The sequence below is a fragment of the Castor canadensis genome, chromosome X, assembly GCF_047511655.1.
Source record: "Castor canadensis chromosome X, mCasCan1.hap1v2, whole genome shotgun sequence".
In the NCBI taxonomy this organism is placed as follows: Eukaryota; Metazoa; Chordata; class Mammalia; order Rodentia; family Castoridae; genus Castor; species Castor canadensis.
In genome coordinates, this window is record NC_133405.1 from 78,095,800 (window position 1) to 78,167,888 (window position 72,089).

Consider the following 72,089-nt stretch of genomic DNA (forward strand, 5'->3'; position numbering starts at 1 on the left):
TACCCTTTTGTGTATGGCTTCTTTGAATTGCAATAATGTTTTTTATTAAACACCTTTATTGAGGAATAATTCACATATCATATAATTCACCAATTTATTTATTTGTTCATTACTTATGGGGTAGTGTAGTTTGAATTTAAGGCCTTGAGCTTGCTGGGCAGGTGCTCTACCACTTCAGCCACCCCCCAGTCCTCGATCCACTCATTTAAAGTGTACAATCCAGTGGTTTTTAATTTGCTCATAAGAGTTGTATAGCCATCACCACAATCAAATTGAACATTTTTATCATCTTAAAAAGAAACTCCAAAAACATTAGTAGTCATTTTCCATTTTTTTCTCCCACCCTAACCTTTCATTTCCCCTCTGTCCCCAGTCCTAGGCAATCATTAATCTACTATTTATTTGTCTATTCTGAACATGTCTGTCTTATTTCACTTAAAATAATGTTCTCCACTTTCATTCATGCTGTTGCAAATGATAGGATTTCGATCTTTTTAAGGCTGAATAGCATCTCATTGTGTACATATACACCACATTTTCTTTATCCATTCATCTGACAATGGACACCTAAGTTGATTTCATAGCTTACTATTGTGCACAATGCTGCGATGAGTGTGGCTATCTGTTCAATATGCTTATTTATTTTCATTTCATTGGTATATACCCAGTAGTAGGATTGCTAGATCATATGGTGGTTCTATTTTTAATTTTTTGTTGTTTTGTGGTACTGGTATTTTTTTTTTCCAGTATTGGGGCTTGAACTCAGGGCCTTATGCTTGCTAGGCAAGTGCTCTACCATTTTAACCATGGCCCCAAGTCCCCTATTTTTAATATTGTAGTGAACCTCTTACTCTTTGCCATGACTGAATTAATTTACAGTTCCACCAATGGTGTGCAAAGGATCACTTTTCTCCACAACATTGCCACTATTCGTTTTTTGTCTTTTTGATAATATCCATTACATTAGCTGTGAGATGATATATGAATGTGGTTTTAGTTTGTACTTTTCTGATGATTAGCTATTTGAGCATTTTTCATGTAGCTGTTGCTTATTTGTGGGTTTTCTCTAGAGAAATGTCCATTTAAATCATTTGCCCATGTTGTTTACTACTGAGTTTCTTGAATTCCTTATATAAAAAGGGTATTAGCCCCTTGTCAGGTACATGGTTTGCAAATATATTCTCCCATTGTATAGGTTGTCTCTTCATGTTGTCAAATGTTTCCTTTCCTTGCAGAAGCTATTTAGTTTGATGCAATCTCATTTGCCTACTTTTGTTTTTGTAACCTCAGTTATTGGGTACACATCTAAAAAATTACTGCCCATAAAAGCAACTGAGGCCAATAGGAAAAGGGGACTAGCAACTAGAGAAAAGGTTAGATCAAAAAGAATTAACCTAGAAGGTAACACACACACACAGGAAATTAATGTGAGTCAACTTCCTGTTTGGCTATCCTTATCTCAACCAGCAAAAACACTTGTTCCTTCCTATTATTGCTTATATTCTCTCTTCAACAAAATTAGAGATAAGGGCAAAATAGTTTCTGCTGGGTATTGAGGGGGTGGGGAGGAGAGGGAGGGGGTGGTGTGGGTGGTAAGGGATGGAGTGGGGGCAGGAGGGAGAAATGACCCAAGCCTTGTATGCACATATGAATAATAAAACAATAAAAAAATAAAATAAAATATTTTTAAAAAAATAAAAAATTACTGCCCAGATCAGTATCATGGAAATTTCCCTGTTTTCTTCCAGTAATTTTGTTGTTTAAATATCTAATCCATTTTGAGGTGATTTTTGTATTTGCTGTAAGAGTCTAATTTCATTCCTCTGAATGTGTATATCCAGTTGTCTCAGCACCATTTGTTGAAGAGATTGTCCTTTCCTACACTGTGCTTGTGGCAGTTTTATGGAAAATTAGCCAACCATAAAAACATAGATTTGTTATTACTATCTCTATTATCTTCCCTTGGTCTATTTTTATATTATTATGCTGTTTTGATTACTGCCAGTTTTATTCTTTATGCTCAGGATTGTTTTAGGCCACATGTAGAAGAATAAAATTAGATCCTTACCTCTCACCGTGCATAAAAATTAACTCTAAATAGACAAAAGACCTTAATATAAGACCTGAACCTTTGAAAATACTAGAGGAAAACACTTCAAGATTTTGGTACAGGTAAAGATTTCCCAATAGGATTCCAACAGCTCAGGAAATAATAGCAAGACTTGAGAAATGAAATTGCATTAAGTTAAAAAGCTCTACACACTAAAGGAAACAATTTCCATAGTGATGCAACAGTGTACGAAATGGGAGAAAATCTTTGCCATTTATTCATCTGATAGGTGATTAATATTCAGAATACATAAAGAGTAAAAAAGTAACATCAAAAGAAAAACAATTCAATTAATAAATGGGTAAATGCACCGAATAGATGGTTTTCAAAAGAAGTACAAATGGCCAATAACTACATGAAGAAGTGGTCAACATTTTTAGTTATCAGGGAAATGCAAATCAAATATGCAAAGCTGACTCCAGTCAGAATGAATATCATGAAGAAAAAGCTCAAACTCCAAGTGCTCCTGTCTGGCAAGTATGAGGCCTTGAGTTCAAACTCCAGTCCTGTCTCCCCCAGCCCCCAAAAAAAGACCTGGAAAGAAATTTCTCCAATTCTTTCTTTTCTGAAACTTTTTAAAGTGTATTGTTAGTGTTGTTTTTGCCTTATTTTATTTTTTATATTTTTTTATTGTCATAATATTATTGTACCGGGGGCACATTGTGACATTTACAAAAGTTCTTACACTATATTATAGAAGAATGCACCCCCTCCATCATTCTCCTTTATCCCCAATTTATTTAAAAAGAAATCTTTTGTTTTTATTTTTTATTCCTCTTTTTTTACCTGTATCTAATTTTATTTTATTTTGTAATTCAGTTTTTAAAATCTCTTGCTCTTTTCTCTTCCTCACATTCTTTTAGTTTCTTCTTTTTTATTATTTTTTATTCATAATCATAGACTTAACTCTGCAATCCAGTTAAGCTTGAAAGGGAATAAGAAAAATTTGGAACTCAAAGAACTGCAGCAACAACACAAAGATTATAGGATATTGTAAGCAGATAGACCGAGGAGTGCTCTTTTGAGCTACAGAAGGAATGTTCTGGTAGTTAAGATAAATACAAGTGAAATATATTGAAAGTTCTCCACAGCCAGCAATGGTGATCTTTTTTTTAAAAAGAATATCAATAAAATACTTTTAATGCCTACAATTTCTTGTATACATAAATTGCAAACATTCACCTGTATATGCAAAAGTATATTCTTTTGCAGGTCAACAGCACCACAAAACAAACTAAGCTATGTAAAAGATTTTTGTTAAACTTGATTTGTCCAGTATGTAAAAAAACATGATGGGTTTAATAATGCCAAAGAAATCTATATTCCATTATTAATCATACACTAAACACCTGAATATTTGTTTCATCACATCCACTTACAAAATAAATAGTAGTCTAATCAGCACACTCAAAGTAAACCAACCAGTCTCTCCTCATATATTTATTCTGTTTCCAAAAATGTTTTGGTCTTCTGCTATATCTCAAAAATGTACCAACAGCTGCTTTTTAAGTTATAAAATACAAAATAACAATTTATTTCTTGGAGAAAATTATTGTTAATAGTCTTTGAACTTTCTCATGGCACACATGTAAGGCTGCCTGTGACATGGGGTACCCTGGCCTCCAAATGGACATACTTGCATTTATAGTTCAGGGAAAATACAAAGACAAGTTCTGAAAGTAGCCTTAAAAGAAAGTGCCCTTTGCTTTGATAAAGCAACTTCAGAAGCAAGTGGGACTGTACAATCAGAGCCATGAGTTTTATGAAAACTACTTTCCATACACATAATTTGTGTTAGAGAATGCCACATCCATGATCATGTAGCATGACAATTGTGGAATAACATTACTACATTCATGAATTAATATTATCCAATAAAAGGCACATCTTCAAATATTGAATTAAGAAAATCTTGAAAATCAAAACAGTAGAGAATACATTAAAAATCAAGCGCTTAACGTGTAAACCTTGATAAAATAACAGCTTATTCCAGTTTCTTCAAAGGCTTGTGAACTTTTAGAGTGGTCAGGAAGTAAAGAAGGACAAAATGGAAGATGGGATTTGGAAACAAGGCCAGCATTAGTTTAGAAGGCTGATAACTTTTCTTTTTTAAAAAAAAGCCACAGAAGCACACTTTTATAATGTTGATGCAAATAAGCATCTACTATAGAAGACACATACACAGAAAGTGACAGACATTACAACCTGACTCTTCTACCATGTTCTAGAACTTGAATCTAGCACAGTGGTTCCTTTCTGTACAAATAACTGTACAGTATCATTAAATGCTAGTAAACTTTAAATCACCAGAAATCTTTTGGCTATGACAAGCACTTGATTGTAATTATAGATTTCAGAGTCTGAATATTGAAAAAATATTCAATAATTCTCAAAAATATATCTAAGAAAACCATTTGAAGGAAGGAAAAGCACTTAAGTGGTAACAAAATAATGTTTTAAACCCATTTTATTAAGTAGAATATCATAATACCCTTAAATCAGTTTTATTGAAGATATTTGAGATGGGTGGGAGGAAGTTAGGATTTTTTACAACCAGTGTAAAAGATCTTTGTGGAGAGTTAGGGAGTCTATGCCTAGTAATTAAGACACTTGTCATGGTTTTCAACTTTAAAATTAAGTCTTTGCACTTTCAAACTCAATTCAAAATGATTTTATTTTGAAAACTGGGTCACATGGTCCTATTATGGAAGGCTAATAATGATAATCTGTAATACTCAAACTTGAAGAATAAAGTTCATGAATAAAAATATACAAAATGTCTGGACCTGCTGAAGAGTAAGGATTCTTTGTAGATCACCCCCTCCTACTTCTTATTATTCCAGTGTCTTAAGATAGCCAGAACACTTATTGTAGAATTGTCCTACAAGGTTAGTTCTGACTGCCTCCAACCTTCTACATTTAGAGTCCAAGGACAAATGCTCATTTTTTTGTTGCTGACTATCCTTTGAGACTTGGCTTCATTTAAGCCATATCCTGGGGCTTGAGCAAGTCACTGGTTGACAACGGTCATGTGGACTGCTTACAGGCTGCCCAGGGCCTCCAGAGCTGCCTGTAGCTCTCCCAGAACTACTGAGTCACTGATAGGTTGTCCAGAGCCACTTGAGCTGCTTGCGTGTTGTCCAGGGCCTCTTATACCACAGACTGTCTGCCCAGAGGGATTTGTGTCACTGGCTAGCTTGTTGATTCCATTGACTGACCGCTCATATCCTGAGCTGGAGCTACTGTTCTGGCACCTGGGCACAGGGTCAGAACTATGTGAGGGCTGAGTAGCTCCTGTGTTGGGCCACAGGAAGCTAAGCTTGAGTTGCTGCCTGGCTGCTTGACACCTGAACTCTTAGCTTTATTGTGTGGGGTAACCATCAGCTCAGGCTTGGAATGGCTAAGGTGGGAAGATTTTTTTGGCTTGGTGCTCAGGAACAGATTTGAGTCCCACTAACAGAAGTCTTTGGGACACTTGGTGAATAGGTTCTGGAGTGGGGCTTTCTAGCCTCATTGAAAACAGGTTTATCATGACCCTTTGGAACTGAGGGTTGTAAGCTATTGCCAGATTCTATCTTGGTCCTCTCTCCTGGCAGGAATTTGGATGAAGACAAAGCTGAGTGTTCTCACTGGCTGGACTGGGTTTGGATTTCTTCTCAGCATAAGGAAAAGGTATTCCCTTGGAAGGATGCCTGTCCCCAGAACCTTTGCTAAGTTTTGTGCCCACACTTTTTTTGTGAGAGGTTACCTTTTTGGACAGTTGGAGGTAGTTTTGCATCTGTCTCAGATTTGTTTTTCCTACGCTTTCCTTCCAGGAATTCATGCCCACTAAGTTCTTCTGTAGTCATAGGCTGCTCTGATTTCTTCACTATCTTGATCTCTACTGGTTCAAACTGCTTTTTCTCAGCCAGCCTCAGTAAATCCATGAAGTTTGTGGGTGGTGGGGCAATTTTAAGAGGGACCTTTGGTTTTGCTTTCAACTTTGGGAGGTTCTTGCTCTTTTTCATACTCCTGTTCTGACTGCTTGATTATATTCAAAGAATTCATTATCTTCTTCCACTTCATAGTCTGGGTCTGTTCCCCGGGTAGTGTGGCTTTCCACTGTCTGCCTCTTTGACTTTTTCTCAATAGAAATCCTGTAACTGTGGAAATTGTCCTTAGTCCTCTTGGTCATAGCTCTTGCTTTCTTTTTATATTTGAGCTCTATTCTCTTCTTCACTAGTTCTTCCTTTCTCCTTTTCTCTTTAGAACTTTTCGTCTAAGCTCTTCTTTCCTTCTAAGAAAAGCTTATATGGCTGCTGATTGGATATCTTTAACTTTTGGGTCTTTATTGGGAGACCCCACTGCCAAACTATACCTTTTCCATACATTGTTGACACCTTGTTCTTTGGAAGCTCTCAGGAGAATTTCCCTGAAGTCCGTGTTTAGCGGAGGAGGAGAGACGGGACCAGGCAGTCAGAAAGAAAAGTGTGCCTTGCCCAGGTGCACAGCTACACTACATGAACTACTTTGGCCACCCCTCCTCCACCTTTCCACAAATTGACCACTTCCAGTGCCTTCCAATGCCGCCTGAACGGTGATCTTCTTGCTGGTCTTACCATTCCTAGACCCAAAGCATGCCATGGCTTCTATGATGCTCATGCCATCTTTCACCTTCTCAAAGACCACAGGATTGCCACCCCACCTCTTATTCTTCGCAGTACATGGAAAATTGGCAATCGTTTGCGTTTGGTCCATTATTTGCCATGAACATACCAGGACCTGTATGCTTTAGGATGAAGTTCTTATCATCAAATTTCTGCCTATAGAAGGACTTGACATCAGTGGCATTATCGTGTGCGGTCACTATCCTGGCACATGAATCCTGGAATACTGGGAAAGCAAAAACCCTTATAAATAAATCCTTTCTCTCCAGTGCTCAGAGAACAAAATTTTGTTGACTTTTGAACTTTGTCTGCAAACAGCTTGAAGGAGACACAACCCAAAGGCTTGCTGGCAACAAACAGCGATGTCAAAGAACATGGTGAGGTTGACCATTGTTGTCAGTGTCTATAAAGCCTCTTCAATTTTTTCTTTTATTTAATCTCACTTCCTCTCTTTGTTTCCCATTTCATTCTTTTATTATTAATACTTTTAACTGTTAAATTCTAACTTAACAGTTTGCTCTACATTATTTCTGCCACTTTCTTTTTTGTGATTATTGGTGGTATATTAGTTTTTTTAGTTGATTTTTATTGTATTTCTATATCTGGCTTGTTTTGCTATGACTTTTTTCTTTTTGTGGAGGGTTTTAAATCAGGGCTTTGCTGCTTGCTAGACAGGCGCTCTACCACTTGAGTCGTACCTCTATCCCTTTTTACCCAGGCCAGCCTGAACTATGCTCCTCTTGTTTTTTACTCTTCCTGCTGTTGCTACAATGACAGGTGTGCACCACCATGCTCAGTATTAGTTGATACGAGAGTCTTGCTAACTTATTTTGCCAGAGCTTGCCTGGAATCACAATCCTCCCAATTTCAGCCTCTCAAGTAGCTAGAATTACCAGTGTCAGCTATTGGCACCTGGCTTGCTCTGGTTTCTATACTGAGGATTGAGCTCTGAAGAGAAGGCTACTCAGTATGAAGATCCATATATAAAACCAGAAGAGATACCCATCCCAACAGATTGCCTATTGTAAAACAAAAACACAGGAAATGTCAAAACAAGGTAATATGGCATCTCCAAAAGTTCATAACCCTTGAATAATTGAAGCCAAAGATGTTGAAATGGCTGAAATGCCAAAGAAAAACAACAAAAAGATCCACTGAAGTTTAAGTGCTGACATGTCTGAGGAATGTTAGCTATTCAAAATGGAGGCAGAGGTTGAGAAGCTGGAACTAATGCTCTAGAAAGCTGAGTCTGATCTGGATTACATTCAATACAATCTGAAATATGAAATCAAGACTAATCATCCTGACCCACGTTGATTCATCTCTAACTGATCTTTACCCTGGTTACTGATCCCCTTCTCATGATAACCTCTGTTGCTTTAAGGTTTCTATATTAGCTCCTCGGGAGTGGGGACATCAAACGCTTTCATGTTTTGGATTTTCTGCCTATTTCTATATCACTCAAATGTAAGCAATGCTAGGAATATTTCTGTATAGCTATCCTCAACTCAACTACCAAAAATGCTTTGTCTTCCTTATTAGTCTTTTCTTTTCTTCAACAAAACTAGTGATAAAGGTAGAACAGGACCTGCCTGGAACTGAGCGGGGAAGGGGCAAGAGTGGTGGGGGAGGGGAGCAGGGGGGAGAAATGACCCAAACAATGTATGCACATGTGAATAAAAGAATAATAATAATAAAAAAGACTAATCATCCTGATTTGGCAAGCAATCTGTTACCACTGATTAAAGAAAACTGTGACAGGGCAATTAAAAATCTCACAGGCCAAATTTATAAAGAAATGGAATTTATAATGGACTTTAATGAAGAAGAAATCAATTCCAGAGAAACTCATCAAGAAGATGACTATAGGTGGGGAACTGGTAAAGGAGATGGAAGTTTGGTTTGAGTGACATGATAGTGATGTTTGGCTTCATTGATGTAAGTGATCCCTTTCATTAGAGGAAAATATAAGGGCAAAATTATATGAATAAAATTCATCCAAAAGGTTAGAATGGTGTATATATATATATGTTGTTATATATATACATATAGTGATATCACTATTTATATCACAAGGGATTCATTGTGATATTTCCATACATGCATATAATGTACTTTGAATTCATTGTTACTCTTCCTTGTCCCAACTTTAAAACCAATTTTAAAAGTTTTGTTATTCTATTTTTATACATGCATATGAAATACTTTCATCATATTCACCCCTTCTTTACCCTCTCCTTTGTCCTCTTGCCTCCTGCTGGTTATCAACCCCAAAGCAGTTCCCCATTTTTACACTCAGGTCATTTTTTAAAAAACGGTGTAGATTCCACATATGAGAGACAACATGTGATATTTGTCTTTCTCACTCTGGCTTATTTCAATTAACACGATGATTTCTAGTTCCAACTATTTTCCTGCAAATGACATTAATTTCATTCTTCTTTATGGCTGAATAATACACCATCGTACATATATATATATATATCACATTTTCTTTATCCATTCATTAGTTGATGGACACACACACCAAGTTTGATTCCATAGGTTAGGAATTGTGAATATTGATCTGAAAAACATGGGTGTGCAGGTATCTCAATTGTAGGTTGATTTACACACCTTTGATATATGCCCAAGAATGCTATATAGCAGGGTCATAAGGTAGGTTGATTTTTGTATTTTCGTGGGACTCAAGTTTAAACCCAGGGCTTTGCACTTGCAAAGCAGGCGCTCTACCACTTGAGTACACAGAGAGATTTAGGGATCTAGTGTCTGTGTTGTATTATAGATAAACAGTTTTCCCAGTGCCATTTGTTAAAAAAGCTGTCTGTTCCCCAATGTATGTTTTTGGCTCCTCTGTCAAAAATCAGTTGGCTATAACTGTGTGGGCTTATTTCTGGGTTCTCTCTATTTTATTGCATTGTATTGTATTGGTGTACATGTTTGATTCTGTGCCAGTACCAAGGTGCTTTAGTTACTCTTGTACTGTAGTATAATTTGAAGCCAGGTATTGTGATACCTTCAGCATTGCTTTTTTTGTTCAGGATTGTTTTGACTTTTCTGTCTTTTAAGCTTCCATATAAATTTTGGGATTTTTTTTTTTTTTTGTATTTCTGTGAAGAATATCACTGGAATTTTGATGAGGATTGAATTGAATCTGTAGCTTGCTTTCAGTAATACAGCTGTTTTTTACAATATTAATTCTGCCAACAGATGAACATAGAAGTCTTTCCATCTTCAAGTGTCTTCTTGAATTTTTACTTCAGTGTTTTACAGTTTTCATTATAGAGGCCATTCACTTCCTTGGTTAGGTTTATTCCTAGTTTATTTATTTACTATTATGAATCATATTATTTTCCTGTTTTTTTTTCCAGCATGTTTAGCATATAGAAAAGTTACTGATTCTTGTGTTTTTTAAAATTCATTTATTCATATATGCATACATTGTTTGGGCCATTTCTCCCCCCCCACCCCCTTCCTCTCCCCCCCCACCTTCTTGTGTGTTTTGTATTCTGCTACTTCGATGAAAGTGTTTATCAGATCTATGAGTTTTTTGGTGGAGGATTTGGGATCTTTTAAAATACAGGGTCATATCATCTGCAAATAGGAATATTTTGACTTCTTTCTTATTTGCATCCCTTTTATTTCTTTTTTCTTGCCTTTTTTCTCTGGCTAATAAATTGAGTCACTATATTGAATAAGAGTGGAGACAGTGGACACTCTGACTCATTCTTGACATTACTGGAAATGTCAGTTTTTCTCCATTCAGTATATTGTTGACTATAGGTTTATTATAGATACCCTTTATTATGTTGAGGTATGATCCTTCGATTCCTAGTTTCTCCGTGGCTTTTATTAGGAAGGCATGCTGAATTATGTCAAAGGCTTTCTCTACATCTATTGAGGTGATCATGTGATTTTTGTTCTTGATCCTGTTTATGAGCTGTATTGCATTTAATGATTTACATATAACAAGCCATCCTTGCATCCCTGAAATGAAACCAAGTGATGTTTTATGATCTTTTTAATTTGTCACTGAATTTGGTTTGCAGGTATTTTCTCGAGGACTTTTGTGTCTATATTCATCACAGCAATTTGGCTACAGTTTTTATTATTGTACCCTTATCTGGTCCTGGTATCAGTGTGATAATTGGCTTCATAGAAGTGTTCCTTTCATTTACTTTATGAAATAGGCAAGCAAAGGCCCTGGGTTCAATCCACAGAGCTGCCAATAAATAAATAAATAAGCAAGCAAACAAAAAAAAATAAAGGTCTGAGAGAATGCAGCAGTGAATATGCTTCTAGGCTATTCTTTTTGGGAGATGTTTTGTTACTGGTTCAATCCCCTTGTTTGTTATTGATCTGTTTATATCATCTTGGTTTAATTTGGTGATCATATGTGTATAGAAATTTATTGATGTCTTCTAGATTTTCCAATGTATTGGAATATAAGTTTTCAACTTATTCACTGATGATCATCTGGCTTTCAGTGGTATGTGCTTATTCTGCTCCTCTCATTTTATTAATCTGGGTCTTCTGTATTTTGACTCATCTGTCTAAGAATTTGTCAGTCTTGTTTATATTTGCAAGAACCAACTTTTTGTTTCCTTGGATCTTTGTAACTATTTGTTTCCTCAATTCTTTGTAATTGTTCTTTTAGTCTCCATTTCATTAATTTCTGACTTGATATTTATTTCCACAGATTTTGAGTTTGGTTCATTTTTGTTTTTCTAAGAGCTTGCGATGCATCCTTTGGTTATTTCAAAGCTCTGATTTTTTCTTTTTAACAGTAGTGGGGAAATGAACTCAGGGCTTCACACTCAGTAGGCTAGTGATCTACCACTGAAACTACATCCTCCATCCTCTTGTTTTTATCTTGTTCTTGAGACAGTCTTGGTAACTTGTAATCCTCCTGCGTCTATCTCTTGAGTAGTTGGGATTATAAGCATGCCTTGCTTCTGATTTTTAAATTTAGCTATATATAGCTATAAATTTCCATCTTTTAACTGTATCCCAAAGTTCTCATATGTTGTGTTTTCATGTTCATTTGATTCTAGGAATTTTTTATTCTCTCCTCTGACTTCTTTCATTCAAAAGTGTATCATTGGAGACTTTACTTCCATTTGCTCTGTGGAAGCAGGAAATTTCTCCCCCACACCCCAATTTCTCCCTACTTTTACCCCATTATACTAAATTCATTTCCTAATGAACTTTACTATCATTTTCACATTCTTATCTGAATTTTTTCATTGAATGCTAGATAGCTGCACTGACTTTCTGGCTTGTATGTAGATTCCTGTGTTTCAGATCCCAGACTCAGGGGTCCAGTGCTGCCTGGGCAAATTGGTGAGTTCTCTGCTGGAAGTGACCATGACTTTCATCCTGTGCTCTGCACTCTTGATGGAGGACTGTGATGGTGTTTGTGCTCTGCTGGACAGGCATCAGTTTGTATGTCAAGGAATTCACAGCTTCTGAAAGAATGATTGTAGTTGCTGGTCTTTCAGACTTTTAAAAAATATCATCATTATTGTACTGGGGGCACATTCTGACATTTCCAGTTAGCCTTTTAAAATGACCAATTATTGGCCACATTTGTGAAGTGAAGAGTCACTTCCAAGATTTTAAGAATAAGGGTGGAGATGTTGAAGATGTGATATATCCAATAAGAACCAAGGGAATTGTTTAACATTCAAAGAAAAAAAGCTGCAGAGAATGTTGTCAGAGAAAAGACACACTGTGTGGCAAAGAAGACTGGATATGCTTGATTCAGCCTCTCATTTGATTGAAAACGTTTTCAGCTTTGTAAAAGCTCTCCTTGATCTTTCTGTGTTTCAGAGTCAAACTATACTGGAAAGACTAGTAATGGATCTGAAAAAGAAAATTCCAATGTTAAACTGTAGTTCTCTGGAACCCAGTGGAAGAATCCACGTGAAAGGATCATTTCTGGCTACTAACAGGCTCAATGAATCTTTGCTATCGAAATCAACTTGTCTTTTAGAAAGAAACAGGAATTTTATCAGTGAGGGGAAAAAGTGGAATAGACACAGCCTTGAAAGGAGTCTACAGAAAAGTGGTAACTGGCAAAAATCAGGATGTTAGTACCCAAGTCTGAGAGAAGTGGAGAAATGTTTGTGCTCAACACAGATGTTTTCTTCTACCTGAAACAAGGAGTGTGGATTTTATGAAATCACACTGAACAGATTCCACATTCAAACTCAGGAGACGGTGGATGGTAAGCTTACCACTATGTATTTTAAAATGTTCAAGCTGATTCTCAGCCCAGCAATACATGGCATGTGAAAAAGCTCATTGAGAAGGGACAGTCTCAGGGTCTTCACCTTGAGCTCAGAAATGAGATGTTTCTTTTGGGAGGAAAGGAGAGAGAACAGACATATTGAATGGGCCTATGAAGAAGACATCTTAGGGTTTTGATTAATTTTTATAGGACACACATTGACATTATAAGATTTTCTGATACTTATTTTTAAAAGAGGTCATGAAATTAATAGGGCAAAAGATTAGTTAATAAAATAGCCATAGTAACAATAGCTACTTTTTTGTGAGCATTGTTATCAAATTATAGAGAAAGAAACTAGGATTTGAAGAAATTAAAACACTTATCCAAAGTTATCCAGATGACAAGGAATGAGGTTGGGGCTCAATCCAGTCTGAGTTCACAGATACTATCTAAATAAAATTTTGGAAGTTTTGAAGAATGTGTATTCTGCAGCTGTTGGATGAAATATTTTGTAGGTGTCAAGTACATATGTTCTATGGTGCAATTTAACTCAAGTTTTTTTGTTGAGTTTTTTTTTTAATGCAGATATGTATCTATTGGTAATTGTGGTAGGTATTATCACCCTCTATTATTTTATCTGTACCTATCTGCTTCTTTGTTCCCAGTAGTGTTAGTTTTATGAAATTGAGTGTGCCAACATCCATGCTCTCCTGCATTTTAGGATTTCTTCTGAGAAATCTGTGGTTATTGTGATAGGTGTGCTTTCATAAGTAACTTGGCACTTCTCTCTTGAAGCTTTCAGTAATCTTTCTGTTTTGTATTTCTGGCATTGTAACTATAATATGATATGGAAAGGTTCTTTTCCTTATCTTTCCCTAAATTTGGGAAATTTTGTGTGGTAGTTTCATTGAATAGTTTTTTGTTGCTGTTGTCTGCTTATTTTTTGTTTTTCTTTTACACAGGGTCTCATTATGTAGTTCAGGTTGGCCCAGAAGCCACTATCTCACTATATGGCTCATGGTGGCCTTGAATTCATGATCCTCTTACCTTCTGACTCTGTCTGACTCTCCCTCTCTCCAAGACTGCCTCTTGTGGCAGTGTCCCACTCATGCAATGTAATAGGCTGTCCTCTGGGTTCATGACTTGTGATTGTTCTATGTCTTCACTTTCTCAGAGTAACTCAGTCTCAAAACAATAGGCCCCCCTCAAGATGGTGCCTGACCATAGCACTCCATGATATGGGAAACACTTAAAGAATTTCATCTCTATTGCTGGCCTGCCCCATAGTAGTCATGGTCAGACCAATTCCCAACGCAGGATTTAAAGCTTGCAAAACCTGTGGGTTTCTCCTGCAGTTACGGCTGCCAATCTGTTGTCACAAGGGATGCCTGGCTTTTAGTTGTGGCTGCATGTTCTCCACCTCGTTAGATGGGGTTGGAGTTGTAGGCTATTTCCTACTTTTCTCTGCATTGTCTTCCTGTTTTTCCGTGCTTTTTAGATGTCCTGTAGTGATTCTCTATCCTCTTCCTCTTCTCTCTTCTGAATATAGTCTCTTCTTTGTTACCCTGACTCTTCTCATTCATGTAGTCACAGGGAGAAAACTTCTAATCTGCCATCTTACCCCAGAAAATCCACTGAGTTTTTAATTTGATCTGTTGAGCTTTTAATTTCCAAGATTTCCATTTTTATTTATTTATTTGGCCTAGCAATATAGTGTCTCCTTTGTTAACTCTGACTCTTCTCATTTATGGAAGTCACATGGAGGCAATTTTTAATCCACCATCTTATCCCAAATGCCTATCTATAGTATTTTAAATTTTGGTGTATGGCTTATATAAAATGAATTGCCTAATTGCTAAGTGTACAGTAACTGAGCTTTGACTCATGTAACCTCATGTTCTCTTTTGATAAACTAGAAAACTTCTTCCAAAATTGTACCTTCAAAAACACCATAAATGGTGTGTGTGAGAATGATGCTAGAGGAATTCCCCCAAATTCTCTGATGAGGTTCACAGAATTTGTGTTATTTAGTAAACAGAGCATGTGGCTCAACTTTCCTATTTGATGAGTCTCTCTGTAGCATTCCCACGAAATCCACTATTGGCTTACATATTGGCATAACAGTAGTTCTGGAAGTCATCTGTTCTATCTTTGAACAAGCTCAGAGTATTCAGACACTCTTGTTTTTATACAACTACATACACCAGATCAGTCATCTTTCTCCCACTGTGGACAGATCTCAGTTGTAACAAGCTGTCCCTCATGTCTTCCCTTCTTTTCTCCATACTATCCTAGTTTCTTCTGCTGCTTTTCACTTGTAATGATTTGGAGAGTCCTCAGCAACCTGCTGCTTTGACCCCGAATGATTCATCAGAATTTTCTTTAAATGGCACTGCCTTGAAACAAGGCTCTTAAATTAAAGTAAATTGAGTACTTTTCTTTCACCTTTTCTTCTGATACTGAACTTGCATGATGAATACTTTTTCTCCTTCAGCTGAGATCACAGTCTTGCTGGACTTTTGTAGAAGTCTAGCTCTGTATGCCTTTGATTGTTTTATGCTGCCATCTGGTGGTTATATAAGGCAGCATCTGTATCGACTGTTTTTGTCTGCTACTGGGTTTCATTAAGTAGTGATCCCCTTTCCCAGTGCGGGACCTGAACCACCAAGATGGCCAGATTAGTGAACCAAGGGGACTTAGAAAGTAGAGAGTATTCCCTAGGGAAGACAAGTTTGCATACTTTGTTATTCATCTGGGGTCCTAAAGTGGTTAAAATAGTATTAGAATTGTTAATTACCCTTTCAAGTTGAGCCAGCAGGAGGGCAAAGCATCACCTAAGTTTGTATTACTTGGTATCTAACTGCCTCAGGCATGAGGAGGTCTCTCTTTTTCTAAGATAAACAACATAGGACAGTCCAATTCTTGAAGTTAAGTGCTTTTCATTGAAACAACCCAGGTTCTTGGGGCATGTACTCTACCACTTAGCAACACTATCTCTCTCAGCTTTGGTTTTTGTATTAGTTTTTTTTCCTTACCAGCTACTAGTTACTCCCAGTTGAGTAAACTTCCCTACTGTGCTCTTATGGTTGGTCCAACTTTGGGATCATCAGATTCAGGCAGGAAGTAGGAAAGTAGTGAAGATCAAGGACTCACAGTTCAAGAGGTCTAAACAGGTTACAACCAGTACTCCTTGATCATTTAGGGACCAAGTAGTCACTCTCTGAGATCCCCCTCTGTTCCTTCTCTCTTGATCACCAATTAACTCATGGACATCTTGTCTTCATGATGAGGTGCCATGGAAGGTAGAATGTTGGAGTTGAAAACATTTGACTTAGGAACATGATGTATGACTTTTTTCCACATCATCTAACCTTTATGGACCTGTTTCATAATCTATAAAACTGACAGAGGACTAATCCTTGACTATCATAGTAAATAATGAAAGGAACTTTTGTTGCTTGTTGGGTTGTTCATGATGTTCAGTTCTGGTTTTTGCCACTTTTTTCAAATTATGCTTTTCTTTGCTACTGGGTAAATATTCAGCTGAGCCTCCAATAAGATGTCAGATTTTCAATCTTCTAGGCCACTCCTCTTCTGTTCTCTCCGCCTTCTGCTCCCGCTCAGTTAAAGCCCCGAAATTGTCAGCGCCGGCCATATTTGTTAGACTCCTGCCGATGGAAGGTCTCTAACTGAAGGTCTCTACTTAACGGTTCTTTTGGGAACCTTTTTTTGGTCCCCCCACCACCCCTTATGGTGTTCTTAAGGAATAAACCATGAAAATTCCATAAAATATTTTAAAATTTCCACAGTTTTTTATAGTATTTTCTTCATAGCGTCCGCCATATTTTCTCAGGGGTTTGGCATATTTTTAGACAATTTTTCATTTTTAAGGATTTTTTTCTTTGCAATGATCTTTGGTTGACACCTTCTTTTTGTTATTTAAGTATCCTTTTAGTCCATTTCTGTGTTTTGCCCATCGGGGCCACGGATACCTGATTTTTTTTTTTTTTTTCCTCCTCTGCCCAACGGGGCTGTGGATACCTGCTTTTTATTTTTTTTTTTTAAATTGCCCATCCGGGCTGTGGATACCTGCTTTTATTTTTTTTTTTTCTTTAGTCCATCGGGGCAATGGATACCTGCTATTTTTTTTAAGTATGTATTTGTTGGTCCATCGGGGCCTCGGATACCTGCATTTATTCTTTTTTTTCTTGCCCATCGGGGCCTCGGATACCTGCTTTAATTTTTTTTTTTTTTTGGCCCATCGGGGCTGCGGATACCTGCTTTAGTTTTTCCATTGCCCATCGGGGCTTTTTCTGGATGAAAATGTGTTGGTTTTGTGAGTTGTGGCGTTGTGTGAAATATCTGTACATTTCTGGCTGCTGATCATGTGTGAGTGAACGTCCGGCTTGATAGAGAAATGACTTCGCAATTTAGATCCGCGGGTGTTGAGGGTGTGGAGAAAAAGTGTCCGCCATCTTATCTTTGCCGAGTGACTTGGCCGAGGCAAGCCAGTTGTGCTCAGTGGAAAGCAGGGAATCCAGAAGCCTAGAGAGCCAGGCAGGGGCAATCATGTGCACTGCACGAGCTGAAGGTTTGAAATGAGCTGCTTTTGGAGTTCCTTGGGAGCTTTGTAGGAATCGTGGTACCAAAGGCTGATGCTCAAGGTCGTTCTGTATCAGTACGTGGCGTTAAGTGAAGTGGCGGGAAGGAACTTAACGAGCAGGGCTCAAAATGGAAAATATCTGATACTGCTGCGTTGCTCAGCATGGCTGCCTATGTACTGTGGAATTGCACAAAATGGCGGATCGTTACTGCAGTGTTCCAGAGGCAGGAAGGTCACATTTGTTCTAACATGTAGCCTGACAGTGGAAGGTTTGGTCACATAAGAAAAGATGGTGGCTGGAGCTCATGGTTCATTATGAAGATTGCTGTTTCTTTGTTGTTTTCCATGTCAATTTCATGGCGGATTTTGTCACAGGTATAATATGGCACGTGTTACCAAGTGCCTAATATGGCGGTTGGTCACGTGTATGACTTGAGGGTTCTTGCTTGGTGCAATCTTGGCGGGCTTTGCACAAGGTGAACTTGATGCATTGTCTAAGATGGCGGCCGTTTCCGCCTTGTGCCATTCGAAGCTGGGGAAAAGGTGGGTTGGCAGTGGTGGTTGCTGCATGACTTAACTAGTCAGAAATGGGCACTGCCAACTGGAGCAGAGGGTAGAATTAGTCTGTGATGAAACAGTGTCCAGCGAGGACTTGGGTGAGGTAGCTTAGCACCTTCCATCTGTCATTCTTTATTCACCCAGCCACAAATGGAGATCCCAGCATGTTGGCACATGCCTGTATTCCTCCTAGCACCTGGGAGGCTGAGGCTGGAGTGTCGCCAGGTCGAGGCCTGCCTAGGTTGCATAGACCCTGTCTCAAAAAGGCAAAAAAAAGAAAAGAGAAAAGAAGAAATGGAGAGTCTACATTAGTCTCAGTGGATAGTACCCAAGGTCATATCAAGGACATTTGACCTTTCCATCTACCTCACCTCATGCTTGTCCAGCATGGCCTCTTGCACTGCTGGATATCTGCCTGTGCAGGCTGAGTCTCACCCCATTCCTCTGCATTGGTGCCATGGACTATGGCTACTCTACTCCTCTATGGCCTCTGGTCTAACCTGCACTGTGGCCACCAGTAGCTCTGCAGGCCTCTTGTGAACGAACATGCTGGTTGATTGTGGCCAGGACCATTATGGAGCATAGACAATCACTGGCCAAGAGGTGCAGAAGAGGTTTGAACCTCTGCTTTCCTTGAGAGGAACACCCACCTAGTGCCTGCTGCTGGGGTTGGATTTAAATTTATGTTAGTTCTTTTGGATGTCAGCCATAAGTCTGATAGTGTGGTTTGCTAGTGTTTGAATTTAAGGCAAAAGTGACTATTCTAGAAATATATTTAGGAACTTCATTTATTTGTAGAGTTGGTTTTAATTACCTATAATGAATTTTCATTTCAGAGTAAAGTTTTCAGTTTCTCTTCATAAATTCCTTTTTTTGGCAGTAGATAGATATTCAAAGTCAAATTATTTGTCATTGAAAATGTTTTTCATCATTATTTTCTTTGAAATTAGCTTAACAAACTGCTTCTTATTAAATTTTTGAAGAGTCTTGTAGCACAGAAGCAGTTAATAAAAAACTTAAATATATGGCCAAATGCACAAAGAAGTGTTTGAAGGTCTATACCACTCCAGGCCTTGCTTCGTTCTCAAATCCTCCATGCTGCACTAATTGACTAACGATCTACTCCTCAGGTAGGAAACTTGAATTACTGAAGTCTGGTGTGCTCTACCAGACTTATATTATTGGAGTATTAATACTCATATTTCAATTTTCTATGGTTTCCTGCCTTCCTAGCACCCAGTTTCTCCCCAGCCCTGCTTCCAGCAATCACTCAGTCCGGCCCACATGCCCCAGTCTTAGCCCAAGCCCCAGCCCTAGCCCCAGCCCCAGCCCCAGCCCCAGCCCCAGCCCAAGCCCCAGTTAGGCTCCTGCCCTAGCCCCAGCCCCAGCCCTAGCCCCTGCCCTTGCCCCAGCCTAAGTCCCAGCCCTTGTCCTGGTCCCCCAGGCTCAGCCCTAGCTGGGCTTCTCCCTAGAGCCACACTAATCTTCGTTGAGTCAGTGCTCAAATTAAGGTTAAATTGCACATCCTGTTCAACTGATGTATCCTGTCTATCCTCACCATGCCAAAACTGCCTGAGTTACCATTTTCAGTTAATGCATACAGTCCCATTTGTCCATGATCCCACATAAAAAAAAAAAAATTCCTTCATCCTGTTAATGTTAGAAAATGTTAAAGAAGAGCTTCATATCAGAGAATTAATGCCCATAATTCAAGTTACTCACCATCTTCTCAGTCCCATCTTTAACGATGGAGAAGCCATTCTTCTGTCATTGCTGCAGTAGTCCCAGTCCCAGTCTCAGTCCCAATTTTCTGAGCAGTTCTCAGTGGTCTTTTTCAGCACTCTGTTGATCACCTGAAACTTTGCATAGAGTGATATTCTAATTGTCCATAATGTGCCCCATTTGCATTCAGCAGAGGGGGCCGACCCAAGTCTTTAATTGGACAGTTAACGTGCTTAGTCTAAATTGTCCTAGCCTTGCCCATTAAAGGGTCACAACATCCTGCTTGAATGCTGTAATGGAGGCCGATTACCCTAGACCACTTCCTGAATTGATTATGCCCATAATTACATTGTCTATGACCTTGTGTTTTATAGCTCCATCCACTCCCTTTATTTCAGCAGAGGCCCCTTAACTACTCATGACCTCTGCATAAAGCCAGTTTATGTGAACAATCTTAATTGATAAGAAATGAATCTTTTATATGAGGGGTCACAGCACCTAAAGCCGATTATCTATTCTCCTAAAATTGTTGGGCAAAATCGCAGCTGTCCAAGTCGTCTTCTGTCAGTACCTAAGATCTCACACCCTATTAGGGTGATAGTAGAGGGGTGCCAATCATTAAAGTCACCTCTTTTGTTCTGTTTCTCTCTCTGATACGCTGGGAATTAAATCTAGAGCCTTGTGTATGCTAGACAAGTGCTCTACCACTGAGCTACATCCCCAGCTCTTATGTTTTTTGAGAGAGTCTCCATTATGTAGCCCACACAGGCCTGGAACTTACTACCTTCCTGCATCCGCCTCCCTACTGCCTCCAAGTTCAGGAATTATAGGCATGTACCACCACTCCTGGCTGTCTTTTGTTTTGTTAATGTGCATAGTTGCATTTGTCCCTCTTGCTGAGCACTGGGTTTAAAAAAAAAACAAAACCCTGACCTCCGTCATTTCTCTTGTATTCAGCAGTGAATGACCTCCACCCAAGATCTTGGCATTAAAAGAATTAATGTGAATGATGGCAATTGACAACAACTATGTCTTTCTGATGAAGACTCTATTGATCTTTACTTTATAGCAAGGGGTGGTAATTGCCTACATTGTTCCCTTTTCCTGGAACTGTGAATGTGCAAAATTCTAATTCATAGTCTTTCCCTTTAAAGTAACATTCCACCCCTTTTATGTTACAGCAACCTAAACTGGGACTTTTCTGCAATGCTGGGAGTTGAATCCAAGGTCTTGGGCAAGCCCTCTACCACTGGGCTATATACCCAGCCCTGTTTTAAAAGCAGGATCAGACTGGCCTGGGATTACAGACCCACACCACCATGCCTGACCCAAATTGGGACTCATACTGTGTTTATTTCTAATTGTTTATGGTCCTCCCTACCCACAATAAGCTAATATCTTGACTTCTCTGAATATAAGAGGAGGTACTACCACATTAAGTCTTTCTGTTGGATCATAACCGATCAAAAATGCCCTAGGGATCCTACCCACTCACACCTCCTTTGCGTAACTACAGGGGGTGTGTCTATACTGATTAAATGCACATCATCAACAGTAGTCTTAAGATCCTATTTCCTTTCTCCATTTGCATTACTGCAAGGGCTTCTAACTAATCCAGATTCACTCTCTCAGGGTTTTCTGTTGGGACATGGCCTCACTGCATAGCCAACGCTGGCCTTGAACTCATTATCCTCCTGCCTCAGCCTCTGCAGTGCTGAGATTAAAAGTTGTACCACAGTCCTGTGGTGCCCTGCAGTCTCTCTGTTAATGTGTATACTTAATTTTTCTCCAGTAGTAAAGACCCCATCCACTATATTTATTCCAGTAGGAGGTGCCTACTACTTAAGATCCTTAATCTAGTAAATGTGCACAATCTTAGTTATCTTGTACACATTCTCAGTGTCCACAGCTGTGCCTTTTAGATCAGGATTCCTACACTTATCAAAACAGAGGGGGCTAACTAACAAAGCCCTTTCCTTGAGACTGGACTGTAGACATACCTAATTGCCATTGTCAATGGTCCTTCAAGTTAAGACTTCTGTCTCCGACTGTTCATGCCTTCGTTACTTTATTGAAAGAGGTGCCCTTTACTTAAGGCTCCTTTCTCAAACTTTAATGTGCATAGTGCCAATTACATTATGATCCATTTCACACTTCCTTTTAAGTTCAACATTCAGTTGATCCCTAAGGCCCCATTTTGTGGCCTGCTAATATACCTGATTGTATTTGTCTGTGTTTCTATGCACAGGAGAAGGAAGCCATCTCTCACCCTTCAGCTTTCCCTTTTAGTAGGGAATGCTCACTTCAAAGACCCCTACAGTCAAGGTGTACAACCGTAATGAGTACAGCCATGCACCTTGAATATTAGTGTACATAACTGCATGTGGCTCATTCCATTTGAATAAGAGCTTACTCTCACACAATTATGCAGTACGGTAAGGGCCACTAAAGTCTTGGCTTCTCCATGTTCCTGGATCCAAGATATGGATACCCTCTCTGCTCCACTCCCTTTCTTTTTCAGGAGGGAATGTCCACTATTTTAATATCCTTATATTTGTACAAAGTTTGTGGTTTTAATTGACCACAATTGTGTCCCTTGGACATTAATGCATATAATTGGAACATGGTTTATCCTATTTAACCAAGATTGCTGACCTCTAAGTCCCCTTTTCCTGGCCCATTAATGTGCAAATTGCATTTGTGTGGGTTTGTGCACTAGACAAGCACGTCCCATCTCTGACTTCTCTGTCTTTCAAAAAGCAGTGTCCACTGCTTAAGACTTTATATTTGGACAGTTAATATGCACAATTACAGTTGTCCACAACCTTACTACTTCTAAGACCATTGTACCTCCTTTGCACTACTGCAGGGGATACTGTTTTCCTCCATGACCCCTGCTAGTTGACCATGAAAATAACTGAAATTTTCTTTTGTCTTTGTCAGCAGACTAAGGTCATACCCCATCACCTTTCCAGTTTAGCAGGGTGTGCTGATCAACAAAGGCTTTATTCTTTTGGACTGATAATATGCCCAATTACATTTGCTCCTGTTCTGTGCACTAGAAGAGGATCCCACCTACTTGGCATTTTTAGCAGGAAGTGCCCACTACTCAAGACTCTTTCACTTGGAAAGTTTACATGCATAAAGTTTTCTAAGCATATCTTATATTAAAACCCTTGGACCCTCTTTGCTTTAAGCAAAGAAATGTTTTTAACCAGTGCTTCTTTTAAATTTTAATGTGCATTAATACAATTACTCATTCCTACTTTTGGACTAGGAGTTCATCTCCTTATATTCCCTTGTATCGGAGGCATTTTAACTATGAATGAGTCCTTCTCTTGTGAATATTAATGTGCATAATTATGCCTGTCTGTTGACCTGTGTAATAGAAAAAGACCTTATGTTCCTACCACTACCTTTTGATTGCTGCTGAAGACTGCTAACTATTTATAACCTCAGCTCTTGGACAGTTAATGTGCAACAATGATGACTATCAAGTATACTGCACCCTCTTTGCATACATCAGAGGTGCTGACCAACTAAGGCCCCCTGGATTGTTAATGTGAATATTTGCAATTGCTCATGGCTAGGATACTATGTCCTCAATCCCCTTTTCATTACTGCAGGGACTGCAGACCCATCCAGAACATCTCCTGGGACTGTTAATGGGCACAATGGCAATTATAAATGGTTTTCTTTCTTTATGGAAGCTTATCTTGGGACTGTTATCTATACCATGGAAATCATCAATGGTGGTTTTTCTTCCCAGACCTTGTTAAGCAAGTATTCCCCAGCCCCCTCCCCCCCCACATTTCCATGGCACGGAAAAGTACAAACGTTGCAGCATGCCATGGATTTCAAACAATGACCTGTATTCCCGTTCCTTTTGCACTGTTCCAGTGTATAAAATCCCAAGTGGCCATGCTCTCACTCTTTACATAAAGTCTTCCCTCTCTCCCCTGCCCCTTGTTTGCCCTTGGACCCTTTCTATGCACTTATTAATGCCCACAATCGAGCCATTAGGTAAGATTGTACCCTCTCTTCCCCTTGCCCTGCTCCTTTTGCTTCTTTGCTGGGAAATGTTGACTGGGCAAGGCCCTTTCTCTTGAACTTAAAAAGTTAACAATCCCAGGCATTATTGGTTTATCCATTTTGTATGACTGTCATGTTTCCTTGGTCCCATTTGTTAGACATAGATCCCTTCACTTCCTTTGCATTACTTCTGAGTAGTGCCAGTTATCCAAATCTCCTTCTGTGTCGTTAATGAACACAGTACTGACTGCCCCATTTTTTCTTCAGCCCATCAGTCCAAGACCTCTCTACCACTTTTATGTGTTTGTGCAGTATATTAAAAGCAGGCCTGAACTAAGTGGGTAAGCCTTCACTCTTTTTCTTGTGTTTATTAATTATCCCAGATCCAATTATTGATACATTCTGGGAGGAGGAACCATCCTTGCCCACCTCTATTACTGTTTTATTGTGCAAAATATTCAAGGCAAGTCAGGATCAGAAGCCCCTTTATTTGGGGTTTTCTATGAAGTATCAGTTGAAAATATGTCTCCCAGGGAAGGAAGGTTAGCATTTTCTCTATATTCTTCCTTCCAGAGCAGATTACCTGATTAAGAATCTCTCCTTTTCTCCTTTGTATATTGCTACTGTACTGTGCCAGTTGTCAGAATACAATTAGGAAAGTTGCTGTTAGTTTTTTTGTTTTTTAAGAAAGACATTGGATTGAAAAGTGGAATTCATCACCTGGTCATTACTTTTTTTGAAGTGAAAAAATTCATTTATACTATGACCAGTGTCTCTCATTACTAAGGGTAGTGGATCTGTGAATAGATCACTGTGACTCTTGCTATTTCAGTAATACCAAAGGAGTTTGTGTAGAACTCCTAAGACCAGTCTCTTTCTTTGGGCTTTACTACCACTCAATTTAGGAAAACTAATAAACGTTCTGATTCTTAAATTTCTTCACATTGAGCACCAGCCCATACTTATTTCAAGATTGCTATAAAAAGATTATATGAGAGAACATATGCTGAGGTGCTTTTGCAAACCATAGGCCACCTTATTTAATTAACCTACTATATAAAATGGCACAAATGGTATATAACCTATTCTATACCATTTAATTCGGCTAATAATTTGAAATAGCTTGAAGAACCACCCTAGAGAGCAAGGACTTATTTTAGAATGATGGGCCATGTTTCCCCATTTTATATATAATAAAAATAAGCCCAGATCTAATCATTCTTGAACATAAACCTCAGCAATGAAATAGCTGCCTAATAAAAATAATAGCATATCAGTCTAGCGCACAGTGTTTTGTGGCTACTGAGTATTTAATATGAAACTGCTGAAGCAATAACTAGCTATCACAACAGCAGTTCTTTGTAGTCACTGAAAAATTATAGTATTCTTCTGAGAAGGATATCAAAAGATCCAGCCAGCTCAAGGTCCAGTTTGCATTACTGGCTCCTCAGACAGCTGTAAGAAGAATCTCTGGCTCGTCAGAATGTAGTAAGTACTACTTTATAACTATAAAGTAATCTTTTTTTTTTTCACTTTATCTTATATGCCACTCATAGAAAAATCAGAGGGTCTAACAATGTGCCCCTACCCAGAACAACAATAAAATAAAAGAAATCAGAGGGTCTAGTAAGTCTCTTTGCCGTTTTTCAACTCATCTGCAATGTGTATTTGTGTGTGTCTGTTGTTAACCATCAAAATTGTACAATTAATATTGTGTACCCAGCCCTATGTTAGGGTACACTGAGGGGTAAAAATAATATAGTCTTAAATAATTTCATCTCTGAAATGGTTGTATTATTGAGGATCTAATATAAGCACACTTGAAATAACTTTAAGAAATTACATCAAGTGCTGTGTGAATTATTATAAGAGTTTTAAAAAAGGAGTCCACAAGGGTTTAAAGTTGTTTAAGTTTGAAGAAGGACATGGTTTTATGTTTTGTCTTTGAGTCAAGCCATGATTAATATTGTAGCCACCTGGGTAGCCCAGTTGGTTTATTTTAGTATCATTTGTTTTTTACCTCTTTTGAAGGCATGTAAAGGGCCTATATGTGTTTACTTCTATGCCAAGGATGGCAAATTGTGATTATTAAATCTCAGAAGATTCAGAGTATCAAAGTGTAGGAACAGGGCATATAAATTTTATACTTGGACTCTTTCTATCATCTTACTGTATTTTTGCCCAAGAAATAATATGACCATGGGTAATACAGATCAGAGATACATTTTTTTCTTTGTTAAGAGGGCTATAAGTTTTATAAGAACACCTTGATCTTGTGTACTTTATGCTGTCGTTTATGTCCTCTTCTTCTTCATTTTTTTCAAAAAGTATCTCTTGGTAAGGTTAAAAAGAGAGGTCTGGCTAAAAAAATACTCTTTCACATAAAATTTGAACCTTTCTTTTGTTTTAGGTGCATACTTATGCATCCTAGCAGAAGCAACAAGAACCTTATAAATGAGCTATACTTCTCTTACTACCCATTTTAGTTCGTGCTCATATTTCCTCACAGCTTGTCCTTCCCCTGAAAACAAAACAAAAAACCCTTTAACATTCATTGTCTGTGGATTTTGTGGCTGGCTGTGCAAAACCCAATGGGTGAACCAGCTCAGCATGGTGGTACACCACAGTGTAACCTGTCTACTGTCCCCTCAGTGCCAGTGCTCCACCTCCCAGACCAGAAAGGGCCAGCTGTGCCCATCCTGTCAACTGAACTGCAGGACAGTTGGCAAACCCCTCAGAATGTTTGTAGTCTCTTGTCTCAGAAAGGATCACCTAACTGGGGATGCTACATAAAATGGTTTTGAATATCCTTGGAAATCTGGTCTGTGCCATTGTTTCTTAAACTCAAGTTATTCTGAAAACAGCGTTTCAGAATAAAACTTTTTAAAGGAGCACAATTTTTTGCGATCCTAAAGAATATGTGTTTTGTGGAACACTAACTTAAAGTTACTTAAATCCTGATATGGTGGTATATACCTATAATCCTAGCCCTTGGGAGACTGAGGCAGGAGGATCATGAGTTTCAGGCTAGCTTGGGCTACATAGTGAGACCCTACCTCAAAATGCAATTTAAAAATGTTACTTGAAGTTTTGGGCTACATAATGAGACTCTATCCCAAAAAACAAATAAAATGTTACCTGAAGCTTTGGCCAAGGCAGTGGCAGCACCTTTATCTCAGCCCTGGTGCCCTTGGCCACCCTAGCACTCTCCTAGACTGCAGCTACAGCCTGGACCGGCGATGGTACCATTAGCTTGCAGCCCACCCTCTGTGGGCCCTGGCTAGAGCTGTTGGCTCATGGAGCCTGGATGTTGGCCTGGAGAAAGACAGTGCTGCCTGCACTCATCAAATCCACCATCACCAAGGGTCCACCCCCCACACCAGTAAGGACACCTCAGAAGCAAACCTAGCGGACCTGAAGAAGAGTCTGGAGGCTCTGGAATTGGACGTGCAACAGAAGAAGCGGTCGAGGCTTTCCTCACCCAGAAGGCAAAGATAGGCAAGCTCAAGAACGATGACTTCAAAAGAATATCAGTGCTGGAAGCCAGCATACCTGCAAGAGAAGCACCAGATCATGCACCAAGACTTGAAGCCCTGCAGTATTCTAGTTGACTCCAGAGAGAGATCAAGCTGTGTGACTTCTGGGCAAGAGGGCAGCTCACTGACTCCATGGCCAACTCCATTGGAACCTGGTCCTACATGTCCCCAGAGCAAGTCAGTAACCACTGCATACATTCAGACATCTGGAGCATGGCTCTTTCCTTGGTAGAGCTGTCCTTTGAGAGGTACCCCCCGACTCCACATTACCAAAGAGCTGGATGTCATCTTTGGCTGGCCCATGGTAGATGGGACCTAGGAGAGTGCCATAGTATCTCCACAGGCTCAGATCCCCTCCCTCCCATGCTCCATCAACAGTCCCAGATAGACAGCTGGCCAGTTATGGCCATCTTCAAGCTACTGGACTACATTGTGAATGAACCACCTCTCAAGCTGCCCAATAGAATGTTAGCCCAGACTCCAGAATTTTGTAAATAAATGCCTCCTTAAGAACCCAGCAGAACATGCAAATCTGAAGATGCTTATGAATCATGATTTCATCAAGCAGTAGGAAGTAGAAGACGTGGATTTTGTTGCCTAGTTATACAAAACCCGGGGGCTGAAGCAGCCCAGGACACTAGTGCATTGCTGAATAATCTGTCCACTTTCATAGAGTCTGTGCCCTGCCCTCTCAGTCTAGAAGAGGCCAGCTCCTCCTGTCCTGTCCCCCCCCACCCCAGGAACATTTGTGGCTTTTGCCCCCCAGTCATTGATCCACTGTCTGGCCTCCAGAGAAGGTGCTACTGCTCATGTTGTCACTGGGGAACCTGCTTACTTAGGTTTAAAAAGCGAAACAGTGAAAGAAAAAACTCATTTAAAAATTAAAAAAAGGAAAAGAAAGTGACTTGAAATGTAAATGAGTTTTCCAATTTTAAGTTATCATGTCCAAAGACATGTTTTATACAAATCATATAGAGCTTCGGGATCCATGAGAACAAGCCCCCAGTGTTCTTGTCAACTCAATTTAAGAAACACTAGTCTGTGCTTACAAAAGTTTTATTACTAATAATCAAATTATCATTTAATATTAATATACAACTGTCACTGGAATTTGTTTTAAAGGAATGAATTTGGAACTGGTTCTATACATCAACTCAAGAGGAAGATGGCTTCATTTTAAGTGGATTGATGACTGCTGGATAGCATCTAAAGGTGAATCTTGGAATTGTGTTTCAATTTATTGCTTAAGATATTCTCTGCCCTTAAGAAAAATCTCTATCAGGTATAAATAGTGTGCTCTAAAATGTGGGTATGTTCAAAGTTAAGATAATAGTTATTTTAATTTGACAAATATTTATTGTGTCAAGCACTGGAATATGTAGCAAAGCTAAAGACACAATTTCTGTCAAGAAATTTGCTTTCTTATGGAGGATGCAGAAATGTACAAATCATTATGCTATTTGACAGAATTTGATGAATACTGGAAACACATTAGGAAGTTCTGTGGGCAGAGAGGAAAATGGCAGAGGAGTCTCAAAATTCTTGTCAATGACATTGAACTCAGGTGAAATGTAAAGTTCTGTGCCAGTTCCAGAATGTAATCACTTTCTCTGTCCTTAGGGTCCCCTTAAAGGAAAGGAATATTCCTTGAGCATGTCATGACCATAGTAACAAAACTAAGAGGGCTTTGATGCTAAAGCAGCCATACTCTATTGGCAGCCCAATAAAATAACAAGTTATTTTAGACATAATAACCAAAATAACCTATTAGTTATATAATATAGAAGGAGCCAGAATACTGGGGGGAAATACAGTATTTGTTTCTTTTTAGATACCATAAATAGATAGTGTATAAATGAAGTTTGAATTTAGATTTATTAATTTTCATTTCCTTTGGGTAAATTTGCTTGCATATTGAATATTCATTTACTCTCTTTAATGGGGTTTCAGGAAGGAACAGAGTAAATACATAGCATATGTATGAACTGCCATGTTTACCTGGAAGCCTGTATTTGGGGGTGAAATATCTAACCTTAGTTTAAGTAAGGATGGGGAAGGATGTTGCCAAGAGATTTTAAAGCTTGTTCTGCTCATATTCAGAACATCATAGAACATTGTTTGGCTTTACTAAAGATCTTATCTAGGAAACAGAGTTAAGTAGCTCATCTTCTATATACTCCTCTGAGAATTTATTTGGTATTAACATAAAGGTCTTTAGAAATCTGGTGATCCCTAATCAGGAATCTAGAAGCCTGTGTTCTACCGTCTCTGGTGCTTTCCACACCACATCATACCATACAAAATGTTTTCAAAGGTGCAAACTTGGCTTAGATCTACTTCACTAAACTCCTATCTTATAGTAAAGGCAGAGAACCAATTATTAAAAAATAGTCAAGACCATGCACCTCTAGGTTGTAGTAACAACTGCTCTGTTAATTTGTATTTTTAGAAACAGGATGACCTTTAGCCACAAATTTAGTCAGTCCTTATGGTTTGACCCATGTTTTCATGGCGTTCTTTTTCTTCACCTGCCTAATGCAGGTCATTATAGGACCTTCAGGAGATCAAACGGGCTAGCAAGTAGAGACATGGGATATCTATGTTTAATGCTTCAGTTGTACTTCTTAGGTCTCTGGATTTTTTTTTTTTTCGTTAGGGTTTTCTCAATAGTTTTTGTATTCTATTGAGCCCAATCTTTCTTCTCAAGGACATTTCGAGAGACTTGAGGACTGCAAGAACCTGTTAAGAGCCTCCAGATTCAACAGATCCTTTTGAGGATATGGACAAGCTCCAGCTAATCTCAGCGAAGAGCTTGCAGGCCACCAGAAAAAAGAGGTAGTTTGGAAAACTTACTGTTAGCCTGCTGTCTTTGACTTTAAGGGCTTTAGCTTTCTGCAGCTCTTTTATAAAGCAGAATATGAGCAATCTTCATCAACTCCTACACAATTTTCTTTTTGCACATACATTATAACCTTCTACAATATTTGTACTATTTCACTGGGCTCTAGTGAGGTCTGTAAGGGCAAGCATACTCCATCCTAATCTCATAAATGAAGAGAGATGGAAAGCAGTAAGTTACTTACTTTATCATCACAAAGCTAGTTAATCAGTGAGATAGTTACCTTCTGATTAGTAAACCGGAAGGAAATTATTTCCACCTTATTTTGGCCAACAGGCATTAAGATCTCAAGATTTGATTATAAGTAAAACCAATTTGGTCTGTTTTGGCTCTGCTTTGGAAGGCCTAATTTTTCCCTCTTCCTCTTTCTAAGAGATTGAGAGTTTCTTAATTTGAAGAACAATGAAATTGCTAAAAGATTGAAGAGGAAAGGCCTGAGGGCCTGTATAAGCTATTTCCTGTACCTGGAGCCTTTTATTCCTAGTTTTTTGTTTTGCTAGAGTTGTTAGCTATCCTCATAACTGAGGTTCTACATGCCTGAGACCATTCTTGGGTTTCTCTGAATATCATAGAACTCTGGTAGTGCCCTATTATACAAGTTGTTCAAGAAATGTACCATGTGGATTGAGTAGAAAATTGTTCTATTTACTTTGACAGTATTCCATCATGGCACTATTTAAAATCCAAATTAAAAGAGGGAAATGCTGCAAAACCAGGTGTCAGACCAGGCACTTTGGTTAGTGTGGATTGGTTAGCTTTTAAAATAGTGCTTTATAAAAGAAGCTAGAGGCAATGTAAAGGGGAAATCTTATAGAACTTCTAGAATCAGATCACACTGGATCTTTGCCAAGTGGCTTCATGGCTCTCTTGGCTGAGAAAGGTTGGCTTTTTCCAGTGGTTTCAAACCTTTACTTTCTTGACACCCCTCCCCCATCAGTATATTTTATGACAAGACAGAGGGCATTAACCATATTCTCATTAGTAGAGACTAGAGAATAAAGAATAGTCTGGGAATTTTGATAATTATTCAGTTCTAAATTACTCTCTGAAATGAGAAGTACACATAATGGAGTTGGGATAAATAGAAGAATCCTCATGATGCTATGCAGATAGCCAGAATATAGAGCTCTATACAGCTGTAATTTCCATCCATCAATCCATATGAAGAAAAGGGTATATATGATTTGACTCAAACACTAGTTACCCATTGGGACAGACTTTCCCAGTGTATTTAGTTTTAACAATTTTTCTTTTGTCTCTTCTCCAGATCTTCCCCAGAATAAGCTTGTTGCTTTGTAGTGTTGGTGACCTATTCCCTTTGATGATCCTTGGGTGGAGATGGGGCATGAGGATCCTCCAGGGGAAAAGCTCACTACCACTGGGCAACAACCCTAGGTCAGGAGGTTTTACTAAGATACTTTCCTGGGCCCAGATAAGAAGATGAAGCCTCAAGGACAACCACCACACATCAAGATGGGTAAGCTGTCCCTAAAAGTATAATAAATAGACTTAAAACTAATCTTGTTTTCCATTAAACATTGGAGTTAGCCTTCCACTGAGGTTGTATTCATCATTCTCCTGTGTCTGCTTTAGTAAAAACAGCTTCCTAACTAACCTGGGAAGCAGCTGAGTGTGAGATTGGTGAAAGTGATGATGTGGAGAAGGTAGCAGCTGTGTGAGTTAGTAGGGTGTTTAGGGTAGAACTGCAGGATGTAGTAGAGACCTACAACTAAATTGTTCAAATTGTTCTTTTAGGAGAACATGAACAAAAAACTGCGCATTAAAGGCACTGATCTCATGAGCAAATAATTCTGTTTCATCAGATCCCCAAAGTCTCCCTTGAAGTTTTATAGAACTGTGCTAGTCACTTACATATATCAAGAGGTCTTGGGACGTTCACGGGATATAACATACAATAACTTGTTTGAGAAGACGCATGAGAGTTTATCTCACTTATGAGATATACTTGCTGAGTGATGGAAGCCTCTAACTACAAGCGGAAACCTGGTCAAAAACGGTACAAAGTTAGATATCATAAGACAGGATCTAAAGAGCTTAGGACCCTATACTCTCTAGATCAGTGATAAGCGAGGCTGATTAGGGAGGTGAGAGTTGAGAGACAGAGAAGGGTAACATTCAGTGCAGTAAAACCTAATCTTGTAGGTTTTATCTAGTATTCATGAAGAGTTAGTACCCTATCAATTCCAAGAGTTGTTTTTATAGGAGTAACCCTTGAAATGTTATAATTGACTAGAAAGATCCATGATTTTGAAATAAAGTTACTAACAAGTTTTTAGAAAGCCTAGAAACTAGAAAGCTAAGGTGAGAGTTGTCTAGGAAGGTAAGTACCCTATGTAGATTTTCTTGTTGGAGGAATGAATGCCTCCCACAGTGACACACCTTTATATCGAAGAGCAATTATTATGAGTTTTGGAAATGCTGCTCAATGCCTGTGTTTTGGTAGTCCTAAGCCAAGACACTTAAATAAAACTAACTTTGTGGTTGTGTTCTTAGACAATATTCTCTTTTGGCTTCTGTCTTTGTGATTTCAGTTATTAATCATGTAAAGGGACTCCTTCCTAGCTGACTGGCATTTTAAACAGGATTCCAGTCTTCAGCTAAAGGTATAGGCTATGACTGGTGATGGTGGACATTTCCCCATTTATGCCATTGTGTCCTATTCTGATGAGTAGAATAAGAAGTTGTATTCATTTTATTTCTAAGGTCCTAAAAGCTTCAACTTTATAGGTTTTTAAACTATGGAAACATTTTTTATAGCTGACTAACTTGAATCTTCCATTACTTTTAACACAATATTCAATATTCTTTCATGGCATTTATCTTGTTTTTCTGTAGGTCTATCTGCCAAATCATTATCCTTTCCAAAAGCTGTGCAAAAAAGATGAATGGATATTCAGCAGGATCAAGAAAGTGGACACATTAACGGAAACCAGTTTTCCTACCAGAAGATCAATGTGCCTGGCACTCTAGCATTTTAAAATAGCAGAATGGAGTAAGTTAGAAGTTGAATGGAATACGGTGGTCTGATATGAAGGGAGGGCTAAATGTGAGATGGGAGGATGACCAGGCTCCCATAGTACCAACTGGATCCAATGAAGCAATTCAAAGACATTATAGTCTGCTTGTCAGTTGTACCAGAGGAATTTAGCCTCTACTTTGTCTTATTCTATATTTCTACTTCATTAGGTGCTCTCCATTCTTTAGATACTGAGACTCCTAAAATATAGTTTTGCTTTCTGCTGAAGGCATAGACCATCTTTATCTCCATTTGTTAGAGAATATATCTACAGTTAATGTTTAGTATAAAAAGAAACCTAGACCCTAAAGCAGCCATTGTAACTTTTGACAGTATAAAAACCATCTGTTTTCTAAAAGGACAGGTAAAGATAAGGGCTATCTAAGGAACTTTTTTAAAATATTCACTCACCTGTGATATTTGAGTCTTATGGAAATCCTAGTAAATAGTTGTAGCAGAATGTTAAGAGCATACATTCTGTGTTTAAATCCTTTCTGCTACTCATTAGATTTATGACCTCTGGTAATTTAGGGTCTCTGATTAGATTTGGCTATCTGTGAGAGTTAAATGAAATCATGAATGTAAAGTGCATAGTACAGTGCCTGGCACCTGGTAAATAAAGGTAACCCAGAGTGTTTTGTAAGTTCATTTGATGTAATACTTGTACTTTCTGGTGGCCAGTAGAGCTGGCATGTAAAAATTTCCCTAAAAGTTTATATGTAAGTAGAACTTTGTATGTAAGTGTTGATGGCTGTAATTATATTATCATAGTCTTGATAGTAGTATAAGTAGTGTTGGTACACATAATCTCTTATTGTAATTACTAATGGAACTTTTGGGTTTTCTTTTGTCTTTTTGTGACTCTCATGTCCCTTACTGTATCTTGTTTCTCCTACTTCTTACTCCCTTCCTCTGATGGTTGGCCTTTTCTTATCTCTTTTATTCATAAGTGTGTATTTCTTTGCTTGTCTATTTCTTTCTTGAGTGCCTTTGCTCTTTTTTTTTCTATCTAAAGTGTGTCTTAGCCATGTTCATGTTTCCTTGCTTTCTTCTATGCATGCTTTTATCTCATTTTCTCTTTTTGTTCCTAAGTGTGGTCTATACTTTGTCTTAAATGTATCTCTAATTGTTTCATTTTGTTGCTTCTTCTCTTCCCTCTCCTAGATCTGGCTCTTTTCACTGTTTCTTCCTTTTATGTCTCCACTTTGGGTTACATGCTGTGTGCTTTTTCTGCCTCTTTCTTATTGTGCCTGCCTCACTTGTTCTTTTTCTCTTTGTGAACTCTGATTGTCACTCCTTCCTCTTCTTATTGGTTCAACATTTCACCTTTCTCTGATTTTGGCTTCCTCTCTGTGTTTCTACTCCTTAGCCCACATTTCTCTTTTCTACATTTCCTTTCTGCCTCTCTTGGGCTATTTTCTCTCTCTTTTCCTCTTTTGTATACCTCAATGTCTCTTTGCTGTTTGTGATTTCCTGTTTCAACTTACTCTTTGCTTGTGTTTCTTTCTTGCCTACTTTTTCCTTTTCTATTCACCTTTCAGTATTTCAGTGTCTTCATGGGTCTCTGTCTCACCTTTCAGTATTTCAGTGTTTTCCTAAGTCTGTGTCTCACCTTCGTGTATTTCAGTGTCTTCGTGAGTCTGTGTCTCTCTCTCTCTCTCTCTTTCTCTCTCTTCTCTGATTTCATGTAATCCTCACTTGGATATTTATTTGTGTGAGTGTGTGTGGGTGTGTGTGTGTCTCTGTGTGTGACAAAGGGGTTTCCTAACCCCTTCCTGATAGGTACAGAAGATCAGCTATCAAAAAAAGCATTGCAGAGCTATTCCTCATGCCAGGCTGTATTGCTGAGATGATCCAAGACCAAAGACCTAAGATGAACAGACGGTGGAAGGCTTAAAAAAGCCTGAAAGACAGATGATTTGAGACCCGAGACTTGAAGACTAAGATGAAAAGCCCATTGTCCCTAGACAGATAGATGGAAGCCTGAGGCCTGAGACCAACAGAAGTCTCAAGAAACAAGATACACAGAAGGCCTGGCTGAATTGGATGGAAAGCTTAAATCTTGAGGTAGACAGAAGATTGAAGACCTAGGATAGGTGCTGCTTCTAGGGGACATGTGGAAAGTCTTAAGAACCGAGACATATGACATAAGGCCCAAGAACTGAGAAAAGCCAAAGGTTGTAGTTTGAACACCTAAGACCCAAGAATGGAACACCAGAGATGCAAATAAGACCCAGGACTCAATCCTTCCTACATGAACAGAAGGCCCGAGAGAAACAAATATCTCAAGATTAAAGGGTTTAAGCTGGAAGCCTGAACTTAAGACCAGGGGAAATCCCAAGATGAGAATCCTAAACCCTAGCTCTTTCCAGTTTTCACACTTCCTACTCTTGGACATTTTCAGTTCTTCCCTTCTAGTTCTCTTATTTCTATTTAAGACTGCTTCTTTTGAGATGTACTTTTTTGATGTTGCCATTACCTTAAAGGAACATATCTTTAGACTGACAATATTATGCATGGGCCAATCACAGTTTTTAGCCACTTGTTAAGATTTTAGTTTTAAAAATTTCCATTTCTCTTCACATCACATCTGGTCCACTTGAGAGAGACATCAAAATCCAGCCAGTATGTAGTCTGACTTTTGTTATTCCCTTCAGAAGCAAGCATCCATATAGATAGCCTATTTCTAGGCTGATGAGAAGAGAAAAGCATCAGGCTGGTTGGGAGAAAAAAGTACCAGGTTATCTAGAGAAAATGTGAAGAGATGCTCCAGGCCAAGAGAAGAATTAGACAAGAAATACACAGATGTGCCAGTCTTCTGAGAAGTACCAGCCAGCATTACCTTCCTTCTTTGAGTTTGGGTGAGCAGGATTCCTGGGGTTTGGAATTTCTAGTAATGGTTACAGAAAGAGTGATTGGGCCTGGGACAGCGTGAGCTCTGAACTCCCTGCTCATAGTAGTGGCCAAATAATTTGGTGGACTGCACCAAACCTACTCCTGGGTTTAACACCTACCTTTAGGATTAAAGTTGAGAGAATTTGGGACTACTGAACAGTTTTAATCTTTTCCTTGATTCCCCCTACTTCCCTTATGAGGGAAGTTGATTTAAATGACAATATATATGAACACTGTAAATCACAAGAGAAAAAAGTAAGGTATACTTATTAGTGTACTGACAACCAAGCATAGCTAACATTTGAAAGTACAAAGTTGTGATGCAGTATGTAAATCAGGGATTATTACATTTTTTTTTTTCTGAAAGGGGTCAGATTAGAAATGCTTCACACTTTGCAGGGTTTATGGTCTCTGTTGTATATTCTTTTGTTAAAACAACCTTTTCAGAAGGTGAGAGCCATTTTTAATTTGTGTGCCAAATGGATCTTCTCATAGTTTACCAACCCATGATAAATATGCCAGAGAATATGTCTAAATAATATTAATTTCCTTCTCTGTGCTTGTTCTTGTGGTCCTTAGTGACATGAAATATATATGAATGTGCTTTGTTAATCATAAAGCACATGAAAACTTTTGAGTTTCAGTGTTGGTGAATGAATGTTTATTACCTATTATATGCACTCTGTGCTATGCACTGTAGAGAAGATTAAAAGAAACAAGAATAATAAAGTGCTTTGTCAAAAATATAATACTATAATGAGGGTTCAATAAAGAATAATTTAGGTCGTCCTTGTTTTCACCATAGAGATGACCTGCTTTCAGTCTATTGAAAGTATATTCCCTTCCTAATAAACTTCGCTATCATTTTCAGTATTAAAAAAATAATTTGTATATTTGAGACCAGTGTGTTTCTGCTGCTCTGGTGATTTTGAGTAAAAGTATACAATTCTAGGTAGCAGCAAAGAAAACACATGGAAACTACTTTTAAACTACAAAATAATTAAGCTATTGTGATCACCTATAATGCAGCAAATACCATGGTAGGTACTAGAAATACTAAAAGGGAGGCAGGAAAAAAAAGCATTTTCTATGGTGGTACACAACTACAATCTTAGCTACTCTGGAGGTAACTGGGAGGATCAAGGTTCAAGGCTAGCCATGGCAAATAGTTATAAGACCCCGTGTTAATGAATAAGTCAAGCATGTGGGGCATTTCTGTAATCAACAGCTATACAAGAAACAGAGGTAGGAGGCTCGAGGTCTAAGGCTGGTCCCTGGTAAAAGTGAGACTATATCTGAAAAAAAAAAATCACTAAAGCAAAAGGTCTGGGAGCATGGCTCAAGTGGTAGAGTGCTTGCCTAGCAAGTGAGAGGCCTGAGTTCAAACTCCAGTCCTAAAAAAAAAAAAACTCATAGAACTAAAAATTCAGAAAGAAGGTTCATAGTAAATTGCTTTACAAACTAAAGCACTATGCAGATCTCAATGGGTTACATGTTTATGAATGAATGAATGTTAACCATCTCTTCATACCAAGTATTGTTTTGGATATATAAAATTCAAAATAAATTCTCCCAATAGAATTTAGGTGTAAGGAATGAGATAACGCTTAATCAGTAAAGACTTTCCTGTTGAGGTCAAGTCAAATTAATACCACTACATGTACCCAGGTAACAGAGGAAAGGGTAATGAATGAGTATGCTCTCTAAACTGTAAAGCATACCTGTATAAATAAAACTTACTGTAAATCAGTCATTGTCTCTACAAAATTCTCATTGTATCTTTGACCCACAATGAGGATAGTATAAATAGTTATACCAGATGGGTAAGGTGGTGCATGTCCGTGTCCCCGGCACTTAGGAGGTTGAAGCAGGAGCATCACTTGAGCCCAGAAATTTGAGGCCAGCCTGGGTAACAGTGAGACCTCATCTTTAAAATGCTTTTAAATAAAAGTTACAAACTGAGAGATTAAGTACCTCCTGAGTGAATCAACATTGATTGCCTACCATGTGGACCCACTCTTATGGGCACTTGAGATAAAACAGATTTATCATATTTTATTGTGCCCACAGTTTAGAATTAAGACAACATATATGTTAGCATTTTGTGAACTCTGAAGTACCATATAAATGTAACTATTGATTTTCTCATTTGGTGCTAAGTGCTAAGGTTTATAAAATTGTATCACACTTATACCATGCAAGTAAAGTAAAAAAATTAAGTATTGTTAACTGTTGAAAACTCTGAATATATTATGTAAGGCATTCAATGTCCAATGAATACAAGAGTGGATGGCAATCATCTATAATGTGCCAGTGTCCTTGGTTAGCATTGGGATTGCAAAGGCAAACTGTCTTTAGTGTGTCTTGGGTAGCAGAAGAAATTAAGTGCAGAATCAATAACTGCCATACATGTATAAGCAGTATCTGCTGAATAAACAATGATTATTTCCTTTTATCCCCAGAGATAGCAACTGGGGCCATGAAAATTCATTATCATAATTATTGAACCCACAATGAGATCTGTGTATAAGTTTATAAAGCCTACAGTTCTATATAGATAATTATTATTGGTTGGCTTAATCAGTGAACACTGATTACTTTCTATGAGGTTTAAAACTGAATGTCCTAGGATATCAAATTATTTCTATCATTATGAAGTACTCACAGGAGAAAATGAAGTAAGAGGTGTGAGATTCACACCAAAAGTCCACTTAGCCACTACTAAGCTTATTCAATGATGGAAACAGTATGAAAGTGGACTTGGTAAGGCAATGTGCAAAATGCTGAGCTAAACAGAGTATCCTGTCTGAAAGGATACTTGCCCCCTGGGCTTGATTGAAGAGATGGAAATTAAGGGGAAAAAAGGATGTGGTTTTCCATCCAGTTTCTTAAATGTTGAATGCTGATGATGGAGGTGAATTACAACCATCCTGGCCTGGCTTAGAGACAGTAAAGTAGTGAAAATGAAGAGCTCAGGCTTATTTTCTGGGGCCCTGAGTTCAATCCTCAGTACTACCACCAAAAAAAGAAAAAGATTTGTAGTACTTTTAGTCCCTGGCCAGGTGGCTCCATAGTTTCTGAGCTGTGGTGAGGCAGAACATCATGGCAGAAAAGCATTATGGAATAAATTTACTCACCTCATGGTGGCCAGGAAGCAGAGAGATAGAAAGGGTCCAGGGCACCAAAGGAGATGGCCTCTGTGACCTACTTCTTCCAGCTAGGTCCCACCAACTAAACTTTCCAGCACCTTCCAAAATATTGCCACAGCTGGGGGCCAAGCCTTCAACACATGAGCCTATGGAGGACATTTAATATTCAAACCACAATACCTGATAAACAAAGCATCTTTTATGTAGAGTATGTCATTTTAGGTCCTAATGTTAAGAGTCATCACATGGACCTAGTTTACAGGACAGATTATTACTGATCATAGCTGAAGACAGAAAACATTTTTTGTTGTTGATTTTCGGTTTTTTTTGAGACAAGGGTATGTTATGTAGCCCAGATTGGCCTTGATTTCATGATCCTCCTGCCTCAGCCATGTCTGCCACCACACCTATCTTACAAATCATCTTTGATTTGATTACTGAGTGAAGAATATTTGAGTATTTGTTCACCACAAGGTACTACACTTGATAAAGTAATTTAGTAGGTCTGGTCCAGAATATATATTGACTTGCCTTGGGGATTTACAAAACCAAAGTAAAAAGGCAAGATTTATGCAACATAAAATGAAGACCTTTTTCTTGCTCCGAAAACTTGGTTATTGGCCTAGTTTGAAGCCAAAGACTGATAAAAGGGTTCAAAGTTTGTCCTTTCATTCATTAATTAAACATATGGTTTTCTTATAGTTAAATGGTTTCTGAGGACAATCAAGATGAAATAATGGATTCTAAAGGTATTTGCTCATTGCCTGGCTTACACAGGAAGGCACTTGAGCAATAAGAAAACATTTTTAGACTGACTGTATTTATTAAATCTGAATAAAGTGTTGTTCTTAAGTGCTAATGAGAATAAAGAAAATTAAAAGATCTAACTTTAAATGCACTTTGTCTCAATAGCTTATGGCAGAAACACAGGAATGCATACCATAAGAGACTATATATATAGTTCTTTCTTTAGTTGAAAAAACTTTTTATCAAGCAGCTGCCATATGTAAGACACTGAGAAGGAGCAATTAAATAAATAGATCCCCTTCTCTTTGACATGCTTGATAGAGTGGGAATTTGAGAGAACTTTCTAGTTTTTCATTTATACAAATATTGCTGGAGATGATACTAAATGCTAAATGAAATGTATCTATTCCAAGACACTTAATCTGACTTGGAGGTACAGTGAAAAAGCAATACCCAGAAGTATCTATTCTTGACCGTAAGACACTTGCTTATTAACTTGCTCAGAGTCTATAAGATAAGAAGAAAGTTACTATTCATTCATTTTTCATTTATTTATCCATTTTGCAAGTGTATTTGGAAACCTATTAGATATAAGGTCCTATGTCCTCAGTTGGCCCCAGAGACATGAAAACATGCATACCTTTTCAGAAACTTTCCTTTTGGTATGTTTTCTGGTTAGGGGAATGGCTTAGTCCCTAAATAACATTGTGTAGTTTAATTTCTACTCCTTATCTCTCTTACCATTCTGGCCACTACCATGAGCAGGTAGCTTGGTTTTATAGCAACCTTGTTCCTTAAGTTGCTGGAACTTTCTATATAATAGACACTTTGTTTTCCTAGCCCATGCCTCATTTTACATATGACTGTGACCACTGTTGGGAAGGAAGAATGATTGCCAATTCCCAAACCCCAGTCTCATTAGTATCAGCCTTGGGAACTACCTGTGCTTGAACTGTAAACAAAAAGCTTTGTCTATTTTCAATTCTTTACCCTTTACATACCAGTGCATGTACACTGCCTGAATAGATTTCTTTCAGAAACAATCCTCAAATAGTACATAGTAAAATGGAGATGGAGACATGATTTCACTTGTAATAGCTTCTCAATTTATACCTTATAGAAATGTTCTCCTTTCCATCAAAATCTACTCAAGAAGGGCCTGTGATGGTAGAATAATGGCAATGGATGACAATAGTTAAAATTTTACCATGCTTGCTTAAAATTTAAGAATAATAAAATTGGAAATAATTGGCAAAATTGGAGAAAAAAATACCAAAAGCAAACAAACAAAAGTGCCCTCTAAATGTAGGACTGACTGGGCTTTGACCTTTTCTGTTTTTAATTCACTCACAGAGGGTGGGACAGGAGGCGAGTGAATGAAAAGGCCAAACCTGTGTCTAAGGGCAGCTTTTCTTTGTTCTAGATTGATCTTAAGAGCATGACTAGCTCCAGGCCTTACTTGGAGTTACTTTTTTTAACTGTGATGCAGTTCCAATAACTGATCATTGTTGAAATGAGGTACTAATTTATTATAGTTTCTGAGAAATATTTTTGTCTGAATGACTATCAACTAAACCTTGGATTAGGTGGGAATGGAGTTTGTTAATTGAACTAATGTGACTTCTGTATGATAAGTTGTCTTAAACCTGAAATCACAATTTGCTGCAATGGAAGAGGACTTTATTGTTCATTGTATTTCATACGTACTTTGAAAGCATCTAAGCTATAGCTTACATGGCAAATCAATGATGAATTCCATAAATGGAGAAAGACATAAATGGCAAAGTATTATTGGTGGAAGGAATAAGGTTGAATAGCATTTGGGGTGCAATTTTCTAGTTGTCATTATGTATATTTTTAATTAGGCATAAGCCACAGCTGATATATTAATGATGTTTGCTTTTTAATGTGTGGTAACAGCTGGACTCAGTAATACCCCTTTATTCAGGTAGGGATGGGGGATACATTACCAGACAGCGGAGGACAGAAAGTAACTAAAAGCCTTCCTTTCACAGTTTCTGCCATCACCACTACTGATTAAACAAGAATAAGAGAACATCTTATCATCAACTGCTTTGGTCACATAAATGAGCTGAGAACACATCTGTTTTTAAAGGCAATGGCTTCATCTCTACCCGTGTACCTCAAAGGCAATCTCTGCCAAAATGCTAAAATAAATAGAAGACACTTGTGAGCTGATGGACTTGTTAACTGATGTGAAATGCAGAATATATGTTGAATCTTAAAAGTGTTTTGAAGACTGAAAAATCCTGCTCATGATGGAAGATCACAAAGGGGCAATCTAAAGCAATCTACATGTTACAATGAGGCAAATTGGGGAGTTTGTTTTTCATTGTAAAATAAAATGCTTTGTTTTGGAAAGTTTGTATTTCCGTGTGGTAATTTCTAACCCACTGTCCCTTCCTCACTACACTAGTTATTTCAGGTTTTTCTTTTAAATACTTTAATCACCCTATTTGGGTAGATGATTTGAGGTCTCATTTCTTATAGCTTCCTTCAGTTGCTTTGGTCAAGGATACAAAGAAGACATATTTTGCTTAATGAGATCAAGAGTGGGATGGGAGTAAGCCTAAATAAGCTGTATGGCTGTGGGAATGAAGAAAGAAGCATGTCGGAGGGACTACTGAATTAAAGATGTTAACAGGCCCAGTCCCTGAGTAAGTGAACGGATCGTTGATGTTTCTAGAATTCTGAATGATTAAATACCCCAAAGTTAGACTGGCAATTTTGTATGCACAGGCAACTATTGTTTTTGGAGCAAAGTCTTAAACTGTTATGAGCCAAGTAATATGTCAGTACATGTGCCTTTAAAACTGACACTTGAAGAACTCTTCCCTTACACATTAGAATCAAATCTTGTCATTATAAATAAGCAGTGTTTGAGGTGATAAAATTGGTATCCTTGGGTGTTCTTTACTGGTTACTTCCATTTCCTTGCAAAGCTAAGTACATGGGGAAAACAGGTGGGAAGTGGGTGGCTCTGATTCCTCTAGTGGTCTAACTGCTTAGCCATATATGTACACTGAGTACTTAAAATGTGGGTAGTTCAAGTTAAGATGCATTTTTAGTGTAACAGACAAACTGAACTTACAAAAGGGAAAGAAGGGAGAGGGTAATGCAAAGTAGAATGGAAAAGAAAGATGGATTTGGGCAGTATTGCTAATGGCTAACCACTCAGGCAGGACCGGTCACATTTTGGGGGATTCAGTAGTAAAGCAGAAAAGTCCTAAGAAGATTGTAGATAAGATGAAAAAACTTGTTTTTTCTGAAATAATAGTGCTTGGAAGAAGAATGTCATGGGGTCAAGTGGGTTAGGAATGACCTCTGGGTAGACCCCATTTTCATAATATTCTTCAAAGAAACACATATCCTCAAGGCCTATGAAGACCCCACCCCTAGCCTTTCCTTTGCAGATGTTTTTTCTTTCAAATGAATGATTCTGAAAGTATGCCAGGGAGGCCAAGTACATTATAATGAGAATGGGGGAACAGAAGTGGGATCTGTTAGCAATGGGCTAATTTGCCTTTTCCTTTCCTCCCAAGGAAACTTAGACAGTATTGCTGGAAGGCAAGAAAGTCTTCCGTTATTATGTAGATAATTCTATCAGCATAGTGGTTTTACTCACTTCAGTTAAATTCCATTGGATTTTATTTTGTTTTAATGCAGGAGAGAGTGTTAGCCACATAATTTCCATTAGAATAATTAGAATTGTGTGTAAATTCACATAATAGAGATGAGGTACCTAAAGTCAGGAGGAAATCACTTGCTCAAGGTTACAGCCCTAAAATAGCTGAGGTGAACCTAGAGCAAAATCCTGTGATTTCTAAACTTGTTATTTTGTCAGTATACATAGCCTATGAGAAAAGGTAAGTTTGTACGGGAAAGTTTAGATTTTGAGTAGTTTATAGATAAATTGTTCTCTATAAAAGCTAACCTGTAATGCAAGTATGTGCTCAGATAAAATAAGGCCTCCAGTTCAACCAACAGTGCAGCAGAGGGAAAAGAATGTCATACCCACAATTAGTTCCCTGGGTACCAGTGCTGGGGAGAGAGAAGAAAAATGAAAAAACAAAAACTTCATGTAGAATCAAGTTAGGAAGAAGGGATAAACAGGTATTGCAAACAAGTAGGGGTATGCTTTGTTAATCTTTTGACATCTTTGGAAAATAAGAACCGGCATTAACTCATGCACTCCAGAGGCAAGTCTACATAAAGTCAATGAGGGTACTTAATGATCCAAAGAAATGCAATATAATACACTCTGTCTTGCTTAGCCATTTTCCATTTGGTTTTCACAGTGATTCAGAGTGGACGTTACATAGGCTGACAATAATTTGAGTACCACTATGGTACTCAAATTATCTAGAAAACATATGGGTTAAAGGTATATCATCATGTACCCTCTATCTGTGAAAATGGAAAGTAGGAAATAGTAAACATTGTTAGGGTCAGGGTCTCCATTGGGAAATATGGTTAAGGAGGAATGTAAATTCATACTTTCTACCCAGACCATTTTACCATTGGCAGTGATATCTAATACTTAAAATAGCAATTACAGTCATAGGTAGTCTTGGAAACTAAAAGTCAGCATAAGGATGTATTATAATTTTGTTAGACTTAATTCAGCTACAGTCTAAAGTCAGTTGGTCATTGCAACCAAACCCTCATTTACGCCAGTGTCTGCCTTAGCTAAGTTCCTCTGGCTTCATATCTGCAGCCTCTCCAACCAGTGACAAAGTCAAGATTCCCTAGCTATTATCTTCTCTCACTCCATTACCCTTGATTTTCACTTATGGCATTATCATTTTTATTTTCTTCCTTGAACTTTCATATTTATTGATCAATTTTCCTTTACATTATACATTTTTGTTTATCAATGGACAATAAAGAGGCAATACAAACACGATAAGCTATCTGCATGTGTACTTAATAGATGAATAGTGACCAATCACTTAAAGAAGTGATCACTCATGGACCATGATGCACATCTTTATTTGTGTAGAAATTTATGTACTGAAGGTCTAGCAGTGAAAGTTGTACTTTACTTAATATTTTAAGTCAATGTAGTAGACAACTATTGAATGAACAGAAAAAAGCTATCTGGCTAGTTCAAGAATGCCAATGCCAGTGTGTTCCAAGAAGTCTAAAGTTTTATATTTCTAGAAACCCAGTTATACCAAAATGTTCATTGTTTATCAGACCTTCTGGAATTAATTTAATTCAAGATAGCAAGAAAGAAATTGCTAAATCAAATTCTGAATTGCCAATCAGAAGCAAAATCATATTGGATGTGAATTGTCATGATGAGTTATATTCCTTCCCAGACAGAAGCTTCCGCCTTACTTTTAATTGATTATTTGGTGGACACAGACTAACAACAATAGTTAGAGGAGTCTACTTTCAAAGAGAAAATGATTCTCAGGCTTCCATTAGCTAAGGCCTCTTGAAAGGCCGCATGCCTTTTTTTTTTTAGTGCCAGGGATCAAACCTATGACCTCATGCATGCTAAGCAAGTGTTCTACCACTGAACTACTTCCCTAGCCCTGCCTAATATTTAAAACCAAATATCACAGAATATTATGGTACAATTTTGTGGCCAATAAACAAATATGTCTACTGAGTACTTAAAATGTAGCTAGTTTAAATTGAGATGCATTGTAAGTGTAACAGACATAGTGAACTTATGAAAATGTAAAAATCTCATTCATTTTTTTTGCAAGTGTCACACGCTAATATTATTTGGTTATAATAGTTGAGATAATAAATATGAAAATGTTAAAAAGTAAACAAAACAGGAGTTGGAAAACTATGGCTTCCCACCTGTGTTTCTTTTTTTATATAATCCACAAACTAACAATGGTCTCTCTATTTCTAAATGCTTGAAAAAAAATTTTAGTATAGCTCATTACGTGTGAGAGTTATATGAAATTTAAATTTCAGTTTCTATAAGTGAAATTTATTGAGAAACAGCCATGCTTATAAGTTTATGTATTGTCTATGGCTGTTTTTGTGCTACAATGGCACTTCTAGATAATTGTGACAGAAAGCACATGGACTGCAAAGCCTATGCTAGCCATTCTCAACTAGGGGCAATTTTGTCCCCTACAAGACATTTGGTAATGCCTGGGAAATTATTTGGTTGTCACAACTGGGAGAGAAATGTGCCTGGCACCCAGGGAACAGAAGTCCGGGATATTGCTAAACATCCTACAGTGGACAGGAAATCCTTCTTCCCCCAACAAAGAATTATATAGTTCAAAATGTGAATACTGATGAGATTAAGAAACTCTGGCCTAATCTATATACTCTCCCTAGTCTATTTATTCTTTACAGAAAAAGTTTTCCAACCCCTAGTCTAAAAACAAATCACTCAGTTTATAGCTATGTTAGGAGACACACCTGTACCAATATACTGACTAATGGGTATATGTTACTTAAAAGAACTTAATTGTATTCTATCTAGGAGAGCTCAGATAAGAGGTCAGACTGTCTGCATGTACTTGGTTTAAAACTGGGGCCTCAGCTACTGGACACTGCACTCTGCTGTGTATTTGCTGCCCAGGATATAATGGCTCCCAGCACAGGCCCACTGAATCATGTGACTTCCACAACCTCCTACCCTACAAAAGGAGGTGAACTTCTAGGTGGGGTCTGCCTCTGGGAACTGTACCCCAGCATGTGGGTGCTGGCAGGCAAGACTGAATGCAGATCCTGTGAATCAGGGCACTTCCACAGCCTACTCACCTTCACAGGGAGATAAACTGCTGTGGGGTCAGTAAGCATTGAGACCAGCTGGCAGAGTGCCTTGGCTGGGGAAAACTGAGGGACCTAGGAGAATTCAGTGCTCTGTTTGTTCCACCTACTCTTACACGGGGCCCCCACACTTGGACTCTTGGTGGACAAGAACTGTGGGGCTAGTGAGGCAAGTGAGAACCTGCCCAGTGCACAGGCTGTGCAGCCAGCAGTGGCTTCAACTACATAAAGAAGGGAAACCTGTATAGTAAAACAGCCCAGAAGCAGACAACCAACCATTCTACAAGAGACTCCAGCTGGTTTACCTCAATCTGAGCAGTACTAGGGACCAGGCCTGGTGTTCTGAGAATGTGGATGAATGCTTAGCTACTGAATCATACCCCCAGTCTCATGGTGAGAAATGGCACCTGAACCTGACCACTACACTGTCCAGTCTGAACACTGATATTTCAAATATAACAGGTATTAAAACGTCCAATCAACAACTTGGCCTTAGATGCACAGTAAACACATAAGAATTATGAAAAAAACAAGACAACACGACCCCTTCAAAATTTAGCAACTCCACATTAACAAACACTAATGACAGTGAAGTGGATGAAATCTTAGACAAAGAATTCAAAAAAGTGATTATGAGAATGATCAACTAAATTAAACAGGACATGAATAAATCACTAAATGAATTTCAAAGACACTCTAAGGAAGAACCGAGAAACATAAATTTAGAAGACAAAGCAGGACATGAAAGAGGAATTCAATAAAGGTACTGAAATTTAAAAAAAATCAAAGTGAAATTCTGGAAATGACAAGTTTGGTAAGTCAAAAGAAAAACAGTTGAAAGTCTCTCCAAGAGACAGGATCAAATTGAAGACAGAGTATCAAGGCTTCATGACAAGGTAGATGTGTTATAACATGCAGAGGAAGATAGAGGAAAAAAGACCCTAAGCACATAATGGAACACGTGAGACCTTTGGGAAACCATTAAAAAACCAAACCCATGATTCATGAGTACACAAGGAGAAGAGATGCAAACTAAAGGCATTTAAAACATATTCAATGAAATAACAGAAAACTTCCCAGATCTTGCGAAAGAGATGAGTCACCCAGGCACAGGAGGCTTTTAGGACTCCAAATACAGAATACCACAAAAGATCCCTCCCCATGTTATATGATGGTTAAAACATTAAGGCATACATAACAAGGAAATAATATTGAAAGCTTTGAGAGAGAAATACCAAGTTATATATAAAAACAAATCCATCAGGCTAACCGAAGATTTCTGAACAGAAACTCTAAAAGATAGGAGATCATGGAATGATGTGTTCCAAGCCTTGAAAGAAAATAGCTGCCAATCTAGATTACTATACCCAGCAAAGCTAGCCTTTGTAATCAAAGGAAAAATAAAAACTTCTCATGATAAGCAGAAACTAAAGCAATTCAGTACCACTAAACTAAAGATAAAGATAAATACAATCATGAAAATACAGAAAAGAATAAATCTTACTAGATGAGTAGATAAGCAAATGAGAAGTAAGGAATAATCAAGCACCAAAAAATACCAATAAAATGGCAGGGATTACTACATATCTTTCAATAACTTTGAATCTGAATGTTTTTAATTTTTCTATTAAAAGACAGACTGGACTGGAGGTGTGGCTCGAGTGGCAGAATGCCTGCTTTGTGAGTTCAAACTCTAGTCCCACCAAAAAATAAAATAAAACAAAAGACACAGACTGGCAGATTGGATTAAAAAACAAGACCCAACCATTTGTTGCCTATAAGAAATGCACCTCACTGGCAAAGGCAAAACATAGGCTTAGAGTGAAAGGATGGCACAAGCAAATGAGATTGAAGCAGTAATAAAGAGCCTCCCAGCAAAGAAAAGCACAAGAACAGATGAATTCACTGTTGAATTTCTACTGACCTTTAAAGAACTAACACCAATGCACTTCAAACTGCTCCATAAAACAGAAAGGGAAACAATGCTATCTAACTCATTCTATGAAGCCACTATTACCCTGATACCAAAACCAGATAAGGACATGCCAAAGAGAAAATTACAGGCCAATTTCCTTGATGAAAATAGATGCAAAAACTCAAAAAATATTTGCAAACTGAATTTAACAACACATTGCAAAGACAGTACACCATGATCCAGCTTTCATTCCAGGGATGCAAAGATGATTTATTATACACAAATCAATAAATGTAATTTAGCACAATAGTTGCAGAAAAAACCTTTGGCAAAATTCAACGTTTATGATAAAAGTTCTGAAGAAAGTAGGTATAGAAGGAATGTCACTCAACATAATAACGATTATGCATGATAAACCTATGATGCTGGCATCATACTAAATGGGGAAAAACTGAAACCATTTTCTATAACAAGGGTGTTCACTCTTTCCAATCTTATTCAATATAGTCCTTGCATTCTTAGGCAGAGCAATAAGGCAAGAGAAGGAAATAAAAGGGATACAAATAGAAAAGGAAGAAGTCAAAATATCCCTATTTGCTGATGACATGATCCTATATAAAAAAAACCCCTAAAGACCAAAAACCGCTAAGATCTGATACACTTTTGGCAAAGTAGAATGATACAAAATCACTGCATAAAAATCAGTAGCCTTTCTATATACAAATAGTGAACAAGATGTCAAATTATTTAGAAAACAGTCACATTCACAATAGCCTCAAAAAATGTTAAAGCCTAGGGATAAACCTAACGAAGAGAAAGACCTCTACAGTAAAAGCTATAAAACACTGAAGAAAGAAATTGAAGTAAACACTAGAAGAAGGAAAGACCTCCTATTCATAGATGGGCAGAGTTAATAGTGTAAAAATGCCTATACTACTGAAAGCAATCTACAGATTTAATGAAATCTCCATAAAAATTCTCCTGTCATTTTTCACAGATATAGAAAAATCAGTCCTAAAATTCATATGGAAGCACAAAAGACCCCAAATAGCCAAAGCAATCCTGAGCAAAAAGAGCAATGCAATTTTGTGAGATTATTGATTAATTTCTGCCTTTCTCTCCCTCTAGACTGGAAACTTCCAGAAGACAAGAACTAACTTTGTGCCTCCATTACCTGACACATTCAGGCTCTCAACAAATATTACCTCAATGAATGAATTAGTTATCAATTGAGCCTAATGTGATGTCCAGGTTCTTGGTTTAATTAATCACTATTCACACCCACATTGTTCTCCCTCTACACTGTTCCATCACCAGGCTACAAAAATCCTTTACTGCCCAGTGCCGGTGGCTCACACCTGTAATCCTAGCGACTCAGGAGGCAGCAATCAGGAGGATCATGGTTTGAAGCCAGCCCAGGCAAACAGTTTGTAAGACTCTATCTTGAAAAATCCATCATGTAACAGGGCTGATGGGATGGCTCAAGTGGTAGAGCACTTGCCTAGCAAGTGTGAGGCCCAGAGTTCAGACCCTAGCACCATCAACAACAACAAAATCATCCTTTTCTTTCTCTTACTTACATCCCATAGAAGAGATGCTCAAAAGGAAGTTCTTTGGAGACTTCTTGTCTTTACTTCTTTGTCACTATTTTATTCCTCAATTTATTATAATTAGCATACCACTCCCACAACTTCATTAAAAGTGTTTTGTTGAAAAGTCATCACATAAAGGAGTCCCTATACTCATCTAAATTGGCCTACTAGTTTCTGTTGATGTAGTTTTTAAACTCCTGCCCCTCTCCCTTCATTGCTGTGACATCTCTTTCCACTGCTTTACCTTCTGCCTTCCTGGTTATCCTTTATGAATTTTCTTCCTGGGTTTTTACTTGGAGAATTTACCACTGTCTTTCCACATTAATGTATTTTAAGCACAGAAGTTATGATAAAATCATAGAAACATTTGCTTATACTATATAATAAGAGGGATAAATATTAGCAATGAAAAAGAACTTACAGTTATGAAGAGAAGTGAGATAATGTTACTACAAAACTACCTAAAGAGGTTTGCACATTTTCCAGGTTTATCATGGGGCGTTTAGACAGTTTTCTGCCTAGAAGCCAGAGCTTTGACCAGGTGACGTGTATTCTTTCTATTCTTAGCATTCTACTATTTATAGTACATTTCCTGTATATTTAAAAATATTCCCCAGCAGCTACCTACTCTAGTTACATGTTGCATGGTGCCTTTGATTCCTTATCCACGAGCGGATTAAAATCTGTATTAAGCTCTGTTCCAAAGTTGTATGAATTGCTTGTGTAAGTCTGAAAAAAAAAAGGACTCTGGCTTAGGGAAGAACCTAAGAATAGAATTATAAGAATTATTTTCTGTAGCTATTCTGCTGTCAAAAGTCTCCATGTTAACTTCTGGGTATAAAATAAGATCGTAATTGGCCTCTTCCTAGGTGTTACAGACTTAATTGTATCCTCCCTAAAATTCGTAAGTTAAATAAATAAATAAAATAACTAAAAATTAAAGGAAATAATTAAAGTTAAATGAGGTCATAAGGGTGGAAGCCTAATTGAATAGACAGGTTATTCTTACAAGAAGAGGTATGAAACCTCCCTCTCTCTCTTCACATGCTTAAAGGAAAGACTATGTGAAGACACAGCAAGAAGGCAGCCATCACAAGCCAGGAAGTCAGGAAAAAAGACATTATCAGAACCCAAACCTGCTGGCACCTTCATTTTAGACTTTCAGCCTCCAGATCTATGAGAAAATAACTGTTATTTAGTCACTCAGTGTGGCATTTTGTTATGGCAATATGAGCAGGCTTTATAGTAGGTGACGGTGTTTTGCAGAGATTTGTAAAAGACATACTCTCCTATTCATTATGCTAGCTATGCCATGTTTCCTCTTCTGGTTGTACACAACCTCCTTAACTTCTTGTAAGAAGATATATAACACATAGCACTAGAATCACAAGAATAGTATAAGGTTTCTTACTGCTGCTGTTAACAAATTTCACAAACTTGAGGACTTAAACTACTGAGCTTTTATAATTTTGGATGTCAGAAGTTAAATGTGTATCTCAGTAGGTTAAAATCAAGACTTCGGCAGGGTGCATTCTTTCTGGAGGTTCTAGAGACTTATTTCCTTGCCCTTTTTGGCTTCTAGAGGTCACTCATTCCTTGGCAGGAGATCCCCTCCCTGTCTTCAAAGCCATTAATGGCTGTTGGAATCTTTCTTCTTACATTGTAGTACTCTGACAAGGAATCTTCTGCTGTCTTTCACTTCTAAGGACCCTTGTGATTACACTGAGAGCACCCATACAATACAGGAGAATCTTTTTACCTCAAGGTATACTCTCTCTTGTAATATAGTATGATGTAGTATATTCACAGGAGGAAATACACTGTGAGCCTATTTGTAGGCAATTAGTGTATTTATCTGTTCATTAATACAGGTTTGAGCTGGGCACTGCTGGCTCTTGCCTGTAAATTCATAGCTACTCAGGAGGCAGAGATCAGGAGGCCAGCTTGGTCAAATAGTTTTTTGAGATCTTATCTTGAAAATATCCAACATAAAAAAGGGCTGATGGAGTGGCTCAAGTGGTAAAATGCCTCCCTAGCACGCATGAGGTGCTGAGTTCAAGCCACGGTACTGCCAATATAATTTATTTTTTAAAAAGTAAGAATTCTATAGGTATTACAAAATTGATAATATCTAAATCTTCTCTTCCGAATTTTAAAACTGAACATTAATTTTCCTCCTTTTTAAACTGGACTCATTCCTGAGTTAACTCTATTACTGATGACTTTTGGCTCACCCAGACATACTGAGTATAGCAGACATGGAGTGCCCATGGCATTATGGACTATTAATTTGAAGATATTAGCCTAATGAAAAATTTTTGTCTTGGGCTTTCTATACAAGATAGGAAAGATTTGGTGCCAATGGTTTAAAAAAGCAATTGGAGTATTTGTGAATTTCGTTTATACCATACCTGGATTCGTCAAGCCCCTCAGAAATAAACACAACTCAGAATCAAAATTGTAGGTCTGGACCCCAAGGGCCTCTCTTAGGTAATAGGGTATTAGCTGTTTGACATGCTGCTAGTGATTTTCAGCTTTAGCTAATCTGATGTTTGTCTTGGTTAAGTTACTCACTAGCAAGCACGAGGTCAGGACTCCAGTAACACACACACAAAGAGTGCACACCTATCCTCACCCCAATTCCTCAATTTTTTAATCCTATTTTAGTGGGATTAAAACTCGCTAGTAAATTTTAATCAAAAGGCGTTCAATTAGAAAGGCTTATTGGGTGGAGGCAAAACCACATTGTTTTCTAGTAAAATACCAAGACAGTAAAATTATTGGTAAAAAAAAGGTACAATATATTCATAATCTAAGAGGAATGAGGCTTTTTTTAAAACAAAAGAAACTTTCAGTAAGAGATTTTACTGCAGAATTGGACCTCGCCAAAATTAAAATACTGCTCCTTAAAGTATATCATTATGAATATAAATAGCTCACCTGGTGGGTGGCGGCGGCCTCCCAGGTGGCCTCTGGGTGTGGGCTGATCGTGGGTGGCATGGAGGACAGGGAGCCGGGGCTGCGGCCCAAGCCACGGACGGAGAGTGCTGTGAATGCCAGAGCGCGGGTCCCACGCGGAGCTGAGTGAACGCGGCTCACGCAGGTCCTGCGCCAGTCGGCGTCCCAAGACGACCGCGTGAGTGCAGCCAGAGCGGGGAGTGCTGCGAATGCCGGTCCCGCGGAAGTGCTGCGAGAGCGGGCAATGCGATTACCTCATGTCGCGTGGGGAGCGCGGGAAGCCCTTGTCTTCCCGGCGAGCGCGGATCCGCAGAGCAGCGCGGCGACCGAGCGGAGCAGCGCGGCGACCGAGCGGAGCGCCGGCTCCATGGCGAAAGAGAGTCCCATGGGGAGCGAGGTGAGTACGGATCCCGCTGACAGTACAGCGAGCACTGGGAATGCGATGTGAGCGTGTCCCGCGGGAGCACGTGTCCAGTGGCGATCGCGGGGCTTCACGGCGAATGCGGGTCCCTGGGCGAGCTCGTGTTTCATGGCAAGCGCGGGCTCCGTGGTGAGTGCGGGTCCCGTGGACGGCAAGGCAAGCGTTTAAAATGGGGGCGATCGCATGTCCCGCTGGCAGCTTGGCGAGCGCAGGTCTCCTAGCGAACTTGGGCTCCATGGCAAGTGCGGGTCCCCGGGAAGGTATGGCGAGCACCAGGAATGGGGCGCTTTGTCTTCGCTGCGAGCACGGAGAACGCGGTCCCTGGAGCAGTGCAGCGAGCGCACTGTCTCATGGCAAGAGCATGTCCCACGGACAGCGCTGCGAGTGCGGGTCCCGCTGGGAGTACGGCGAGCACAGGGAGTGCGGATTCCCTAGTGAGGTGAGGTGCGACTTCACCGGCCGCCTACTCTTCTATGGCTGCTTACCAGGCTGCATTGTGGGAATTTGACCTCCACAGCCAACCACCGCCTTAGCTTGCTGTACCATCGCGTGCATCGTTGTTGTGCACACCTTGGAAGTGGTGATTAACGACAACGACAAAGTCGTATGGAAGCGTTTCCTAATTGATGGAGATGGTGCTGGAGATTATAGTAGAATTAATCTGCTAGTGAAAAGTTTCATTAAATGATGCACTTCCAACTCCCAAGAAGAGGGATATAACCAGTACCAACGCGTGCTGAGCAGCCTGTCTCAACGTGAATTTTCAATAGGCAAAACTTTGCTGGGATATGGTATGAACAGCAGAGAAATGGAAAAATTATGAAAAAAATTACAAAGAAATAAAATGCACCATTGCTGGAGTACAGGAAAAAAAAATAAGCACAAAAAAAGCAGATTCTTACCTAGGTGCCAGTGGCTCACACCTGTAATCCTAGCTACTCAGGAGGCAGAAATCAGGAGGCTGGTGGTTGGAGACCAGCCAAGGTGAATAAATCTTGAAAATATCCAACACAAAACAGGATTGATAGAATGGCTCACTCAAACAAAAAGCACATTAAAATAGTGCATTTAGAAAGCACAATAGAAATCCAGGCCCACATAATTTCTGCAACTTGGAGTTGTTAATTTGTCTCATGAAGCAAAATGGAGGGTTTGTCTTTTGAGAAGACAAAGTTGTCTTTACCTCTGAAAAATCCTCCTACTTTGACATTTTTCAGGACTAGAAGGACAGGGATTGAGGCAACTGAGGTTGTTTTAATAATTGTTTAGAGAATGAAAACTATTGAAACATCCTATGTCTATATGAATATAATATAATGCACTGTAAGCTGTTGAATAATAGGGGAACATGGTGATAGAAAAAGAGTAAGCAATGGGAGTAATCCAATTAAAGTACGACATACACACGTCTGAAATGCCAAGGCGAAACCTCCTTAGACTGTCAATATACACTTCAAAAATGAAGGGCAGGAGGGTAAAATAGGTCTTTTCCAGGGGTGGCTACCAGTGGGAGAGGGTGGGCATAAGGAAAGGGTGAATGAGGGTGAATATGGTGGATGTATCCATATATGAAAATAGAAGAATGAAACCTGTGGAAATTGTTCTAAGAAGGGGAGGAGAAGAGAGGAGGGAAAATGATGGAGGGGTAAATCTACCTAAGGTATATCATAAGCACATATGTAGATATAACAATGCATCCCCTGAACAACTATTATGTGTTAATTAAAAATGAAATAAAAACACAATAATTGTAACCAGAAAATCTAGAGTGGGGTATAGTTATTGGTAAAACTTGTTGTTAACTCAGCCTGGGTTTCATGACAGTCATAGAAGTGGATTCCTTAATAATAATAATAAGTATAGGCCCCCAGCCCCAAAACATCATATAAAATAGGAAAATTTTGTTCTATTTTTACTGGCTCTTGCTCCACCTCTGTCTGTAGTGTAATGCAATTGGAGGAAGAAGTTTATGCCTTACCTTTTGGGAGCCAGAGAACTCATGCAGTCGAAATTAATTATGTTCTTACTTGTCTGCGTCCTGCCTGAAGGGAAAGTCTCTATGAAGCCTAAATCAGAGCTCAAATGGTCAAAAGTGGTTTGGATGTCAAGCTAGAGGAAGCCATGGGGAGGAGTGGACATGGCTTGTGGAAACCACAAGTAGACTGCACATACCCAGTTGCCTAGAAGCAAGAGATAACTGATTAGGAGCCCTGTATAGAACAGCTAAGGCCCTGAGAATAAACAAGTGACATTTGTAGAGAAATTGAGACACTTAAAAGCAACAGTGTAGGGACTGGAGGCATGGCTCTAGTGGTAAAACACTTGCCTAAGCAAACCTGAGGCCCTGAGTTCAAATCCCAGTACTGACAAAAAAAAGATAAAAGCAACTGTGTATACACTTCCTGATTTCAAACTTACTACAAAGATACAGTAATCAAATATGTAGTATTGGCATAAATACAGACATACTAACAGATGGAATAGAATAGAGCTGAGAAATAATCCCTCCAATATATGGTTAAGTGATTTTGAAAAGGGTGAGAAGACTATTCAGAGAGGACGGGACAATCTTCCAACAAATAGTTGTGGGAAAACTGGACATTCATATGCAGAAGAATGACATTTGAATCTTACCTTACACAATATACAAACATTAAATCGAACCAGGCTTGGTGACTCAAGAATGCAATCCTAGCTCCTGGTGGGATGGTGGAGATCTGGAGGATCACCAGTGGAAGCCAGCCCATGTAGAAAGTCCAGGAGACCCCATCTCAACCAATAAAATGCTGGGCAGTGTCTACCTAGCAAGTGTGAGGCCCTGAGTTCAAACCCCAGTACTGCCAAAAAACTAAACGAAACCCTGAGCAATGATGCTCTTCTGTCATCCCAGCTAGGAAGGAAGCATAAATTGGAGGATGTGGGCCAGGCATAAAAGTGAAACCCTATTCTAGGGCTCCAGCAATAGAGCTCTTGCCTAGCAAATGCAAGGCCTAAGTTCAAATCCCAGTAGCACCAAAAGAAAAAAATCAAATTGGATAAAAGGTGCCCCTGCACCCCCTTCCCCATCACTGCAGTCACTGGAGAGAAGCTGGAGGAATCTGAGTCTGCACAGCAAGAAAGTCCCCTAGCTGGGAGCCAGAGGAGTTCTGTAGTACCAGCCGGCCTTGTGCGGCAAGGGAGCATGGCACCATGGAAGTTGGCCTCCTTCTGTTTCCCTGGAAGCAGCTGGAAGCCCGCACAGGAACAGCAACAGAAGAGGCCGAGGCTCCAGCGTGTCTCTCCCCCTTACCCTGGGCAAGGGGAGGCCAGGGAGCCAAGGGGGGGCTGGAGGGAGTCCATTGCCCAAGAAGGAGAATTCTCTTCAGCAGGAGAACGAAGGCTGTTCAATCACCAGGAACTCAAAGTTATCATTGGTGGGTTGGATAATGGAGAGAAAACTCCCATCCTTTACCAATTTTCCATGAATGTAGTTGTACACACTTCCCCTACAACAGGAAGCAATGTAGAAGAGATAGTGATTAATAATGCACATTTCCTAATGTGGGATGTTGGTGGTCAAGAGTCTTTTGTTCTTCCTGGAGCACTTACAGTACTAACACAGAAGCTGTAATATCTGTTGTGGATAGTACATATACGGACTGTGACTAAAGAAGGACTCTACAAAACGTTAGTGTACGAGGACCTAAGGAAAGCTGCATTACTGATTTCTGTTAATAAACAAGATGTTAAAGAATGCAAGACTGCTAGGTGCCTGTGGCTCACGCCTGCAATCCTGGCTACTCAGGAGGAGCAAGGACCAAAACCAGCGAGACTCTATCTTGAAAATACTCAACACAAAAATGGGCTAGTGAAGTAGCTCAAGTGGTAGAGAGCCTGCCTTGCAAATGTGAAGCACTGAGTTCAAAACCCAGTATCTTCAAAAAAAAAAAAACAAGATTGTAGCAAAAATCTTCCAGTTTTAACATTAACTTGTACTGAAGATTTCCAGTGGCATTTTCAAGCATGCTGTTTTCTTACTGGAGAAGGATTATGCCATGGATTTGAGCAGATGATGTCACAATTTAAGGTTACTGACCTTTTCCAATAGGCTTTGTATAAATGAAGTGTTGGACTTTACCTGAAAGCTGCAAAAAAAAAAAAAAAAAAGCCCAGAATGACTTCATTCTTCTTTATGGCTGAATATACTCCCTTGTGTATATATGCTACATTTTCTTTATCCATCGATGGATACTGAGGCTGATTCCACAACTTGGCCTTTGTGAATAGTACCTTGAAAATATGGGTATTTGGGTATCTCTGTAGTAAGCCGACTTTTTTTCTCTTGGGTATACCAGGAGTGGTACAGTAGGATCAGATGGTAGTACTTCTATTTTTAGTTTTTTGAGAAACCTCCATACTGATTTCCATAGTGCCTGTGCTAATCTACACTCCCACCAACAGTGTGTAAGGGTTCCTTTTCCCCTGCATCCTTGCCAGCATCTGTTGTTGTTCATTTTCTTGATGATATTGTGACTGGTGTGAGATGGAATCTCAATGTAATTTTGACCTGCATTTACCAAATGGCTAAAGATGTTGACCATTTCCTCATGTACTTATTGACCATGTATACTTCTTCATTTGAAAATTACCTGTTCAGTTCATTTGCCTATTTATTGATAGGGTCCTTTGTTCTTTTGGGTTTTTTTTTTTTAGTTCTTTATATGTTCTGGATATTATTGCCCTGTTGGGCAAATTAGCTGACAAAGATTTTCTCCTATTGAAGGCTATGTTTTCACTCTGTTGATTGTTTCCTTTACTATGCACAAGCGTTTTTTGTTTTGTTTTGTTTTTTGGTGGAACTGGAGTTTGAACTCAGGGCTTCGCACTTGCAAAGCAGGTACTCTACTGTTTGAGCCACACCTCCAGCCCATTTTGCTCTGGTTATTTTGGAGATGGGACCTTTCAAACTATTTGCCTGGGTTGGCCTTGAACTGGCCACCTCTCAACACTGCTGCATTGAGATTTAAGTTTCCTAGATATGAACGTTGGAAGGCATATTCAAACCACAGCAGTCAGCATGAATTATTGTTTGTTTTATCTTATTTAGGCTTCATTTGGCTTTTTAAATGTGAAGCTTTTTTTCATTTACCAAGTTTGGGGATATCTCATCCATTATTCCTTCAGATACTTATTTAACTGTTCACAATTTTCCTTTCTATGACACCAATGGTATATATGTTGACAGATTCCTCAGACCCTGTTTCTGTCTCTCTCTCTCTCTCTCTCTCTCTCTCTCTCTCTCTTTCTCTCTCTCTCTCTCTCCCCTCTCCTCTCCTCTCCCTCTCTCCCTCTCTCTCTCTCCCTCCTTTCTTTCTTGGCACTTGGCAGTACTGGGGTTTGAACTTAGGGCCTTGTGCTTGGCAGGCACTCCACCACTTGAGCCACTCCCCCCAACTCCCCCCCAGTGCTTTTCTTTTTTTTAAATCTACTTTTTTTCTCAGTTGTTCAGATTGGATATTTTTAAATCTTTAGGGTCATTGATTCTTTAACATGTCTACTCCATACTGCTTTGACTTCACCCACTGAGGGTTTTTTCCAGTTACCAATTTTTCAGTTCTAAAATTTCCACTTTGTTCTTCTTTTATATCTTGTAACTCTTTGGTGAAACTTTCTATCTTTCCTTGTTTCTGGAAAGACCATTAGTGTCTATTCAAGCCTTTCACCATTTTTGTAAATGTCCTATGTGCTTTATTTTAATTTTTGATCTGTCAGTTAAATAAGATCAAGCTAGATTTCTTCTAATTGCAGGATTGCTTAGTGTATTTGTGCAGGTAAAATTCACCATTTTAAAGTCTGCAAGTTAGTTGTTTTCTTTAACATTCACATTGTGGTGGAGCTGTCACAACTGTCTAATTTTAGAGCATTTTTCTTAACCATTAAGCAGTCAGTCTTCATTTCCCCTTGCCTCTATCTCCAGACAACCATTCCTTTACTTTCTGTCTCTGTGGATTTGATCTATCCTGAATATTTCATGTGTCTGGCTTCTTGTACTTAGCATAACATAGTAGAAGTTCATTCATCTTGCAATATCTATCACTATATCATTCCTTTTAATTGTCAAATAATGTCCCATTGCATATATATATATATATATATATATATATATATATATATATTCCATTCATAAGTTGATGTATATACAGGATTTTTTACTTGTATATGTGAATAGTACTGCTATAAACATTTGTGTACAACTATGTACTTGAACATCCATCTTTCTTTCTTTTTTCACTGCTGGGGATTGAACCCAGAGCCTCATGCAAGCTAGGTAAGCACTCTTCAGCTTGAGCCATGCCCCCAGCCCCACCCAGTTTTCAATTCTAAGTAAATACCTCAGAATAGCATTGCTAAGTCGTATGACAATACTATGTTAACATATCGAGGAACAGCTAAAAAGTTTGCTATAACAGGCAAATTTTATGTACCCACCAGTAATGCACATGAATGCAAATCCTTCCACATTCTTACCAACATCTTATTTTCCTTTTTTTCTTTTTATTATAGCCATCTAAATGTCATGGAAGTGGTTGTCTTTGTAGTTGTGATTTCCATTTCCCTAGTGACTAATGGTGTTGAACACATTTTCATGTGCGTTTTGGCCATTAGTATATCCTTTTTGGAGAAATGCTATTCAAGTCCTTTATAAATTTTTAAATTTGGTTCTCTTTTGAGTTGCCTGTTGAGTTTTTGAATTGTAACAATTTATTATACTTACTAGATATTAGACTTTTATCAGATATGGGATTTGCAAATATTTCTCCCACTATGTGTGTTGCCTTTTTATTCTTACTTTTTTTGGGTGGGTATGGGATTTGAACTCAGGGCTTCACACTGAGCCATGCCTTCAGTCCATTTTGCTTTGATTATACTTAGAGATGGGGTTTCACAAACTATTTGCCTGGACTGGCCTCAAACTTCAGTCCTCCTTATCTCAGCCTCACAAATAGCTAAGATTACAGGCGTGAATTATGGGACTGGCCTCAAGCCTCGATCCTCCTGATCTCAGCCTCCTAAATAGTAAGGATTACAGGTATGAACCACTGGTGCCTGACAATATTGTTAATTTTTTTTTCTTTTTGGTGGTACTGGGGTTTGAACTCAGGGTCTCAACCTTGGTAGGCAGGCCCTCTGCCATGTGAGCCTCTCCACCAGTCCTGTTTTGTGTTGAGTTTTTTTTGAGATAGGGTCTTGCAAAGTATTTGCCCAGAGTGGCTTCAAACTGTGATCTTCCTGATCTCTGCCTCTTGAGTAGTGGTGCCTGGCTCTTAATTTTGATGAAATACAACTTATCTCTTTACCCAAGTTTTATTAAAAAAATACTTTTACCTTTTACATTTAGGTCTTTGATCCAATTTGGGTGATTCTTTGAATAAAGTATGAGGCATGAGACCAATTTCATTACATTCTTGTACATATCTAGTTATTCCAAAACTATTTGTTGATCATTTAATGGTTTTGACACCCTATAAAAATCAATTGACTACAGATCTATGAGTTTGTTTTTGGATTCTTAATTTTATCACATTGAAATATATGTCTACCATAATGTTGGTATTATACTGATTTGATTACTGTAGCTGTATACTAAGTTTTAAAATCAAGAATTGAGAGTCCTTCAATTATATACTTAGTTTTCAACATTGCTTGGCTGTTTGGGGTCCTCAGCAATTCCATATGAATTGTAGGGGACTGGGGTTTGAACTTAGGGCTTCACACTTGCAAAGCAGATGCTCTACCACTTGAGCTATACCTCCAGCCCATTTTGCTCTGATTATTTTGGAGATAGGGTCTTGCTTTTTAGCCAGGCTGACCTAGACCATGATCCTCCTATTTTACACTTCCCACTGTAGCTAGGATGACAAACATGTGACACCATGCTCAGCTTTTTTTCCACTAAGATGGGGATTTTGTGAAATTTTTTGCTCGACTAGCCTTGAACCACAATCTTCCTGATCTCAGCCTCCCAAGTAGCTAGAATTACAGGTGTGAGCCACTGGTGTCTGGCCAACCTCAACACATCTTTTAAAAAATGAAATCATACAGTATTTTCTTTGATTAAAATGAAATCAAACTAGAAATCAGTAGCAGACAATAACAGAAAACCTACAAATATTGGAAATTACAAAACATAGGAAAAAAATCTATGGGTGAAAAAAGGAAGTCTCAGAGGAAATATATTTTGCTATATTAAAATGAAATACAACACACAAAAATTTGAGGGATGTAATTAAGCGCATGGAAGAAAATCTTAACAGTACAAAAAAGTTTCAAATCAATAATCTAATCTACCCCCTTAAGAACTTACAAAAAGACAAAAGTATTCAAAGCAAACCAAAGCAATAAATAATAAAGAGCAGGAATCAATGAATTGAAGAGCAAACATTGGAAAGAGATCTATGAAATAAAGCATTGGTTCCTTAAAAAAGATCAATAAAACCAATAAATTTCATGTATGATTAACAAATAAAAAAGAGAGTAAGCTTAAATAGTGAATGCTGGGACTGAAGATATCAGAAAATGATAAGGGCTGGGAATGCAGCTCATTGGTAAGGTGCTTGCCAAGCATGCATGATGTCCTAGTTTAATTCTTCAACCCAAATACACACACACACACACACACACACACACACACACACACACACACACAGCAAGGGAATACCATGGACAACACAATAACATAAATTTAACAAATTAGATGAAAAGGGTCAACACCTCAAGAAGTGTAAATCTGCCACAACTAACCCAGTAAGAGATAATTTGAATGTCTCTGTAATTATTAAAGAACTTAATTCATATTTTAAAGTTTCCAAGAATATCTCCAGGTCCAGATATTTTCACTGCAGAATTCTACCAAACATTTAAAAAATCATTACCACCAAACTTGTCAAGAAAATAAAAAAGAGTCTAGAGTCTTGGCTCACACCTATAATTCTACCTACTTGGGAGGCTGAGATTGGGAGGATCACCATTCGAGACTAGCCTGGGCATATAGTTCTCAAGACCTCATCTCCAAAATAACCAAACCAAAATGGACTGGAGGTGTGACTGAAGAGGTATAGCGCCTGCTTTGCAAGCACAAAGTCCTGAGTTCAAAACCTTATTCTCATAAAAAAAAAGACATAACATAACACTTCCCAACTAATTTTATGAAACTCATTTTACCCCATTAGCATATAATAGCTGTACAGGGAGATACATTGTAATATTTACATATGTGCTTATCTTAGTTAGATTTACCCTCTTCCAGAAAAGGCTTTAAAAAATCAGTTAAAGCAATGTGAGAAGAAAATAATGTGAGCCGGGCCCCAGTGACCCATGCCTGTAATCCTAACTACTCAGGAGGCAGAGATCAGGAAGCTTGTGGTTCAAAGCCAGGCTGGGAAAATAGTTTGCAAGACCGTATCTCGAAAAAAACCCATCATAATAAAAGGGCTGGTGGAGTGACTCAAAGTGTAGGCCCTGAGTTCAAACCCAGTACCAAAAAAAAAAAAAAAATCAAAGGAAGCTATGGATCAATAGTCTTCATGAATAGTCACAGAAATTATTAAAATATTTGTAAATGGCATTTAGCAATATTTAAAAATAATTATCCACCATGACCAATCGATATTTATGCAAAATATACAAGGTGGTCTTAGCATTCAAAAATCAAACAAGATTGATAAAGGTAACAAAAATGAAAGCAAAACTAAACAAGTTTGACTTACATCAAACTAAAACTAGAAAGGTTTTACAGAGCAAAGGAAATAGTCAAGAAAATGAAAAGAAATGGAAGAAAATATTTGATAAGGGATTAACACTCAAAATACATAAGGATTCAAATAATTGAATAGTAAGGAAACAAGTAATTCACTTGCAAAATGGCCATAGAAATTGTATGGTCCTCAATAGAAAAATTAGAAAGCCAAATAAAAACTGGGTAAAGGGATTAAACATTTTTCCAAGAAGACATACAAATGCCTGAAAGGCATATAAAAGAATGTTCAACAACATCAATCATTAGAGAAATGCAAATCAATGATACATCTGACACATCATCACTTCATACCTGTTAAGATGGCTATTATCAAGCAGCCAAAGGGGCTAGCAGAGTGGCTCAAGTGTTAGAACTCTCAGTTCAAACCCCAGTACTGCTAAAAAAAAAAAAAGTCAAAAGATTGGCAAGGACATGGAGAATTCACACTATTGTTAGAAATTTAAATTGGTATAGCCATTATGGAAAAATGTATGTCTGTTCCTCAAAACAATATACTATATGATGCAGAAGCCTGGCTTATAGGTTTATATCTAAAATAAATGAAGTCAATAACTTAAAGGGATATCCACACCCCCATGCAACATTATTCAAAATAACCAAGATATGGAAATAACCTGTGTCCAATTTTTTTCATTTATTCATATGTGCATATAATGTTTGGGCCATTTCTCCCCCCACCCCCCTCCTTCCAGGCAGAAAGTGTTCTGCCCTTATCTCTAATTTTGTTGAAGAGAGAGTATAAACAATAATAAGAAGACAAAGCGTTTTTGCTAGTTGAGGTAAGGATAGCTATAGAGAGAGATTCCTAGCATTGCTTCCATGTACAAATGTGTTACATTCTAAGTTGATTCATCTCTAACTGACCTTTTCACTAGTTCCTGATCACCTTCCCATATTGACCTCTGTCACTTTAAAGTTTCTGCATTAGTTCCTCTGCTTTGAGGACATCAAATACTATCATGTTGTTTGGGTTTCTTACCTATTCCCATACCTCCCGTGTGTGCTCTTGCATTATCGTGTGACCAAAGTCCAATCACATTGCTGCATTTGCCCTTGATCTAAAGTCCGTATATGAGGGAGAACATATGATTTTTGGTCTTCTGATCCTGGCTAACCTCGCTCAGAATGATGTCCTCCAGTTCCATCCATTTACTTGAGAATGATAAGATTTCATTTTTCTTCATGGCTACATAAAATTCCATTGTGTATAAATACCACATTTCCTTAATCTATTCATCAGTAGTGGGACATCTTGGCTGTTTCCATAACTTGGCTATTGTGAATAGTGCTGCAATAAACGTGGGTGTGCAGGTGCCTTTGGAGTAACCTGTGTCACATTCCTTTAGGTATATCCCCAGGAGTGGGATTGCTGGATCATATGGCAGAGCTTTGTTTAGATTTTTAAGAAGCCTCCAAATTTTTTTCCAGAGTGGTTACACTAGTTTGCATTCCTGCTAGCAGTTTACGAGGGTTCCTTTTCCCCGACATCCTCACCAACACCTGTTGGTGGTGGTGTTTCTAATGATGGCTATTCTAACAGGGGTGAGGTGGAACCTTGGTGTGGTTTTGATTTGCATTTTCTTTACTGCCAGAGATGGTGAGCATTTTTTCATGTGTTTTTTGGCCATTTGAATTTCTTCTTTTGAGAAAGTTCTGTTTAGTTCAGTTGCCCATTTCTTTATTGGTTCATTAATTTTGGGAGAGTTTAGTTTTTGAGTTCCATGTGTATTCTGGTTATCAGTCCTTTGTCTGATGTATAGCTGGCAAATATTTTCTCCCACTCCGTGGATGTTCTCTTCGGTTTAGAGACCATTTCTTTTGTTGTGCAGAAGCTTTTTAGTTTTATGAAGTCCCATTTGTCTATACTTTCTCTTAGTTGCTGAGCTGCTGGGGCTCTATTGAGGAAGTCCTTGCCTGTACCTGTTACTTCCAAAGTGTTTCCTACTCCTTCCTGTACCAACTTTAGAGTTTGGGGTCTGATATTAAGGTCTTTGATCCATTTTGAGTTGATAATAGTACAGGGTGATAAACATGGATCTAGTTTCAGTTTTTTGCAGACAGATAACCACTTTTCCCAACAACAATTGTTGAAGAGGCCGTCTTTTCTCCATCGTATATTTTTAGCACCTTTGTCAAAAATAAGGTGGGCATAGTTGTGTGGATTCATATCCGGGTCCTCTATTCTGTTCCACTGGTCTTCATGTCTGTTTTTGTGCCAGTACCATGCTGTTTTTATTGCTATTGCTTTGTAATATAGTTTGAAGTCAGGTATTGTGATACCATCAGCATTGCTCTTTTTCTGAGTATTGCCTTGGCTATTCGCAGTCTCTTGTGTTTCCAAATGAATTTTAGGTTAGATTTTTCAATCTCTGTGTTGAATGTTATTGAGATTTTGATGTGAATTGCATTAAAAATATAGAATACTTTTGGTAGTATAGCCATTTTTACTATGTTCATTCTACCAATCCATGAGCATGGGAGATTGCTCCACCTTCCTGTAGTCTTCCTCAATCTTTTTCTTCAGGGGTTTGTAGTTCTCCTTGTAGAGGTCATTCACATCCTTTGTTAAGTTTACTCCTATGTATTTGATTTTTTTTGAGGCTATTGTAAATGGAATTGTTGTTATATATTCTTTCTCAGTTTTTTTGTTATTAGTGTATAGAAAAGCTAATGATTTTTGTAAGTTGATTTTATATCCTGCCACCTTGCTGTAGCTGTTGATGTTGTCTAGGAGTTTTTGGGTAGAACTTTTTGGGTCTTTAAGGTATAGGATCATATCATCTGCAAATAGGGATATTTGAACAGTTTCTTTACCTATTTGTATTCCTTTTATTCCTTCTTCTTGCCTAATTGCTCTGGCTAGGAATTCCAGTACTATGTTGAATAGGAGTGGGGATAGTGGGCATCCTTGTCTCATTCCTGTTTTTAGGGGAAATGTTTTCAGTTTTTCACCATTAAGTATGATGTTGGCTGTAGGTTTGTCATATATAGCTTTTATAATATTGAAGTACTTTCCTTCTATTCCTAGTTTTCTTAGAGCTTTTATCATGTAAAAGCAAGAGCACAGAAAGGAGGGGTGAGGATAGGTAAGACACCTAAAAAATTAGTTAACATTTGTTGCCCTTAACGCAGAGAAACTGAAGCAGATACCTTAAAAGCAACTGAGGCCAATAGGAAAAGGGGACCGGGAACTAGAGAAAAGGTGAGACCAAAAAGAATTAACCTAGAAGGTAACACACACGCACAGGAAATTAATGTGGGTTAACTCCCTGTATAGCTATCCTTATCTCAACCAGCAAAAACCCTTGTTCCTTCCTATTATTGCTTATACTCTCTCTACAGCAAAATTAGAAATAAGGGCAAAATAGTTTCTGCTGGGTATTGAGGGGGTAGGGGGGAGAGGGAGTGGGCAGAGTGGGTGGTAAGGGAGGGGGTGGGGGCAGGGGGGGAGAAATGACCCAAGCCTTGTATGCACATATGAATAATAAGAAGAAGAAAAAAAAGAGCTCTTATTATGAAGTGGTGTTGGATCTTATCAAAGGTTTTTTTCTACATCTATTGAGATGATCAAGTGGTTTTTGTCTTTGCTTCTGTTAATGTGGTTTATTACATTTATTGATTTTCGTATGTTGAACCCCCCCTGCATTCCTGGGATGAAGAGGACTTGTTCGTGGTGAATGATCTTTCTGATGTGTTGTTAAATTCGGTTTGCCATTATTTTGTTGAGGATTTTTGCATCAATGTTCATTAAGGAGATTGGCCTATAGTTCTCCTTTTTGGAGGTGTCTTTGCCTGGTTTTGGGATAAGTGTAATACTGGCTTCATAAAATGCGTTAGGCAGTTTTCCTTCCCATTCTATTTTGTGGAAGAGTCTAAGGAGGGTTGGTATCAATTCTTCTTTAAAGGTCTGATAGAATTCAGCAGAGAATCTGTCAGGTCCTGGACTTTTCTTTTTGGGGAGACTCTTGATTGCTGCTTCAATTTCATTTTGTGTTATAGCTCTATTTTGGTGATTAATATACTCTTGGTTCAATTTTGGATGGTCATATGTATCTTGAAATTTGTCTATTTCTTCAAGATTTTCAAATTTATTAGACTATAGGTTCTCAAAGTAGTCTCTGATGATTTCCTGGATTTCTGTGGTGTTTGTTGTTATCTTCCCTTTTGCATTTCTGATTTTTCTGGTATGGGTTTTTTCTGTCCTCATTTTAGTCAGGTTTGCCAGGGGTCTGTCAATTTTGTTTATTTTTTTCTTAGAACCAACTTTTTGTTTCATTAATTCTTTGTATGGTTTTATTTGCTTCTGTTTCATTGATTTTGGCTCTTATTTTTATTATTTCTTTCCTTCTGTTTATTTTGGATTTGCTTGTTCTTGTTTTTCTAGGAGTTTGAGCTGTAGTGTTAGGTCATTGATTTGAGATCTTTCTGTCCTTTTAATATATGCACTCATGGCTATAAACTTTCCTCTTAGGACTGCCTTTGCTGTGTCCCATAGGTTCTGGTAGGTCATGTTTTCATTTTCATTAATTTCCAGAAATGTTTTAATTTCCTCTTTTATTTCATCAATGACCTATTGATCGTTGAGCAATGTGTTGTTGAGCTTCCGTTTGCATATTTTCTGCTGTTGTTTTTGTTGTTGATTTCTAGTTTTAATGCATTGTGATCAGATAAAATGTATGGGATTATTTCTGTTTTCTTATATTTGCTGAGGCTTGCTTTGTGCCCTAAGATATGATTTGTTTTGAAGAAGGCTCCATGGGCTGCTGAGAAGAATGTATATTGCACAGAAGTTGGATGAAATATTCTGTAGACATTGGCTAGGTCCATTTGATCTGTGGTGTGATTTAAATCTAGGATTTCTTTATTGATTTTTTTGTTTGGATGATCTATCTATTGGTGATGGGAGGGTATTAAAGTCTCCCACTATGACTGTGTTGGAGTTTATATATGTTTTTAGGTCCTTCAGAATATGTTTGATGAAATTGGATACGTTGACATTGGGTGCATATAGGTTGATAATTGTTATTTCCTTTTGGTGTATTTCCTATTTTATTAGTATGGAATGTCCTTCTTTATCTCATTTGACCAATATAAATTTGAAGTCTACTTTGTCCGAGATAAGTATTGCTACTCCTGCCTGTTTTTGGGGACCATTGGCTTGGTAAATCTTCTTCCAGCCTTTTACCCTAAGCCAGTGCTTATTTCTGTCAATGAGATGGATATCCTGTAAGCAACAGCTTGTTGAATCTTCCTTTTTGATCCAATTTGCTAATCGGTGTCTTTTGATGGGGGAATTAAGTCCATTAACATTCAGTGTTAGTATTGATAAGTATGTGGTGATTCCTGTCTTTTATTGTCTTAGTTGTTTAAAAGTTTGATTGTATGCAGCTAAATCAATGTTACTCTCTACATTTTTGCCTTTTTTTCTGTGGTTTGGTACTGCCTGCCCTTTCATGGTTTTGTTTGCTTTCATTTTCTGTGTGCAGAATCCCTTGAAGAATCTTTTGTAGTGGTGGCTTTGTGGTCACATATTGTTTTAGTTTCTGCTTATCATGAAAGATTTATTGTTCCATCTATTTTGAATGATAGTTTTGCTGAGTAGAATATCCTAGGGTTGAAGTTATTTTCATTCAGTGCCCAGAAGACCTCACTCCATGCTTTTCTTGCTTTTAAGGATTCTGTTGAGAAAGCTGTTGTGATTTTGATGGGTTTACCTTTGTATGTTATTTGTTTTTTCTCTCTTAAAGCCTTCAGTATTCTTTCTCTATACTCTGTGCTTGTTGTTTTAATGATAGTATGTCATGGGGTAGTTCTATTTTGGTCAAGTCTGTTTGGTGTCCTGGATGCTTCCTGTAACTGAATGGGCATAGTTTTCTCTAGATTTGGGAAATTTTGTGTTATTATTTTATTGAATATATTATGCATTTTTTTTTGCTTGCACTTCTTCTCCTTCTTCAATGCCCATAATTCTCAGGTTTGGTCTTTTGATGGAGTTGGTGAGTTCTTATGTATTCCTTTCATAGGTCTTAAGTTGTCTGACTAGTAGTTCTTCAGTTTTTCTTTTAATTTCCATTTCATCTTCAAGTTCTGAAATTCTGTCTTCTGCTTGTTGTAGTCTGCTAGAGTGGCCTTCCATTGTGTTTTGTATTTCTGTTTTGTTTTCTTTTCTGAAGTTTTCCATATTATGGGTCACTTACTCTTTAATATTGTCAATTTTTGCCCTTAATTCATTTATCTCTCTATTTATGGTGTTCTTTGTTTCACTTTGGCGTTTATTCAGGGCTTCTGTGGTTTCTTTTATTTGTTTTTGTGTTTTCTCATAGTCTTTATTTTTGTTGTCTTGGAATTTCTTGAGTGCCTCCTGTACATTTTGGTTGACCATGTCTAGTATGATCTCTATGAAATTCTCATTGATTACTTGCAGGATTTCTTCTTTCGGAGTGTTCTTGTGGGCTTCGTTGGGTTCCTTGGTATAGTTTGTCTTGTTTTGATGGAGTCTGAATCTGGGTTTCCATTTTCTTCATTTCTTTCTGGTTCCTATACTAATTTATTATTAGGGGGAGAAGGGCTTCCATCCTTTTTCTGTCTTACCATCATTCCACTTGGTACAGTTACTATCCCTGTACTGTTGTTCTGCATCTCCCAGGCAGGTTAGGAGCCACTGTCTGGTGGCATGGAATCCCTCCTGGTTTCTCAGTGTAATGTGGCATGGAGAAGCTTTGTGCAGGCTGGGGGTTTGGGGTGTTAGAGTTTTACTTCTTCTTGGTGGTTTTTCCTGCCAAATGTGGCTCCAGCTTCTCAGCAAGATTTTTGCTTTATGGAGCTCAAGCTATCTGCTTCCTCCCTCTAGCTGCCATCTTGGATCCTCCCCCAAGTGTCCATTGATAGGTGAATGGATAAAGAAATTGTGACACACACATGCAGAGGAATATTTCTCAGTCTTATAAAAGAAAGAAATGCTTTGATTTGTGACAACATGAATGTACCTGGAGGACATTATACTAAGTGAAATAAGCCAGACACAGAAAAGACAAATATTATATGAATTTGCTTATATGAAAAATATCAAAAAAAAAAAGGTCAAATGTGTAATACAGAGTAAAATGATGATAACCAGAGGCTGGGAGTGGGGAAAAGGGTGAGATATTTCTCAAGGGGTAGAAACCTGCAGTTATAAGATGAAGAAGTTCTGGAGACCTACTGTACAGCATGGTGACAATAGTTAATAATGCTGTATTGTAAACTTGAAATTTACTAAAAGACTGGATCTCAAGTGTTCTCAGCAGAAAAATAAAGGGAACTATTTGAGGTAATTGGCTTGTTTGTGGTAATCATTTCACAATGTATATGTATACCAAAATATTGTGTTGTATACCTTAAGTATGTATAATTTTTATTTGTCAATGATATCACAATAAAGACAGGAAAGAAAAGCAGTCAGTGAGATGGAAATAACTGAATTGTCCATCAAGTGAAGAATGTATATAAAAAGGTGGTAAATTCATGCAGTGGAATATTATGCAGTCATAAAAAGGAATGATATTATGATACATGCTATTACATGGGTGAACTTGAAAAATATGCTAAATGAAAGAAGCCAGACACAAAAGGCCACATATTATATTATTCTGAGGTTTTCTTTTGGGGTGATAATAAAATTGATGGTTGCACAACAATGAGTGCTAAATTTCTTTTTATTGTACACTGTTAAATAATTAAATGGTAAATTTTATGTTATCTAGATTTTATCTCATACAAAGAGTGGGTAGTCCAGAACTGTATTGTCTACTGGGAGTAGTTTATGCTTATGGAGTGTAGTATACATTTTTGTAAGTTTCTGTAAGGTAATATTTCCATAATAAAAGGCTTCTTGTTTTTTCAGTCTTGGGGTTTGAACTCAGGGCCTACATCTTGAGCCACCAGGCCTTTCTTGTGCTGAGCTGGTTTGAGATAGAGTCTCATGACTATTTGCCTGGGCTGGCTTCGAACCACATCCTCCTGTGATATGATGGTTTGATATGATCAAACCATGATCCTCCTGATCTCTGCCTTCCAAATAGCGAGGATTATAGGCATGAGCCTCCAGCACTCAGCACAATTGAGTTTTTTTTTTTAAGGTATAAAAGCAATTCAATGAAGGATGGGTATTCTTTTCCACCAAGTGATTCTGGAGCAACTGGAAAGCCACCAGCAAAAAATAAACTTAGATGTATAGAAAAATTAACTCAAAATGGACCATAGATTTAAAGGTAATTCACAAAACTATAAAATTTTAAAGAGACGGGATAATCTTTTGGATCTAGGGCTTGGGTAAGGCGGTTTTAGACATAACATGATCCACCAAAGAAAAAAATGAATAAATTGAATTTCATCAAAATTAAAGTCTTCTCTGTGAAAATCTGTCTATTCTGTTAAGATGGTGAAAAGATAGGCTACTACATATCTTGGCAAGCACTCATATGTT

General features: G+C 38.2%; 2 long non-coding RNA genes and 5 pseudogenes across 3 annotated transcripts; 4 read left to right on the plus strand and 3 right to left on the minus strand.

Moving 5' to 3' along the window:
• Window positions 1-5,088: 5,088 nt before the first annotated feature.
• Window positions 5,089-6,550, minus strand: LOC109675825 (protein SPT2 homolog pseudogene; annotated as a pseudogene).
• On the minus strand, window positions 6,549-10,178 carry LOC141419669 (peptidyl-prolyl cis-trans isomerase A pseudogene; annotated as a pseudogene).
• LOC109675823 (RNA-binding protein 43 pseudogene) lies at window positions 8,567-13,279 on the plus strand (annotated as a pseudogene).
• A 3,694-nt stretch (window positions 13,280-16,973) lies between these two features.
• LOC141419849 (uncharacterized) lies at window positions 16,974-20,965 on the minus strand. Its single transcript, XR_012444555.1, has 2 exons — window positions 19,875-20,965; window positions 16,974-18,405 (listed from the first exon to the last, which is right to left on the minus strand). It is a non-coding gene; the product is annotated as an uncharacterized lncRNA (long non-coding RNA).
• Window positions 20,007-42,551, plus strand: LOC141419848 (uncharacterized). 2 transcript variants are annotated; one of them, XR_012444553.1, is made up of 6 exons: window positions 20,007-25,394; window positions 28,565-28,654; window positions 30,150-30,277; window positions 31,609-31,818; window positions 33,198-33,354; window positions 34,329-42,551. It is a non-coding gene; the product is annotated as an uncharacterized lncRNA (long non-coding RNA). The 2 variants fall into 2 exon arrangements; XR_012444554.1 differs by having other exon boundaries at window positions 34,394-42,551.
• LOC109675826 (dual specificity mitogen-activated protein kinase kinase 2 pseudogene) lies at window positions 27,112-28,554 on the plus strand (annotated as a pseudogene).
• Window positions 42,552-57,206: 14,655 nt separating the features above from the next.
• LOC141419793 (ADP-ribosylation factor-like protein 5A pseudogene) lies at window positions 57,207-57,916 on the plus strand (annotated as a pseudogene).
• Window positions 57,917-72,089: the final 14,173 nt, after the last annotated feature.